Source organism: Ipomoea triloba, chromosome 1 (genome assembly GCF_003576645.1).
Source record: "Ipomoea triloba cultivar NCNSP0323 chromosome 1, ASM357664v1".
In the NCBI taxonomy this organism is placed as follows: domain Eukaryota; kingdom Viridiplantae; phylum Streptophyta; class Magnoliopsida; order Solanales; family Convolvulaceae; genus Ipomoea; species Ipomoea triloba.
In genome coordinates this window covers 25432472-25504560 of record NC_044916.1, presented here as the reverse complement: position 1 = coordinate 25504560, position 72089 = coordinate 25432472, and the positions used below count along the sequence as shown (strand labels likewise).

At 33.5% G+C, this 72089-nt stretch overlaps 3 protein-coding genes across 4 annotated transcripts; 1 reads left to right on the top strand and 2 right to left on the bottom strand.

Annotated features, from left to right (window-relative positions):
* The first annotated feature begins 24423 nt into the window (after positions 1-24423).
* Positions 24424-31510, top strand: LOC116014359 (katanin p60 ATPase-containing subunit A-like 2). Of its 2 annotated transcripts, none has more exons than XM_031254413.1 (11): positions 24424-24594; positions 25466-25612; positions 25710-25768; positions 26142-26207; positions 26315-26422; positions 26674-26740; positions 27413-27497; positions 28270-28430; positions 29953-30054; positions 30171-30393; positions 31137-31510. In XM_031254413.1, exons 1-11 carry the CDS (start codon positions 24553-24555, stop codon positions 31268-31270), a joined length of 1194 nt encoding a protein of 397 aa, XP_031110273.1. In that variant the 5' UTR covers positions 24424-24552; the 3' UTR covers positions 31271-31510. The 2 variants fall into 2 exon arrangements, with proteins under 2 accessions (XP_031110273.1, XP_031110266.1); XM_031254406.1 differs by having other exon boundaries at positions 25439-25612.
* Positions 31511-44959: 13449 nt separating this feature from the next.
* On the bottom strand, positions 44960-48107 carry LOC116017912 (calcyclin-binding protein). The gene is made up of 5 exons (XM_031258584.1): positions 47860-48107; positions 45999-46133; positions 45461-45700; positions 45296-45355; positions 44960-45219 (listed from the first exon to the last, which is right to left on the bottom strand). Exons 1-5 carry the CDS (start codon positions 47983-47985, stop codon positions 45115-45117), a joined length of 666 nt encoding a protein of 221 aa, XP_031114444.1. The 5' UTR covers positions 47986-48107; the 3' UTR covers positions 44960-45114.
* A 15096-nt stretch (positions 48108-63203) lies between these two features.
* LOC116021298 (glucan endo-1,3-beta-glucosidase 11-like) lies at positions 63204-65176 on the bottom strand. The gene is made up of 2 exons (XM_031261926.1): positions 64032-65176; positions 63204-63502 (listed from the first exon to the last, which is right to left on the bottom strand). Exons 1-2 carry the CDS (start codon positions 65136-65138, stop codon positions 63422-63424), a joined length of 1188 nt encoding a protein of 395 aa, XP_031117786.1. The 5' UTR covers positions 65139-65176; the 3' UTR covers positions 63204-63421.
* Between the last annotated feature and the right edge of the window lie 6913 nt (positions 65177-72089).

Here is a 72089-nt window from a genome sequence, read left to right as displayed (position 1 = left end):
AGTTAAGCCAATAAGATTTAGCAAAGATGCATCTTTAATTAGTACAGACACATATATCAAAATTAATTATTTTAGGCGTAAAGTTGACATTTTTTGAGTCTGGAGCAATAAGTATGCCTATTGTCATGTACTTTGTAGTAGTGCCTTTTCTATTAAACTGATTTTAATATTTCTTTGTTACAATTTTTAGTTTCTTATTATTTTCTCTCAATTTCCTTTTATTTTTGGATTCTTTTTGTTTTTGTTTTTTTTTTGCTTTTTTTTTTCTATTGCTAATTTCTCTCAGTTTAAGTATTTTAAATTACTTTGAGTTGTGTTTATTTGCATTTTTAGTGTTTTTGAAGTGCTCTTTTAAGTCTTTTTTCTTGCACATTATGGGTTTTTGGTGTTTTTTCTATGTATTTTTAGTTTTGATGTATGTTTTTAAAGTTTACTATTTAGCACTCTAAAAATACTTTAATACCCCATGTTAACTAAACCCTAAACCATCATAGCTCCTAAACCCTAAACACTAAGCCTTGAAACAATAAACACTAACCCTAAAACCTAAAACGTAAACCCTACAAAAATCCTTAACCCCAAACCCAAAACCCTAAAACGTAAACCCTAAGAAAATTCTTAACCCTAAACCCTAAAACTTAAACATTAAATCCTAAACACTAACCCTAACCATAAACCCTAAACCCTAAACCTAACACTAACTCTAACACTAAATCCTAAAACCTAAACCCCAAAATCCTAAACACTAAACCATAACTCCTAAAACCCTAAAACCTTAAAACTTGAAACCCTAAACCCTAAATCGTAAACCTTTTTGCTAACAAAATATATATTTGCTAAAACCTAAAACCCCAAAACCCTAACCCTAGACCCTAAATCTTAAACCCTAAACTCTAAACCCTAAATCCTAAAATTTAAACCCTAAACACTAAACTCTAAACCCGAAGCCCCTGAAACCCTAAACCCTAAATCTTAAATCGTAACCCTAAAATACTAAACCCTGAAACCTTAAATTCTAAAACTTAAACCTTGAACCCAAAACCCTAAGCTCCCCTAAAACACTAATCACTAACCCTAAAATGTATACCCTAAACCCAAAAACCCTAAACCCTAAACCCTAAATCCTAAAACGTTTAACGCTAAACCCTAACCGTAAACCTAAAACCCTAACCTTAAAACCCTAAACCCTAAAATTAAAACTAACCCAGAACCCAAAACCCTAAACCCTAATACCTAAATCCTAAACCCTAAACCCTAAAACGCTAAATTTTTAAACCCTAAATCCTAAAACTTAAACCCTAAACCCTAAATCCTAAAACGTTTAACACTAAACCGTAACCCTAACCCTAAACCTAAACCTAAAATCGTAACCCTACCCTTAAATCCCTAAACCATAAAATTAATACTAACCCTAACCTTAAACCCTAAACTTTAATACCTAAATCCTAAACCCCAAAACTCAAAAAATAAAATAAAATAATAATAATAACAATAATAATAATTATAATAATAACTTAGTTGAAAAAATAGTTATGAACATATACTTTATTGTAATAGAGTTTACTAAACTCTGAAACCTTAAATTCTAAAACTTAAACCTTGAACCCTAAACCATAAGCTCCCCTAAAACACTAATCACTAACCCTAAAATGTATACCCTAAACCATAAACCTTAAACCTAAACCCAAAAACCCTAAACCCTAAAACTTAAACCCTAAACCCTTAATCCTAAAATGTTTAACGCTAAACCCTAACCATAAACCTAAAATCCTAACCTTAAAACCCTAAACCCTAAAATTAAACCTACCCTAAACCATAAAACGCTAAACTTTTAAACCCTAAATCCTAAAATTTAACCCTAAGCCTTAGCCCTAAACCCTAAATCCTAAAACGTTTAACACTAAACCCTAACAACCCTAAACCTAAAATCGTAACCCTAACCTTAAATCCCTAAACCATAAAATTAATACTAACCCTAACCTTAAAACCCTAAACTCTAATACCTAAATCCTAAACCCCAAAACTCAAATAATAATAATAATAATAATAATAATAATAACAATAGTTAAAATAATAATAATAACTTAGTTCACCCTAAAACTCTAAACCCTAAACCCTAAATCCCAAAACCCTAAAATGCTAAATTTTAAAACCCTAAACCCTAAAAACCTTAACACTAACCTTAAACCCTAAAATGCTAAACCTTAAAACCCTAAAACCCTAAAACACTAAACACTAACCCTAAAACCCCCAACACTATTAAACCCTAAACATTAAACCCTAAACCCTAAACCCCTAACCCTAACCCTAACCCTAAATCGTAAACCCTTAACGCTAAACCCTAAAACCCTAAACCCCTCACTCTAAAACTTTCAACTTGGCAAATATGGAAGGGATCCACTTAACGAGTTTACTGGTTCTCACAACAATTCGTAGGATTAAGTAGATCTCCACCATCCCGTGAGGAGGTAGAATGTGTATAAATACCCTTCATGGGGGCTCATTTGGAAATCATCTAAGAGAGGAATCCAGTAGTGGATGTAATACAAGTTCCCTATAAAGCTCGAGTGTTTCCTTTAGCTTCTTGCCCAACTTATTTCCGTACCCATCGACACATAGCACCATTTTCGTGGCACGAACGAGGCTAGCTTAGCTATTTGAGGGGAAATATAGCTAAGACCGCACGAGATGTCGTTAGGGGAAAATGAGTCTGTGACAGTTGGTATCACAGCCAAGTTCGAGCCAAAATCCTACACCCCAAAATCCTAAACACTAAACCCTAACTCCTAAAACCCTAAAACCTTAAAACTTGAAACCCTAAACCCTATAACCCTAAACCCTAAACCCTAAACCCTAAACCCTAAATCGTAAACCTTAAAATGCTAAAAAATATATATAGCTAAAACCTAAAACCCCAAACCCTAACCCTAAACCCTAAATATTAAACCCTAAACTCTAAACCTTAAACCCTAAACTCTAAACCCGAAGCCCCTGAAACCCCCCTAAATCTTAAATCGTAACCCTAAAATACTAAACCCTGAAACCTTAAATTCTAAAACTTATACCTTGAACCCTAAACCCTAAGCTCCCCTAAAACACTAATCACTAACCCTAAAATGTATACCCCTAAACCATAAACCTTAAACCTAAACCCAAAAACCCTAAACCCTAAAACTTAAACCCTAAACCCTAAATCCTAAAACGTTTAACGCTAAGCCCTAACCATAAACTATCCTAACCTTAAAACCCTAAACCCTAAACCCTAAAATGCTAAACTTTTAAACCCTAAACCCTAAATCTTAAATCGTAACCCTAAAATACTAAACCCTGAAACCTTAAATTCTAAAACTTATACCTTGAACCCTAAACCCTAAGCTCCCCTAAAACACTAATCACTAACCCTAAAATGTATACCCCTAAACCATAAACCTTAAACCTAAACCCAAAAACCCTAAACCCTAAAACTTAAACCCTAAACCCTAAATCCTAAAACGTTTAACGCTAAGCCCTAACCATAAACTATCCTAACCTTAAAACCCTAAACCCTAAACCCTAAAATGCTAAACTTTTAAACCCTAAACCCTAAATCTTAAATCGTAACCCTAAAATACTAAACCCTGAAACCTTAAATTCTAAAACTTATACCTTGAACCCTAAACCCTAAGCTCCCCTAAAACACTAATCACTAACCCTAAAATGTATACCCCTAAACCATAAACCTTAAACCTAAACCCAAAAACCCTAAACCCTAAAACTTAAACCCTAAACCCTAAATCCTAAAACGTTTAACGCTAAGCCCTAACCATAAACTATCCTAACCTTAAAACCCTAAACCCTAAACCCTAAAATGCTAAACTTTTAAACCCTAAACCCTAAATCTTAAATCGTAACCCTAAAATACTAAACCCTGAAACCTTAAATTCTAAAACTTATACCTTGAACCCTAAACCCTAAGCTCCCCTAAAACACTAATCACTAACCCTAAAATGTATACCCCTAAACCATAAACCTTAAACCTAAACCCAAAAACCCTAAACCCTAAAACTTAAACCCTAAACCCTAAATCCTAAAACGTTTAACGCTAAGCCCTAACCATAAACTATCCTAACCTTAAAACCCTAAACCCTAAAATTAAAACTAACCCTAAACCCTAAACCCTAAAACGCTAAACTTTTAAACCCTAAATCCTAAAATTTAATCCCTAAGCCTTAGCCCTAAACCCTAAACCCTAAAATGTTTAACACTAAACCCTAACCCTAACCATAAACCTAAAATCGTAACCCTAACCTTAAATCCCTAAACCATAAAATTAATACTAACCCTAACCTTAAAACGCTAAACTCTAATACCTAAATCCTAAACCCCAAAACTCAAAAATAATAATAATAATAATAATAATAATAATAATAATAATATAATAATAATAATAACTTAGTTCACCCTAAAACTCTAAACCCTAAACCCTAAATCCTAAACCCTAAACCCTAAATCCCAAAACCCTAAAATGCTAAATTTTAAAACCCTAAACCCTAAGCCCTAAACCCTAAAAACCTTAACACTAACCTTAAACCCTAAAATGCTAAACCCTAAAATGCTAAACCTTAAAACCCTAAACCTTAAAACCCTAAAACACTAAACACTAACCCTAAAACCCCCAACACTATTAAACCCTAAACCTTAAACCCTAAACCCCTAACCCTAAACCCTAAACCCCTAACCCTAACATAACCCTAAATCCTAAAACCCTTAACGCTAAACCCTAAAACCCTAAACCCCTCACTCCAAAACTTTCAGCTTCGCAAATATGGAAGGGATCCACTTAACGAGTTTACTGGTTCTCACAACAATTCGTAGGATTAAGTAGATCTCCACCATCCATTGAGGAGGTGGAATGTGTATAAATACCCCTCATGGGGGCTCATTTGTAAACCATCCAAGAGAGGAATCAAATAGTGGATGTAATACAAGTTTCCAATAAAGCTCGAGTGTTTCCTTTAGCTTCTTGCCCAACTTATTTCCGTAGCCATCTCATCGTCTACATAGCACCATTTTTGTGGCATGAACGAGGCTAGCTTAGCTATTTGGGGGGAAATATAGCTATGGCCGCACGAGATGTCGTTAGGGAAAAATGAGTCTGTGACAGTTGGTATCAGAGCCAAATTCGAGCCAAAATCCTAAACCCCAAAATCCTAAACACTAAACCCTAACTCCTAAAACCCTAAAACCTTAAGACTTGAAACCCTAAACCCTATAACCCTAAATCGTAAACCTTAAAATGCTAAAAAAATATATATTTGCTAAAACCTAAAACCCCAAACCCTAACCCTAAACCCTAAATCTTAAACCCTAAACTCTAAACCCTAAAATTTAAACCCAAAACCCTAAACTCTAAACCCGAAGCCCCTGAAACCCTAAACCCTAAATCTTAAATCGTAACCCTAAAATACTAAACCCTGAAACCTTAAATTCTAAAACTTAAACACTAAGCTCCCCTAAAACACTAATCACAAACCCTAAAATGTATACCCTAAACCATAAATCTTAAACCTAAACCCTAAATCCTAAAATTTAACCCCTAAGCCTTAGCCCTAAACCCTAAAACCTAAAACATAAACCCTAAACCCTAAATCCTAAAACGTTTAACACTAAACCCTAACCCTAAACCTAAACCTAAAATCGTAACCCTAACCTTAAATCCCTAAAGCATAAAATTAATACTAACCCTAACCTTAAAACCCTAAACTCTAATACCTAAATCCTAAACCCCAAAACTCAAAAAAAAAATGAATAAAGATCATGGTTCTTTAAAAAAGAAAAAAAAAGAAAAAAAAAACTCAAAAAAAAAAAATAATAATAATAACTTAGTTCACCCTAAACCCTAAATCCCAAAACCCTAACCCTACCCTAAACCCTAAAATGCTAAATTTTAAAACCCTAAACCTTAACACTAACCTTAAACCCTAAAATGCTAAACCTTAAAACCCTAAACCCTAAAATATAATCCCAAAACCCTTAAACCCCCAACACTATTAAACCCTAAAACCCTAAACCTTAAACCCTTAACCCTAAACCCCTAAAACACCACATTCTAATCCCTTAGGGCCGGAACGAGATCCGATCTCGCTAGCTACTTGACAGGAGAGCTGACCTTTGACCGAGCCTACGGTTGGTCAAAGTGAGCTCGCGCACAGAATGCCCAAAAACACACCAAAAAAAAAAAAACACACACNAATGCCCAAAAACACACCAAAAAAAAAAAAACACACACACACACACACACAAAAACACAAAAAAAAAAGAATAAAAAATCATGGCAGAGGCCTGACCTCGGCCAACAATTGGGCTAGGCTCACCTTGGCCAAAAATTGACCAAGGTTGACCTCGGCCAAAACTTGGCCGAGGCCTGAAAAACACTCTCCCGTCAGGTAGCTAGCGAGATCGGATCTCGTGCCGACCCTAAGAGAATAGAGTGTGGTGTTTTCGTAGCAAAGCGTTAAGCTTTACCTAGAAAACACCATCCCGTCAAGTAGCTAGCAAGATCGGATCTCGTGCCGACCCTAAGGGAATAAAGTTTTATTTTATTTTATTTTCACAGAATTTGAGAGGTGACGCCACTTGAGGAGGTCACGCTTCTTGAGGAGGTGACGCCGCTTGAGGAGGTGACGCCGCTTGAGGACGTAACGCCACTTGAGGAGGTGATGCAGCTTGAGGAGGCGACGCCACTTGATGAGCAGGATATCACTAGATAAAGATGAGGCAAACGCCGCTGATGAAGAGGCGGACGCGCTGCCTTGGAAGGTACCGGGGTAGCCTTCTTTTGTAATATGTAGAGCTTTGCCTGAGATTTGGCCTCATCTCTCAATTTGGAGGAGGCAGTGGCGGTGGTGGGGCCTGGCCTTGCATTCCTGCTACTAGTTGGGCCATCGTCGCCGCCGCCTGTTGAATGACTTGCGCTACTGCTTGGAAGTCCACGGCTTGGATGGGAGCAACGTTCACTGGGAGGGGAGCGCGGCCCCCATCGTGGATGTTGTTTAGTTGGCTACGGAGATCACCCTCTCGGCGATGATTGTTTTTGATCTGGCTGCGAAGATCACCCTCGCGGCGATCTCCCATGCGGTTACTGTTAAGCTGCTCACGAAGATCACCCGAGGGGTGACCATTGTTCACTTGACAAGAACCATGAGAGCTGCTGGACCCGGATCGTGCCATCGGATGAGATGAGCTGGGTGTTTTGTGACTTGTGAAGTTTGCCTGAGATCTGATCTCGGCTCTCAATGAAAGCACCAATGACGGTAATAATGTTACCAGTATGTTTTGTATTATTATCTCAATGTACGAGTACAATAATATGTTAGGGTACAATGAGTTCAGCACAGTAGTGTTTGTCTTAGTAATGTTGCATGTCCTACTCTATGAGTGTGAGTGTCTTTTTATATGCCTGAGTGCAACGACTCTTTGCTTCCACTTCAATGCGCAGTAAGTGGATATTAATACTGAGGAGCCGTTGGAGTGGCTTCTCCTCTCTAATTCGTAACGGCCTCTTTAACATCCGTTCACTGCCTTCGGGTCAGTGCTGATGATTCGGGTCAGGTGCTGATGCCCAATTATCCTGTCACCTTTTAATATAGAATTTATTATTCATGGATTTGAGCCAATAAGAATTTAATACACATAAATATGCATAAGTAGAATCAAAAGCCTTAGAAGAAGTATTCTTGCATTATTTTTAAGAATTGAGCTTTTAAAACAAATTACTTATATATATTCTAGGAGTTTATTGATTAGATCAATAAATTGGGCTTAGTTCAAAGAATAATTTCTTAGGAAAATAATTTGGGAAAATAGTTCGGTTTAAATTTACTTGGGGTGTCACAGAATAATTTTGAAAATTAAAAAAAAAAAAAAGCACGTTTTTTGAATTTTCATTTTTGTTATTTTTAATATTTAAAAGTAAATTATATATTGATATATGAGAATAATTGTGAAGAGAAAATAATATTTATTGAGAAAAGACCATAATTTTTTAACGTGACATGAAATTGTAATAGGGAATATACAAATCCTATGTAAGGAATGAAATACATTTATCATTCTTCACCTTGAATTGTGACCCTAGCCGACAAAAAAAAAAAAAAAAAAAAAAAAAAAAAAAAAAAAAAAAAAAAAAAAAAAAANTTAGGTTATCTACTTATTTATATCTAACCGACTCAATCTAAAAAGATCAATATGTCGCTTCTGTGTTGAATCAATCTTATAGCATTGTGGTTACCAAGTCAATAATTTAACCAGCTTAGTTGAGATTGTCCTTAAATTTTTTCAATGGGTGATACATGAGAAAACTTTCTATCACTATCTCAGGGTGTATATAAGTAAAATTTTGCTCATGTACAATCATTCGTAAATCAGATAACACTCGTAAACCGCTGCAACAAAGTTGGATATCATGTCACTTTCACTGTCTTCATGGCCAAAATCAGTGTCACGCTCACACTCACCAAACCGCAATTTTTGCCGGCAGAAGAGTCAACGGTCGGAGATCATCGTCAGACCGTATTTATTGCAGGCCACGCCCAAGATTACATTCATTTCCAATGCATTTTGTGTGTGTTTTAATGAGGAAAGAAGCGTTTCAAGTGTGAAAAAACAAACATCCTTTTTTTTTTTTTTTTTCCAAAAAAAAAAAACAAACATCCTTAATAACGATTACAATGTAAATGAGNAAAACAAACATCCTTTTTTTTTTTTTTTTTCCAAAAAAAAAAAACAAACATCCTTAATAACGATTACAATGTAAATGAGAGTACTCTATTGTTTAAACAATTGTTATACCATCGCCATCGCATTGTTAACTTGGTGCAAAAATTATGTGTACGTAGAACTTGTAAATAAATGAAAGACACATAATATGTTAACTACAGACACATAATATCTACTATACTAATAAGAGCCAAAGAGAGTTAGGCTTAAAATGGGTAGAAAAAATGGCGGTCAAATTATTTAATCAAATGGATGGTTTAGATGAATTATTTAATCAAATAGATGGTTAAGATAATTCAGATTAATATTATTAATAGAGATTACCTAATTTAACCTTACTTTTATGATTATCCGTTAAGTTTTCCGTTAAATATTCTCTTCTCCGTTAATATTCCGTTAACTTTTAACTTACCCATTAATTTCTATAAGAAAGGTTTTAGGTTCGAACATCATATCAATCAAATTTGACATAATTAAGTTTCTCACTCTATTTTACTCTTATTAAATTAAATAAATTAGTAGCTACAACAAAAAATGATACATATGTATTTATTTAATTTAGAATTATGTGTCTACAATACCTTTATTTAAAAAAATTATTCATTGTCAAAAAATTAAATTAAATAAGAGAAATAATTTCATTTGTTATATTGTCTTTATTTTCTCTCATGTAAAGATTCTTTACATTCAAATTTATCAATTGATATTCATTACATTGTCCATTATCTTATTTTTACAATATCTTGTAATTAAATATCAAAGTTATAGTACAAAATAATGTTATATATTTATTTACCAAGTATTTTATTAATACTATGAAAAAAAAAAATTTAAAATAATTTGAAGCTAATTATATTAACTACTTGGGGATTGGTTGACAAAGAGAGTACTCAAATAATATCCAACAAATTGAAGCGGAATCACTCTATTTTAATCTTATTGAATTAAATAAATTAGTAGTTAACCAAAAAATGATACATATGTATTTTTTTAATACCATGAAAAAATTAAAAAAGAATAGTTTGAAACCAATCATATTAACTACTTGGAGGATTTGTTGACAATGAAAGTACTTAAATAACCCATTACCCAGCAAATTGAAACAAGAAATTACCTTTTAATATCTTTGGAATACATAATATTTTAAATTTTCAAATTTTTATTAATTTATTTAATCTTTTTTCTTAAACTAGGGATTTCTTTATCGACAATAACTCATTCAACAATAATAGTTGAACCAAATGAACCCCAAGCAGAACACCTAAAGGAAAGTCCATAGCTCCTATATCATAATCTCATTGCATGACATTGTCATCTATGCTACCAACAATAACCGAATTGCAAATAACATACTATCAACAAAAAGGAAGAGAACAAATAGTAAAGATGAAAACAATGACAATGTTACTCAAAAAAGAATTAAGAACACTTAGAAAAATTCAAATTAAAAGTAATATTTATTTAGAGTATCATTTTTAGATCAAATATTTAGACTATCGATTTTACAAGGTTGCAAACATTTATTTTAGTAATAATTATAATGAATTTTCTATATTATCTTGGATTCATATAGAGTTAGATATTTAAATAAAAAAATTCGACATTCAATTACCCATGTATAAATTTCTCTTATATAATCTTGCATTGATATACTTTCAAATATTTATTTAAATATAAACATTGGGCATTAACCCATTCGCGCAATGCGCGTATAAAACTAGTGTTAATTATAAGCACATAATATGTTAACGATAGACACATAATATGAATGTCATTTTAAACGACCATGGTCCACAATACAAGACCTGATCCATGGTATAATTCACAATTGTTTTACCATTAAATTAAAAATTACTCTTTTGTCTTTGAACTTGGTAATTGTTGTATGGAAAAATTAATGGAGGATTAGCCTACTTAAATTTGACACCACCATAATAATTGAGGTAGCAATGCCATCATACTTGTTCAGGTTTACAAATTGTTGAGATTAGAGTCCCCTAAAGAATTTTTGACTCGATTATTTTTGTTGATATTATCATTCTGATATGGTCAATTTTTTTGTAATTTGACTTGTTTGGTTGTTTCCCTATATAGAAAAAAAAAAAAAAACTACAACTCAATTTTTTTAAAAAATACTTTCTAATATTAATTAAAATTACAATGTCAGGAACATTAAAACGAAAATAGGATGGCTCTTTTAAACAAACAGAATACATTATAATAATATATAATATTATAACGATATATTATATATTTTTTTGTAGTATATATCTGTATAATAATCTATATTTCTACAAAATCTTATTTTATTCTGCAAAATATATATGACATAAATAGTAAATGACCTTGTGGTTCAGTGGCATTAAGTTACTCCCTCATATAGGAGTTTGTGCGTTTGAGCCTCATTGGAGACGACATTGACTCTTTTGTGCTTCAATAGGTTGAGAAAGTAATTATGAAGAGATATATGATGTAAACGATTTAGCTAGCAAGAGTTAGAATTTTGCATACGGCTGGGATTTCTTTTACATTTTCATCTCATATTATACCTTCATAGAGTTCAATGTGTGTTATTCTCTTCTCCTCTTCTTACGACATGTTTGGTACGGTTTATAGAAAAGAATTGAAAATTAGTTGAATTTAAATTTTATAAAAAAGAAATTACTTGTAATATTTTTCTTGAAACACTCATGATTCTTTATAAGATAATATATGTTCTAAACTTTCTCAATCATTTTTGGAATGATAACAGGGGTGCCAAGAAATTACTTGAAATATTTATTTAATTATTTTGTTGGTAAACAATGACTTATTGAAAATAATTAGTATAAAAACTCAAAGGCCATACATGATAAAAATAATAATATAGGAATTCATGTCTTATCATTCCTCCATAAATGATAGAGTTTAAACTTTCCCTTACTATGGAATAAGAACGTACTTTCCCTTACTATATAGCAATAGAAAGTTTTTAAAAGCATATATGTCAATATCTCATTGGTTACTAACAATTTTATTTTTTTCTTTTAAACTTCTTTTTAAAAGTATTTAGTAACTAAAATAATTTAATTTAATAATAATAATTTTTTTTTGAGGATTAATAATTATTATTTTTAGTACTGCAATTAAATACAACAGTTAATGGTCTTATTGTGTAATTAATATGTTATCATCACAATAAAAAAAACACATTTAACTTGTTATTATTATTATTATTATTATTGTTGTTGTTGTTGTTGTTGTTGTTATCATCCTATTATATTTAATTTATAATATTTTTAAAAAATAACTAAGCTAGATAAATTATTTTAATTTGAAGTACATAAAAATAATTTAAAATATTTGATTTTAGAGCATAGGTTTGCTTTGAACACTCTAATTTCTTCAAAGTAATAGCGCCAGAGGCACGACTCAACCAATTAAGTCCAGGATCGCATCACCGGCAATAACAACAAGCTAACCGGGAACATCCCAGCCTTAGAAGAGGCCTTCCGATTGTAGTGTGGAAAAGCATCCTCAACGGTAGACCATGCCCAAGTCTCCTGGAAAGTGTGCTATGTCTTGGCCTAACTGGGTGACAGTAGGGCCTACCATGGATAACGATAGGCGAATGCCTACATTCCTTCCCTCCGTCCAACGCACCGACCCTTGACGAACACTGCACTTGTCTGAAGACAACACTATGCGCTCAAAGTAGTTGCTCGAAATTTAACAATAGATACTACTATACATTGTAATAGAGTCATAGTACTAAAAAGAAAAAAATTATTGTCTACGTATATGTTGTTTTAGTAATAAAAGTTTAGGTGGTAGTTTTTCATTGGTTAACAATTTTTAACATTTTAAAATATTTTTCTTGAATTTATTAATCATTTAGTAATTAAAATAAATTAATTTAGTATTTATTAGTTAGTAGTGGTTTTTAATTCAATACTTAATGGATTTTATTATGTAGGTTATCTCCAAAAGTTTAATGTTTTTAAGTGCATCTTATTAGTGAACAAGATACTACAATCTATTTAATCATATTTAATATATGTGTCTAAAAATTTTATTATTTCACATTTTTCTTAATTAACTTTAAAAATACCCCATCATTCCTACTTTTTTGTCCTACTTTCTTTTTTATTTGGTCTCAAAATAATGCTTAATTTTTAATTTAAACACTATTAACTTTTTGTTATTTTTCTAATTTATATTTTATTTTTATTAACTTTTCTAGATGTGCCCAATCTAATACTTCTAGAAAGAGTAAATTGCCCAGAAAGGTGGCCAAGTGGGTTAAACATAATTCTCATACTTGAAGGTCACAAGTTTGACTTTTACAAAAATTCTCTCGATTGAGCTCGCCATACATGATCTTCATAGTGCGATTAAACTTTCCAATGTACATGAGTAAGTTTATCCAATGTACACTCTCGAATAATGATTACGCATTTTCTCGTCACCTACAAAAAATACTAAATTTGAGAAGAATATTAAAAATTATTTTTTAAAAGAATCAGTTAAAAAAATTACCCCTTATAAAATGGGATGGGGAATAATTTAATAAAAAGGAATACAATATTTAAAAATTACTGTCCATTCGGGGATATCCGATAAAATTGAAACGATACAGGGATATTTAAAAATTACTCGAAAATTTTGTTCCAAAAAAATTATTTTTCTTAGCGACTCACTTAATTAAAGTTTATAAAATTTAATATGTTGCAACAGATTTCTGACGTTTTAAACTTTTTGCATTCTAGGCACGTGGCCAGCCTATACCTAATTACCCACATTCAATGGCAGAAGGCTCCCTTTTAGTCTCTTGATTAAGGCCCTATACCTAATTAACCACATTCGATTTCGAATGCAGAATTTTAGCTTTTATTAACCACGTTCGATTTCGAATGCAGAATTTTAGCTTTTGAGTGTATATTTTTGGGTCTTTTAAGTATACAATTTTAAGTTTCAAATGCATTATTATATGTCGGTGTTTATTATATCTTTTATCATTTTTTCAATAACGTATAACTAAAATTTGAGTTTATTACCGAAATGGTCCATCGACTATTGCGAAATTACCAATTTGGTACTCGACAATTTTTGGTGCCCAATTAAGTCCTTAACTTTGAAATTTTTAACCATTTTAGTCCTGTGTTAGTTTAGGTGTTAGTAGTCCGTGTAATAGGAGGGTATTCAAGTAATTTTGCGTTATTTTAACCATTTTGATCCTCTCTTCCATTATTGTTTTTTTTTTCATGTTAATATCGTCGTCATCTTCCTTCTCCCCTGCCGCGTTCTCGCGCCTGTCGCTACCGACGGAGCAAGGGAAGCTGCCGGTGGCAGTAAGGTCGTTGGTAATAAACTCCTAAATTTTTAATGAAATTTGTGAGATTTATAAACGATTTGTAAGGATAATTACTTCAATAACACTTAAGTTTAATAACTCCTTTGTACTTTCAAGTGCACATTTTTGTTGATTCAAAGTGTAGTTTTTTATAGAGCAGTACATTTGGACGAAATTAATGGCTAAGATTTATGTGCATTTTTCACCTGAGAACTCCTTCGCACTTGATCCAGGACACGCGCGCGCGGGGACACACACAAGCCTTAGGTGAAAAATAAGGTTTAATCACAGCCATTGATTCATTCTAGATCAATAGTCAGAATGAAGCAATAAACAATAATCATTGTAACATGTTAATGGTAAGCATAACCTTTCCTTCAACATTAGATTTCGAATGTATAGATTACTAGGAACCAAATACCTAAATAGTGGCAATTATCTAAAGCCATAATATTATTATGAGTTAATTCCATTTTTGTCCTAGATTTATAGGTTGCATTTCACTTTTAGTCCTTTTTTTTTTCAAAACATCCACTTTTGATCCTAGTATTATTGTGGCATGACCATTTTTGGTCCTCCGTGAACAAAACAGTTTAAATTTCATCAAATACAAGAGCATTTCAATCTTCAATTTTGATTTTGTTTCAAAAAATAAACATAAAAAATATAGCGGGTCAACCTACTTTGTATAAAAAGGATCAAACTGTCGTTGTATTTAACGGCATTTCAATGATTTTCTTGACGGAGGACCAAAAATGGTCATGCCACAATAATATTAGGACCAAAACTGGATGTTTTGAAAAAAAATGACTAAAAGTGAAATGCTACCTATAAATCTAGGATCAAAAATGGAATTAACTCTATTATATCATGCATGTTAAATCATAATATTGGTAAGAATGCAAAATCCAAAATTGACATAGCATTTCTAAAACATATATTAACAGCAATAAACAATATGATAAGAGTTTATTACCGAAATGGTCCCTCGACTATTATGAAATTATCAATTTGGTCCTCGACAATTTTTCGTGCCTAATTAAGTCCCTCGACTTTGAAAATTTTAACCAATTTGATCCTCCGTTTATTTTGCCGTTAAACATCCGTTAAATAGGGACCAAATTGGTAATTTTGCTATAGTCAAGGGACCATTTCAGTGAAAATTAATTACCAATTTGGTCCCTTGACTATAGCAAAATTACCAATTTGGTCCCAGTTTAATGGATGTTTAACGGAAAAATAAACGGAGGACCAAATTGGTTAAATTCTTCAAAATCGAGGGGCTTAATTGGTCACGAAAAATTGTTGAGAACCAAATTGGTAATTTCGCAATAGTCGATGGACATTTTGGTAATTAACTCATATGATAATTACCATAAACAATAACCACCAAATGAAGATAGTGCGAATAAAGGAAAATTCCAATAATCAATCAATTACCAAAATAACAGTAGTAGCTGCAATATATGAGGTTATGGAAATGCCAATTACCATTTTCAATAAAAAAAAATGATAATCGTGGTAATTCTATTTCTAATTCCACATAATAGACAATTTGTAAAATCAAGCATCATCGAAAAAACATTAATGAGGAAATTCGTATCACCATACTTGTATTTTCATCCTTTCAAGCATCACTTAGAGGGTGACTTTTCATCTATTTGCCAATTTCGACTTTCTCTATAGGAAGACTCCAGTAGTGAAGACAACACTGTAACAGCTCGTTTGGTTCGCTGGAAAATATTTGAAGGAAATGTAATTCAAATTCCATGGAAAATAAATTACCAGAAAACAAATTTCACTGTTTGGTTGGTGAAAAAGAAATTACTGGTAATATGAATTTCATTGTTTGGTTGGATTTTGAATGGTAAGAAATTATGAATATAAATACCAATATGCCCTTAGAAATAATGATTTGGTTATATATACATGTGTAATTAATAAAGTTGGTTGAGGGTAAAATAGTTCAAAGCTTATACTTTCTTCCCACCTCCCTTGGAAAATAAAATACCTAACTCTACTAAGAAATTTGTTTTCCTTCTTTTTTGGGAAGTCAAATTCCATGGAAATCATTTTTCATCCAACCAAATAACATATAATCTTTCATTTTCCTCAACTTTATTGGAAATCATTTTCCATGTAATTGATTTTCCATCCAACCAAACATGCCATAGGGCTTCCTCCATAACACCTCTAACTGATCTGTACACTAGGAGACGATACAAAGTAGTAGAAAACCCAAAGGATTGTCGCTCCAATGGCACTAACAGTTGACGTCAGCATGGAAAGCATTTCTCCGACGGTGATGGATGATCGAATTTTTTTTTTCTCGATAGCAAACAAAAAAAGTAGATAATATCCAAAACTTCCTCATTTAATAAATATATATGTACATACACTGGAACATATATTTCAAATAAACTGATGCATTTTAACCCTTCATAAAGAGAACACAAACTAGTATTATCGCAAATTAGCAACAAATATATTCAAATTGCTATACATATATATTTTTGAAAAAATAGTAAAACATATATACTGCATATTATGTAATTCAAATATATACACACACATATATATTTGATGCACACGACTTAACATCAAGATGCACATAATATAATCACAAATGGCACATGAGGTTTAAATGCATTTAAAAAACTACTTTTTACCCTAATTAAACTACTAAAATTCGTTGTACCCACTGTCGAAATAAAATACTAGAAATTATTTGTCACACTGCCAGTTAAATTAGCCCTGAATTTGTGATGTATGTGCACACGACAGTCTTATAAATGACACACAATTTATATATGTATGGCACACAACCTTCAGTCACACAGACATCACTGCGTGATTTATTCTCATGCAGGTGTTCAAACTATTCTTTTTGTTCTCGTACGTAGAGACGACTCCCGGTTTTATGTTTCCTTATGAGCCTACAATTTATTACCGTGTATATCTTCATCTAATATGTTAACTATATTAATTATAATCATTCCAAAATTAAAATACTTTTCAATTGTCTTCTTTGCCCTCTCTTATTATTTATGGTTAGAGTCTCACATTATTTTAGATACAATCACATCTCTTGATTGCACTTATTTGAATGCCTAGGATATGTTCTCATTGTCCTCTAATACTATATATGTGTACTCATGTGAATAAGGGCATATATATATATATAAAAGGAATTTATATTTAAATTTTGTATGGGTTAATGTAGCCCTAACTATATGCACGTATTTAACAAGATTTCTAAAGGTTTATGATTTTTTTTTAATTAAGGGTCCGTTTGGAAACTTGGAAACAGGTCGGCAAATTACTGACAATATTCTGATATACCAAGAGGTGATGCATTCTATGCGAAACAAACAAGGAAATAAAGGGCTTATGGTACTTAAAATCGACCTAGAAAAAGCTTACGATAGGCTCAACTGGGACTTTATCCGGGACACTCTGCGAGACGTTGGGATGAACAATGATTGGATTAGAAACATTATGGCCTGTGTGGAATCACCCAGGTTGAAAGTACTTTGGAACGGTAACCATCTTGACCAAATCACTCCTACGAGGGGTATCCGTCAAGGTGACTCTATGTCGCCCTACTTGTTCGTTCTGTGCATGGAGCGGTTAAGTCACACCATAAAGAACGAAGTGGAGCAGGGGAAATGGAAAGGCATTCGCCTCTCAAGGTATGGACCCCTCCTAACCCATCTGTTTTTCGCTGACGATCTTGTTTTGTTTGCTGAGGCCTCGCAGGAACAAATATACATTATCTCGGAATGTCTGGAAAGATTTAGCCAGGCGTCAGGACAAAGAGTCAGCCTAAGCAAGTCCCAAATTTTTTTCTCGAAAAATGTGGGGAGTGAAGAAGCCCAAAGAATTTCAGATATAGCGAAAATCCCAGCGTCTACCAATCTAGGTAAGTATCTTGGGGTCCCCACTCTCCAAGGCAGAGTAACCAATAGCCTCTTCTCTCCGATGCTGGAAAGGATTGACGATAGACTGAATGGGTGGAAGGCAAAGTTCTTGACCTTAGCGGGTAGACAAGTCCTGGCTCAATCAGTTCTTCAAACTATCCCGTATTATGGGATGCAGACAACTCTCATGCCAGCTGGTGTCTGGGAAGAGATTGACAAAAGAATCCGCAGGTTTATATGGGGGGGAACTCCCGAGACTCGAAAATGCCATCTTGTGCGATGGGAGGAGGTCACTAAACCGAAGAATAGCGGGGGGCTTGGAATTAGAGCAGCAAAGGATATGAACATGGCATTCATGGCTAAGCTCGGATGGCAACTCATCTCCAATAAGGAGACCCTATGGGTTAAGGTATTAAAGGAAAAATATGCCCATTGCAAAGCAGAAATGGACATGATATGCGCCAAAACGGTTTGCTCGAATGCTTGGAGGGGCATTGTGGCAGCTCTTCCCCTCACTCTAAAGGGCGCCAAGACCTGTGTGACAAATGGAAGAACCACACGATTTTGGAAGGACGTCTGGATACAAGAGACGCCGTTAATATCCTTAATCCCTAACAATGCATTATATGTTGAAAATAATAGCATGGTAAGGGATTACTGGGATAGTGTTAGGGGATGGAAATGGGAGTGCCTGCCACCTTTACCACAAGGAGTCAAACAACATATACAGTGCATCACGCTGCATGATGGGGAGGGAGAAGATGAGCGCTACTGGAGTCGCGAGGCGTCAGGTATGTTTTCCATTAATTATGTGTATTCTTTGATCCACGACAACTCGGAAAATATGCAGGATAGAGAATGGAGCCGACTATGGAAGCTTAAAGTCCCTAACAAGCTCAAGACTTTCTTGTGGACGGCGATGCATGAGCGGGTGATGGGAAATGCAGAAAGGAAGAGAAGAGCCCTCACGTCAAACGACAGCTGCGGTTTCTGCCCGGGAATGAGCGAGACTGCTGACCACATACTCAGGAACTGCAACAAAGCAAAGGAGATTTGGCGGGCATTCTCGTCAACATAGCAACGGCAAAGATGGCGAAATATGGGCTTCAGACAGTGGATTGTTGACAACATCAGTAACAACAAAGACGAAGTCGAGGGAGAGGATTGGCCAAGTCGCTTTACGATCATTGTCTGGTGGATTTGGAGATGGAGATGCGAGCGAGTTTTCAATGATCGAGAGATGGACACCCAACGTAAAATCAACTGGATTAGAGAGGCAGAGGAGGAGATCAATCGTGCGTTTGCTAAACACAACGGGAACAGAAACACGGCGGGTCGACATACGATTGCTCGGTTACGCTGGAAAGCATCCAATGCCCATCAGATTACACTGAACGTCGACGGTAGCGTCAAAACCGGCTGCAACAGAGCAGGCTTGGGAGGGGTGATGAGGAATAATAAGGGGGAGTAGATTGCGGGCTTCATGTGCAGTACATCTTATGGAGACCCGTCCTGGACAGAAGCAAAAGCCATAGCTGAGGGTCTAAAGCGGGCATGACAGAGAGGAGTTCGCGACATGGAGATTCAATCAGACTCAAAGAATGTGCTACAATGGGTTCAGGCTGACGCTACCGGTCGAGGACCAGTTTGTCAGTATACTAACGCGATCAAAGGTTGGACTACTAAGGACAGGGTGGCTGACTGCCTTGCATCGTATGGTTCTACGCAAAGTGAGGAGATTGCGAATCTCGCCGATTGCCCAGCGGTGAGCGAGGACGCCTATTTTGACAATTTAGCACATGTTACTAGTGTGCGCAGAGTGGTGGCGTCAACCTAGTTTTGGCACCCCAGGGGTCCCCCCCTCCTTCTCCGATTTTAAAAAAAAACTATATGCACGTATTTAACAAGATTTCTAAAGGTTTATGATTTTTTTTTTAATTAAGGGTCCTTTTCGAAACTTGGAAAATGGCTTTCAGAAGTCATCTTACGGATTTTTTTTAAGCTACTCAAAGAAAATAAACTCAAAAGAAAATCATCATTTTGGTAACCACAAAAAAAAAAGAAAAAAAGAATCAATTTGACAGAAAATGTCTTCAAAGATTTTTAGTCGGAAGATATTTTCAGAAAATTTATTTTCTTGTCTCTCTCTTGTCTCTCATTTCTCTGCAAAGTTTTCAGATGGTTACTACCACAACCATCACACCACTCCACACCAACACCATCACCACCACCACACAACCACCATGACACGACTACCACCATCACCGTCACCACCACCATCACACCACCACACCACTACCATTACCACCACTACACAACCACCACGACACCTCGACCACCATCACCATCACCACTACCACCACCACCATTCCACCACCATCAACACCACATCACATCACCGTCATCACCACTACTTATTATTACTATTATTATTTTTTATTATTATTATTATTATTATTTGTTGTTGTTGTCGTTGTTGTTGTTATTAATATTAAATAATAATATTATATTTATTATATAACCGATAATATGCTCAATTTTTGAAAATGAACCAAACAGAAAAAATACAATTTTTTAACTTTAAGCCAAACAGACAATTGCAGTTTTTTGTTTTTGTTTTTGTTTTTTTTTTTTACCATTAGCCAAACACTAGAAAATTAAATTATTTTTTAAAAAATGCGACATTTTCTCGAAATCAATTTCTAGAAAATATTTTTCAGTTTTCCAAACAGAACTTAATAGTATAAGTTTTAGACAAATTTTAAAATAAAATTTTCTTAATGAATAACCATTGTAACAATCAATGTGTATAATCATAGTAGATTAGCAGTGATAACAATTCTATACAAAATATCGTATATATTTTCATAGAGTACAAAATATCATAAATATAATATATGTCTATATAAATGGATAGAAAAAACATTAATAATACTTTTGTTTATATCTAATCTAAAAACATAATAAATGTGAATGAAGGTTATACCCCTCATTTATGTCCGTTTTTTCCGTTAAGTTTTTTTTTTTTTTGTACATTATGCTATAAAAGTTGTACTACATAATATTTTGGACAAATATACCCCTACCGTTATAACTTCCGTTATCTTTTCCACTATTATTAATATGCACATGCATCCACCATATATTTTCTTATCTTCTTCAATAATAATAATAATATATACACATAAAATGTTAAAGATCTTGTGGTCAAGTGGCATTTAGTGTCTCGATTAACACTTCCACATGGATGATGGGAGTGGGTTCGAGCCTCAGTGGAGTTAGTAGGTTGAGAAAGATGATGGGAGTGGCTGCAAGGTACTTCTTTATTTTTTAGAATATCTAATTTATAAAAATATTTTACATTATTATTATTATTTACAATTTACAATATTAAAATTTAAATAAATTTAAAATTTTAATACAAAATACTAATATTGGGCACTAATATTTTGCGCATCACGCATAAGAAAAACTAGTACACACACAATTTAAATTGCTAGATATATAATTAAGATCATTATATTTAGACATTAAAAACAAATTAGTACACGTTGATTATTACAGTGATTACTCATTAATACTATTTCATTTTAAAACAAGTTTATACTCATACTCTTAATTAGATAATTCATAAACATTTTGACTATATTAACCCTTACAAAAAAAATTTATAAATGTAATTTCCTTAATTATAATTAAGGCAATATTGAATATAATTAAATATAAAATTATAAAATTAACTAAATCTACATTCTTTACTATTTAGAAATACACTTAAATACATACATTTTTTTAGTACTATGACTCAAATATATACATATACTTATGTACTATTTTAATCAGATAAAATTAAAATAGTAATTTTTTAATTTCTAAATGAATCATCTTAAAATCTAGCGCTATAAATTTTAATTAAGTAAAATATATTATTAAATTTGCCTAAATACATTAAAATTATGTGTACATACAATGCATTATATAAATCATATAAGGAAATTCATTATACAAATTTAAAGCATTTTTAATTTTCCAAATATTAATTTAGATGCTTTATAAATACCCAAGTTTGAAAAGAAGATTAAAGTTACTATAATGAATGTATCTATATTTATATTAAGAGTTTTTACTCAAAATGGTCCCTCGACTATTGCTCATTCTCAATTTTGCATTTCGACTTTCAATTGCACCTAATGTGGTCCCTCGACTTTCAGAAACTCACCCAATTTAGTCCTCCGTTACATATTCCGTCAAATCAGTGTTAAAATGGAGGGTATTTCCGTCCATTTACCTATTGTTAGCCTAATAAACATTGAGAAATAGTTGAGGGACCATTTTGAGAATAGTCAAGGGACCATTTTGGGAAAAACTATTTTATTTATTTCATTTTTGTTTATTTTCATTTTTTAGACTCTATAAACTTAAAATTTCTATACATTTTTTTTCTTACAAATATAAATAGTTAAAATCGTGCAATCCATCCTAAAATTTTTTAACTTCTTTACAAACTATTCCTATGCAGATTTACAATAAGTTTCGTAAATTTTATAAATACTCATTTTTTAAGCACCGATTAAAATAATTCTTAGTCACATCCGCAATACTAAATATATTACTTTGGATTTTTTTTATAAATAAGATATAATATTATTAAACTCAAATAATTAAAAATAATGTGCCCACAGCACAAAAGATTTTATGATTGACTTAAAAATTAACTATAAATTTTATTGTTGAATACAAATTGACAATTATTAAACATTATTTATAATAATTATTATGTCCCGTGTAATATACTAAAATTATTAGGTAGGATTTTTATAATTAAGGTATAATTTAATTAAATCAAAATTATTAAAAATAATGTGTCCACATTACAAAATAAATTATACTTGCCTTAATAATTAATAAAAAAAATAAGAAGAAGAAAACATATAAAAGATGTCATACAATATCTTAAATAATGTAAATTAATATAAAATTTAATAATTACTTCGAAATCAAATACAGAAAATATTGCAGGAAACATTGACGAGATTTTACTTTTCGGCTCACCTGAGAAGTTTACTAGAAAAATTTACCTTTCGGTCCAATATTTTCCCTACATTTTACACTCTTTGGGTGTCTACGCTTGAAAAAAAATATTATTTTCAATGGTAAAAGTAATATTTAATGTGATACATAGTGATTGATTGTCTATGAACATAAAAAAAAAAGTATATGACTATTTATGAAATTTACGGAACTTATTGTAAAACTTCATAGGAATAGTTTGTATATTTAGAGAGGAAAAGTCTGTAAAGAAAGTTAAAAATTTTGAGGTTGGATTGCGCGATTTTAACTATTTATATTTGTAAGAAAAAAATGTATCGAAATTCTAATTTTATAGAGTCTAAACAATGAAAATAAACAAAAATGAAATAAATAAAATAGTTTTTCCCAAAATGGTCCCTTGACTATTCTCAAAATGGTCCTTCAACTATTTCTCAATGTTTATTAGGCTAACAATAGGTAAATGGACGAAAATGCCCTCCATTTTAACACTGATTTGACGGAATATGTAACGGAGGACCAAATTGGGTGAGTTTTTGAAAGTCGAGGGACCACATTAGGTGCAATTGAAAGTCGAAATGTAAAATTGAAAATGAGCAATAGTCGATGGACCATTTTGGGTAAAAACTCTTTATATTAATTTAGATGCTCTATAAAAAAAATATGATAACCCAAATCTTATAATATTATAGTACGAACGTATAGTGTATCAAATATTATAATCCATATTATTAATTATGTTACCGTAAAAGTATAGAGTTATAACATTGTTAACAATTTATATATATAAAATAATTTGGTGATTTATAAATTTAATATTTGAACAATTTTTATATTGAAGAAGTATTTTCTGATGTCGATGCACCAACCTCTATTGTTGTTGTTTTTACTTTTTTAGGATGAAATTTTGTTGCAACTATCTAAAGGAATAAATTATGTAAAATTTATTTCTATAAAATAGTTTGCAAATCACACAAAATAAGTAAAATCATGTAGGAATATTTTATATGATGGACAATGTGAAAATTATGCATTTGGCATCCTTTTCAAGCTCTATTGTATATTTTATATAAGAATGAAATTTAAATAGACCATTAAATTACACGCAAAACTATAATTAAATTATTAGATTAAAAAATTACAATTACATCTCTAAATAATTCAAAATCATGAAATTAAATTTAACTTTTTTTTTTTGAAAACTAAATTTAACTATAATCTAACTATAATTAAATTTGAAATGGCTAAATATAATTTTTTTTTTATTACATAAGAGTCAACCGAATATAATGCAGCACGTGCGCCTGCTCCAGCTTCATTGGTGAATATGTCTGTTTTACTTTATTTTTTTTCGATGTCTGGTGAATGTCTGTTTACTCTGTATTGAGTATTGACAAACTGGAGAGTTCAGATTTCAGAAATACGACGACCTAGAGAGAGAAAGAGAGAGTGTTGAAGATCCTCTTTCTCTCTCTCCGACTCCAATCTGAAAATATGGCCACCGACGAGCCTTCACAAACGCGCTGGTCCTTTCAGGTATCTCTAATTTGAGTAATTTCTCTTCCACTGTATGCATGTGTAAATGTGATATGATGTGATGTGATGTGATGTGATGTGATGTGACAGTACCAATGTGTGTGCGGCGTTAAAATTGTGAAATTGAACTTGTTCCGTAGTCAATTTCTGAGAAATGTAGTTCTCAAATCTCTGTTAACACCTCGATTTTGAGCTGTCCGAAGTTTGAGGATATGCGCTCCTTATTTTACTGTGGTTTTCAACGAAAGATGAAACGCTAAATATGTTTCGGCTTTCGAAGCTTGCGAGATTGTTAGATTGGTGGATTAGAGGTAGTATTCAGTTTGGAGAAAAGGATTTTATGGACTCAGATTAGAAACTTGAGATCACACTGAGATATGGCAATACTGGACCTATAGGTGAAGTTGAAAGGGTTGCATTTCTCAACTTGGTGGTAGGCTAATCTTGATGAAGAAATGCATAACCCATGATATTGGTTGGTCCAGATTGTTACACTCAGCATTTCCATCTGTAGTGGGATTGGTTAAAAAACAACAGGCAATATATACTGGACCATGGAATCCAATGCCTAAGTATTTTACTATTTTTTTGTTAGGGATTAAATGGAGTGGAAGGGCTTATAGAGTTTGGAAAAGTGTACTTCCAATTTTCCAACCTTTCATGCTTTACACTAACTATAGGAAGAAAACAAATTGCTTTGTTGCAAACCAAATGAAAGGCTTGTGTATTCTTTCGTTTTATTTTGCTTGTTGTATGCTTGTTAAATGATGGCAAATTGGATGGATTTTGGATAAAAAATTCATATTTGTGTAGAGAATTTTACATTTTCTCTGTCTATATTTAGGATTTTAAGTTATTTTATGATATTAAGTTTGGGAGGAAGAAGTCTTCTGTGGCAAAAGATGAGGCTGAAAATCGTCAAACTCTCTCTAATGGAAGTTCTCCAGTTGCGACTTCAAATGGAAATGGCTATGTAAAGAATACCACAGATTTGTCCATTTATGAACAATACAATCAGGTACACTGCAGATAATTCATTTGGTGTTGGCTATAAATACTACTTTAGTGCTTGTGATGGCCTATCTAACATGCTTGAAGAATTCCTTTTCTTTTAGGAACGGGGGAGCTCCACACACTCTAATGGAGTTTCATCTGCAAGAATTGATGAAAAGCCGTATGATTCAGCATTTCAAAACCTGTTTTACAACTTGACTAATTTATTACTCCGTAAATTTTTTGCATTTCTTGACACAAGTAAAAAAGGTTTTTTAGTGCTTGAAAACATTGCTTGTATCTGTCACTAAAACCCATCTCCTCTGAGAACAATGAAATTCTCTGATGGGGAAAAAAGAAAAAAGTAAGATTAAAGGGATTAAGTCTCAATTTTCAACAAATTCTAAGTGCAGAAGGGACTAAAATAATGAATTTTCATGAATATGACAAAAAGGAGATATTGTTCACAATTATAACAGTCTAAAACAATTAACATGTGCACTAGTTACTTTTAACCTTTTTAGATCTCCTGAACTTGGGTTCCTGCTTTTCAGACAGAGATCTCTGCTTCCTCCTTTTGAGTCTGCAGAAATGCGTGCATTAGGGGAAAGTTTGAGTAGGTAAGTAATTGTAATGGCTTCTAATTAATCATTCCTCTTTCATGAAAAAACTATATATACTTTTTCTAACTTTTTTTTTTTTTTTTTTTTTAAATTTTCAATTACAGGGATATTATTCGTGGTAACCCAGATGTTAAGTGGGAAAGCATAAAAGGATTGGAGAATGCCAAACGTCTACTTAAAGAAGCTGTTGTCATGCCAATAAAATATCCAAAGTAAGTCCTGTTATCAAACTCCTTATTTCTTGCTGCATATCTTCTGAGAAGTTCTAATATTGTATTGAATATAAATTGGAATTTTTTTTTGAAATAAATAAATTGGAAATTTTAATTTCAGTACTTGGATCTTTTTCATCAATTTTCTGTGGTTTTAGAACTTTATATTTACTATTTGCACAGACTTTACAAAAGTGAAAAAACTGAAGTCCTCATATAACCTGAGCATCTTTCCTTTCCACTTCTTTTAGGTACTTTACTGGCCTTCTCTCACCATGGAAAGGTATTCTCCTTTTTGGACCTCCAGGAACAGGAAAGGTTTGTGATCTCTTTACATCTTTGGTGATGTCTAAGAATTGAAATGTTGCCTCTTGCCCTTGACCTCCAAAGTTGACTTGCATTGTTGACATGTGTTGATACTATAAAGAGTTTAAATATGGCTTTCATCACCTAACCTTATGCTTTAGTATGGTAAGGCAATATAGATCTAGATATTTCTACTTTAAGTGCCATATATGGTAGTCAACAAACATCATAACCAGTATATTTCTTGAAGAGTGCTAATCTTTGAAAATATTTATCTGTAATTCTGTATCTGATGTAAGTTGTGAATATATGTATATGAAAATAAGGCTAATAAAGCTCCCTTTATGAGGATATCTTGTTTTCCCTCCTTGAAAAAAATATTTTTTTTTTTCATTTTTCATTGGCTTCTTTTCTAACTTCTATGCTTTTTTTTTTTTTCTTTTTTTTTTTTTTTTTTTTTTTTTTTTTTTTTTTCTTTTTTCTCTTTTTTTTTTTTTTTTGTTTTTTTTTTTTTTTTTTTTTTTTTTTTTTTGTTTTTTTGTTTTTCTTCCATTGGTCCTTCATTGGCTTTTATGGAGTATTATTATTTCACTCTTGTATGGATTGGCACATATAATGCTTCTTTCAATTGATTTCTGATAGTTGGTTATTTTATAGTAAGCAATTGTTTTGTTGATGTTGTAGACCATGCTTGCTAAGGCTGTAGCAACAGAATGCAACACCACATTTTTCAATATCTCAGCATCATCTGTGGTTAGCAAATGGCGTGGTATGTTGCAGCCTATGTAATTGACAGGAGTTTTATATTCTGTATTATTTATACTTGCTAGAATAGCTTGTGCTATGGGTGGCCCAATGTCTTTTATCAATACTCTGTCAACTGCATTTTATCTACTTCCAGCTTTTCCTATAAACCAATCATTGATGTATCTCCTCCCTTACTAGGATTTTCATATCGCATCTCCACCACTAGTATTATCTATAGAAAAAATGACATACTCCTTTTATTCGATCAGCTTTGTCACCATGGTGACTAGCACAAGGTATTAGGAAACGAGAGAGAATTGGTAGAGTAGAGAATTTGAACAAATTTGGTTTGGGTTAAAAAGTGGTCCACGTATTAGAGAAATTGTATGGATGGTGAAGAATTAAAAGAAGACCCACATTGTCTTGTAATAAAGTAGTAATTTTTTCTTTGGTGACAAAGTTATTAGGACTCCCTAAAATAGAAAGAATGACAAAACAAACAGGACAGCATGCGTATAGGCATATATGCTTTACACTTTTAAGTATTAGAACTATTTGCGGATAACTAGTGTATTAGTTCTGATCCTGTTTAAATGTCCTTAACTGTGGTGGAAGAAAGAGTGGAGTGTTGAGCTGGTTCACTTTTGATTAATGGACATTGCATATCAAGATATGAGAAGTCAGGCTATATCAAAGCCAAGATTGGCAGACTATTTTGTATTCCTATTAAACTTGGAATATTTTTTGGTGTTTATCTTGTATATCCTGAGGTTTTTGTTCATTGAACTTTACAGGTGATTCAGAGAAATTGATCAAAGTGTTATTCGAACTTGCGAGGCACCATGCTCCTTCAACCATATTTCTTGATGAAATTGATGCTATCATTAGCCAACGTGGTGAAGCACGAAGTGAGCATGAAGCAAGCAGGCGCTTGAAAACAGAGTTGCTCATACAGGTGATGCTTGGCTTTCAATAGTGCATCCATCATATGTGAAATCAAGATTTAAATATTAAAACCTTATTAGTATTGCATGTATATTTTTGTAAGGGTGAAGTGTGAGGTGCACTGGGGTGCCCCAGTTGGAACTACTTTTAATCTGTTTCCTGTTTCTACAAAGTCATATATGTGTGTGTGTGTGTGTGCGCGCGCGCGCGCGCGTGTGTGTATTAGGAGCAAGATCAAATGAGAACAAGGTCCTCCTATAAAAAGTGAGGATTGATTTCAGCCGTCAATCAAGGTTCATCAATGGTTGAGGGTTTTAGTAAAAAAACACGGGGTCAATTTTATAATTATTGAAAACTTTAAAAGCGGGGTTCATTTTATAATTATTGCAAATTTGAAAATTTAGTAATTGTAAGATCTTAGCCTTTGATTTCTCAAGATGGAGGGTGTGGATGTGTCCACACCACATGTGGATATATATATAATTAATTAATTTACATCCTGTTAAGACTTTGGTATACTATGTAAATCTAGTAAGATTCTTTAAAGCTGACTTCTTACCCAGGGGTAGGCTTCATTGAACTTCACTGTCTCTGGATATCCCAAAAAATGCTTGAGGTGCTGTATAAAATAGGTTGATTTTTTCTCCAAATTTATATTACAATTTGGCCACACAGTAAGATTTTAGAGTTTGATATTGCAAATTTTCAAAAGAACCTTGTGATGTTGTGTTGAAAAGCTGATTGGGCAACGATTGAATAGGATTGTTGAGATTTTTGCGACTACTAATAAAAATAAAATATAGTAGTGTATTGCAGTCAGGACCTGGATCAAAGGTGGAATTGTTTGCCCTTTATTAAAATTTCACTAAAATTTTCCCTACTACATATGAGGACATTTTGTACTAAATGCGGAATGTTGAAAAAGTTGAGCACTAGAAGTGGAAAAAACAAAGTTGAGCACCACAGGTGCAAATGCCACTATAGCTGAAGGACCAAAAGTGGAATAAAATATAATACGGTGTAGTACTTTACCAATTTCAGAAATTGTTATGTTTTCTTTTGCTTTTTATTTTTTATATTGAAACTTTTCGGTTCGATCATTTGCATTATTTGGTGTCCACCAATGCAATGCTTCATTTATGAAATTTTGTGTGTTTCATGTAACTGCATTTACTGTATAATATGCCCATCATATGCAGCAGTTCTTGTATAGTCAACGGAAATTAGAAGTTCAATGCTTAAACATCTTTTCTTTTTTCCTTTATTAGGAATTGTTAAGTCCATCTTCTGAAGAAATATATGAATACCTTGCTGTTATTAAATAAATTGCCTCAAGCATTCGCAATAAATCAAACCTGACATTGATGCTAGCTGGTTTCTTTAAATTCTTTTTGGATAGTCGCACTAAAAAGTAGTTTGCATAGTTTGCTTCTATTGCAGATGCTGATATTGCCTTGCGTACAGTTTAAACAAAGCAACTGAGTTTATGTTGCACTATACTTCTCAAAATTAATGATTGGATTAGATTGCAGATGGATGGTTTGACGCGAAGTGATGAACTTGTTTTTGTTTTGGCGGCAACTAACCTTCCTTGGGAGCTGGATGCTGCTATGCTTCGACGTCTTGAGAAACGGGTATTTTTCTAAACCATCTGTAATTTGAACCGAATAATGGGGTGGTGCATTTTTGTTTCGTGAGCTGGCTGGGCTGCTCTTGCCAAAGTCATATTTATTCTCTTCTCTGATGTTAGATCCTTGTTCCCCTTCCGGAACCCGAGGCAAGGAAAGCCATGTTTGAGGAATTATTGCCTTCAGCATCTGATGGGGAGCACCTTCCATATGATTTATTGGTGGAAAAGACGGAAGGCTATTCGGGTTCTGATATCCGTTTACTCTGCAAAGAAGCAGCTATGCAGCCATTAAGACGGTTAATGGCATTTCTTGAAGAGAAACAAGAAATGGTGCCTGAGGATGGTACGCCATTTTAGCTTTTACATTTTAACTGTGCCGCTTTTTGTTTGGGTTGTGAGTACCAGAAGCAATGGGAGACTTGTGCTTAGGGTACAAGAAACACAATTACTGACTTGCATTTGCAGATTGTCAGAGCAGACCAGACCACTGCTAATCCCACTGGACACAAAGAAAAAAAGAAATTAGAAAGGACCCCATCTGAACTACTATCAAATTGCAATTTGTTTTAATCCTGATTCCTTATTGGGGAAAATGCATTTAGTCGCTTAATTATGCAACTCTAGTTGTTTTAGTCATTGTATTTTTAATTGTTGTAGGATACACCCCTAACTTTGCAAAAAAATTGTGATTTTTGTCCCTTAAGTAACAACACTGAACCTCCATTAGCAACCAAAAGAAAAATCTGCAGTACTTTTACCAAAAACACATGTTAATCAGATATGAAACATGAGCCGAATCACGACAAAGGTTCACGGTTCCATTGTTTGAGGGACAAAACTTGCAACTTGTTTGTAAAGTTAAGAGTGTATTCTGAAACATGGCCTAAAATGACTAGAGCCTCATAATTGAGGGACTAAAAACACATTTTTCCTTTCTTTATTCCTCCATTTTGTCCTAATTGATACTGCTCAAGTCACTTGAACTCACTAAAAAATATGCTTTCTTCTGCATCTGGTTTTCGTTCTTAAGTTCTTAACTCTGTTTCTTTAATCTGCTGTTGCACTGAAAGTCGTCGTTTTATGCAGAGTTGCCAAAGGTTGGACCAATTACTGAAAGAGACATTGATGTGGCCTTGAGGAACACACGGCCATCTGCGCATCTCCATGCCCATCGTTACGACAAGTTTAATGACGATTATGGCAGCCAAGTACTCCAGTGAAGGCACACACCTTGATTACCTTACCTTATTATTAATCGTTTTTTCTTAACATAATTATTTATGTTTGAGTGGTTTTCTTTGGACACTAACTTGCTAAGCAAGAAGTATGTGACATCTAGAGGTGCTTTTCTTTGCCATTCCAACTTCCAAAAGTTAACACCACTGGAATTTGTTTAATCTACACTCCCCTCTTCCTGGATTATTAATGTTTAGGGGTGCTGATAATTCCATATTGCGAAATATCCCCCTTTAAAAAAAAAAACATGAAAATTGGATGCCTTCTTTTAAAAGTAATTATAATTTTTTTCCTTTTACACCACCTTTGATCTAAATGTTACCAGGTATCATGTTATGGCACATCATATACCATACCGTTACGCACTTGGGTTGCACTGAAATAGAAATGAGATGTTGAGATATAATTATATGAAATATTAAAAGGATATTTTTCAATCGCTATGAAATATGAAAAGACATTTTAAAACAGTATGAAATATGAAGGAAACACGTGTGTGTCAGGTGTTTATAAGATTTTATTTATAAATATTTTTTCATAAATAAATATTGCAAAGTAATTGTTGATTAATTTTATAACCAAACTATAAGGTATATGTTGACTATTAAGAAAAATATCAATTACAAAAACAATCCCAACATGTTTGAAAAGAAAATAATAATAGTAAAAAATAATACTCCCTCCCATTTTATTTATATGATTCAATTAATAAGACTTGATTGAGGTTATTTTTAATTTAATTTTTCATAATATTAAGTTCAATATTAATATATAAAATTTATATATTTAAGAATTGCATTATAATTACTATTAAATACAAGAAATTAAATTTAAAAATAAAGAAAAATTGTAATTTATGTCTCTCCATAATATGTCAATTATCAATGTCACTCCTGAATTATTAATGGTGTAAATGTTGATCTCAATTTTTAAAAGCGGTACATATATTGTCCCTCCTGTACTGCCAGGAGGGGCAATATTTACACCACGAGATGGGCAATATATGTACCATTTTTGAAAATTGAGCGGCAACATTTACACCACTAATAATTCAGGAGTGACATTGATAATTGACATAATATTGAGGGGCATAAATTATATTACGTAATTTTCTATAAAATTTATTAAAATTACTAAAAGAAATAAGAAATGAAAAAAGAGAAACTTTGACAATGAATAGTGAAATGGAACAAAGAAGTAAATCATTCTTAAATAGTTTTCCAGCACATTCACAATCAAGCACAAAGTGCAAGTCCATATGCATAGTTGTTGGGTTTACCTTTTGGTAGGGGAATTAAAAATAGGAAACCATGTAGCACAAAATTCTCAGATAATCCGCTTGAATTTGTAAAGGAAAAGAATAAATATTGTTACGACTTTTAAATCTTGTAAAATTGGCCCACGACTATTACTTTCTTAGTAAGTTTAGTCTTTTCCGTGCAATCTCCGTTCAATTCTAGCCGAATTTTTTTTTTCTCATTTTAGCAGGGGTATTATTGTCTTTCCATCTAACCATCCGTAATGACATAAAAAAAATAATAATAAACACATCTAATCTTTTTCATCTCACGAACTTCAGTTTCATCCCCCCTAGCTAAACCATAACCTAAATTGAAATTAAAAACCATCCAACTCAACGCATTGATCTTCAAAAGAGATTTCATGCTTTTGAAGTTACTTCAATATTAGTTTGAGAAAGGCTCATAATTTCAAGTTCTCCAAAGTGAAAGTACAAAAATGAGTTCGGATAATTTGACAAGTAATTCGAATTGAAGATGCTGCAATGTAGAAAGTTTTCGATGTCTAAACTATTAATTTTAACTAAATCCGTGCCTATGTGTTTGTATGGAACTTTTGAGATGTAAGTAGTGTTCGGTGCTTTTGTTTTATGCATTGTGTTTACATAAAAGTGTATTATGCAATTTTCATTTGTTTTAAACAAAATGCTTTTGTTTTATGCACTGTGTTTAATGCTAAGTGTGTACATTGAATTGTATTGTATTGTATTGTATTGCAGTATTGTTGTTGTTATGTGAGTACCAGAACTCCTCTAATAGAATGTTTACTTTTATCATGTGGCATGTAGGTTCATATTGCAGTTAGCTATTCTTGCAATTTGATTTATGTATTTATAATTTAGGCTTAATTGTCGAGCAATATTATTACGAATTTGTAAAGGAAAATAATAAATATTGTTACGAATTTTTCACACTTTTTATCCCACGACTATGTTGTCACAAACAACTTTAATTCACGACTTTTAAATCTTATAGAATTGGCCCACGACTATTACTTTCTTAGCAAGTTTAGTCTTTTCCGTGCAATCTCCGTTCAATTCTAGCCGAATTTTTTTTTCTCATTTTAGCAGGGGTATTATTGTCTTTCCATCTCACCTTCCGTAATGACATAAAAAAATAATAATAAACACATCCAATCTTTTCCATCTCACGCACTTCAGTTTCATCCCCCTAGCTAAACCATAAACTAAATTGAAATTAAAAACCATCCAACTCAACGCATTGATCTTCAAAAGAGATTTCATGCTTTTGAAGTTACTTCAATATTAGTTTGAGAAAGGCTCATAATTTCAAGTTCTCCAAAGTGAAAGTACAAAAATGAGTTCGGGTAATTTGAGAAGTAATTCGAATTGAAGATGCTGCAATGTAGAAAGTTTTAGATGTCTAAACTATTAATTTTAACTAAATCCGTGCCTATGGGTTCGTATGGAACTTTTGAGATGTTAGTAGTGTTCGGTACTTTTGTTTTATGCATTGTGTTTACATCAAAGTGTATTATGCAATTTTCATTTGTTTTAAACAAAATGCTTTTGTTTTATGCACTGTGTTTAATGCTAAGTATGTACATTGAATTGTATTGTATTGTATTGCAGTATTGTTGTTGTTATGTGAGTACCAGAACTCCTCTAATAGAATGTTTACTTTTATCATGTGGCATGTAGGTTCATATTGCAGTTAGCTATTCTTGCAATTTGATTTATGTATTTATAATTTAGGCTTAATTGTCGAGCAATATTATTACGAATTTGTAAAGGAAAATAATAAATATTGTTACGAATTTTTCACACTTTTTATCCCACGACTATGTTGTCACAAACAACTTTAATTCACGACTTTTAAATCTTATAGAATTGGCCCACGACTATTACTTTCTTAGCAAGTTTAGTCTTTTCCGTGCAATCTCCGTTCAATTCTAGCCGAATTTTTTTTTCTCATTTTAGCAGGGGTATTATTGTCTTTCCATCTCACCTTCCGTAATGACATAAAAAAATAATAATAAACACATCCAATCTTTTCCATCTCACGCACTTCAGTTTCATCCCCCTAGCTAAACCATAAACTAAATTGAAATTAAAAACCATCCAACTCAACGCATTGATCTTCAAAAGAGATTTCATGCTTTTGAAGTTACTTCAATATTAGTTTGAGAAAGGCTCATAATTTCAAGTTCTCCAAAGTGAAAGTACAAAAATGAGTTCGGGTAATTTGAGAAGTAATTCGAATTGAAGATGCTGCAATGTAGAAAGTTTTCGATGTCTAAACTATTAATTTTAACTAAATTCGTGCCTATGTGTTCGTATGGAACTTTTGAGATGTAAGTAGTATTCGGTGCTTTTGTTTTATGCATTGTGTTTACATAAAAGTGTATTATGCAATTTTCATTTGTTTTAAACAAAATGCTTTTGTTTTATGCACTGTGTTTAATGCTAAGTATGTACATTGAATTGTATTGTATTGTATTGCAGTATTGTTGTTGTTATGTGAGTACCAGAACTCCTCTAATAGAATGTTTACTTTTATCATGTGGCATGTAGTTTCATATTGCAGTTAGCTATTCTTGCAATTTGATTTATGTATTTATAATTTAGGCTTAATTGTCGAGCAATATTATTACGAATTTGTAAAGGAAAATAATAAATATTGTTACGAATTTTTCACACTTTTTATCCCACGACTATGTTGTCACAAACAACTTTAATTCACGACTTTTAAATCTTATAGAATTGGCCCACGACTATTACTTTCTTAGCAAGTTTAGTCTTTTCCGTGCAATCTCCGTTCAATTCTAGCCGAATTTTTTTTTCTCATTTTAGCAGGGGTATTATTGTCTTTCCATCTCACTCTCCGTAATGACATAAAAAAAATAATAATAAACACATCCAATCTTTTCCATCTCACGCACTTCAGTTTCATCCCCATTCGCTAAACCCTAACCTAAATTGAAATTAAAAACCATCCAACTCAACGCATTGATCTTCAAAAGAGATTTCATGCTTTTGAAGTTACTTCAATATTAGTTTGAGTAAGGCTCATAATTTCAAGTTCTCCGAAGTGAAAGTACAAAAATGAGTTCGGGTAATTTGACAAGTAATTCGAATTGAAGATGCTGCAATGTAGTAAGTTTTCGATGTCTAAACTATTAATTTTAACTAACACCGTGCCTATGTGTTCATATGGAACTTTTGAGATGTTAGTAGTGTTCGGTACTTTTGTTTTATGCATTGTGTTTACATAAACGTGTATTATGCAATTTTCGTTTGTTTTAAGCAAAATGCTATTTTTTATGCAATGTGTTTAATGCTAAGTGTTTACACTGAATTGTATTGTATTGTATTGCTGTATTGTTGTTGTTATGTGAGGACCAGAACTCCCCTAATAGAATGTTTACGTTTATCATGTGGCATGCACTTTCATATTTATTCTTGTGTGGACATGTGTTTTTTTTTTTTTTTCTGTGATAGTTATGTATGTGTTGATGGGTACCACTTTCAACTATCTAGTGATTTTACTGTATATAATTGCAGTTAGCTATTCTTGCAATTTGATTTATGTATTTATAATTTAGGCTTAATTGTCGAGCAATATTATTACGAATTTGTAAAGGAAAAGAACAAATATTGTTACGAATTTTTCACACTTTTTATCCCACGACTATGGTGTCACAAACAACTTTAATTTATGACTTTTAAATCTTGTAGAATTGGCCCACGACTATTACTTTCTTAGCAAGTTTAGTCTTTTCCGTGCAATCTCCGTTCAATTCTAGCCGAATTTTTTTTTCTCATTTTAGCAAGTGTATTATTGTCTTTCAATCTCACCCTCCGTAATGACATAAAAAAAATAATAATAAACACATCCAATCTTTTCCATCTCACGCACTTCAGTTTCATCCCCACTCGCTAAACCATAACCTAAATTGAAATTAAAATCCATCCAACTCAACGCATTGATTTTCAAAAGAGATTTCATGCTTTTGAAGTTACTTCAATATTAGTTTGAGTAAGGCTCATAATTTCAAGTTCTCCAAAGTGAAAGTACAAAAATGAGTTCGGGTAATTTGACAAGTAATTCGAATTGAAGATGCTGCAATGTAGTAAGTTTTCGATGTCTAAACTATTAATTTTAACTAACACCGTGCCTATGTGTTCATATGGAACTTTTGAGATGTTAGTAGTGTTCGGTACTTTTGTTTTATGCATTGTGTTTACATAAACGTGTATTATGCAATTTTCGTTTGTTTTAAGCAAAATGCTATTTTTTATGCAATGTGTTTAATGCTAAGTGTTTACACTGAATTGTATTGTATTGTATTGCTGTATTGTTGTTGTTATGTGAGGACCAGAACTCCCCTAATAGAATGTTTACGTTTATCATGTGGCATGCACTTTCATATTTATTCTTGTGTGGACATGTGTTTTTTTTTTTTTTTCTGTGATAGTTATGTATGTGTTGATGGGTACCACTTTCAACTATCTAGTGATTTTACTGTATATAATTGCAGTTAGCTATTCTTGCAATTTGATTTATGTATTTATAATTTAGGCTTAATTGTCGAGCAATATTATTACGAATTTGTAAAGGAAAAGAACAAATATTGTTACGAATTTTTCACACTTTTTATCCCACGACTATGGTGTCACAAACAACTTTAATTTATGACTTTTAAATCTTGTAGAATTGGCCCACGACTATTACTTTCTTAGCAAGTTTAGTCTTTTCCGTGCAATCTCCGTTCAATTCTAGCCGAATTTTTTTTTCTCATTTTAGCAAGTGTATTATTGTCTTTCAATCTCACCCTCCGTAATGACATAAAAAAAATAATAATAAACACATCCAATCTTTTCCATCTCACGCACTTCAGTTTCATCCCCACTCGCTAAACCATAACCTAAATTGAAATTAAAATCCATCCAACTCAACGCATTGATTTTCAAAAGAGATTTCATGCTTTTGAAGTTACTTCAATATTAGTTTGAGTAAGGCTCATAATTTCAAGTTCTCCAAAGTGAAAGTACAAAAATGAGTTCGGATAATTTGACAAGTAATTCGAATTGAAGATGTTGTAATGTAGTAAGTTTTCGATGTTTAAACTATTAATTTTAACTAAATCCGTGCCTATGGGTTCGTATGGAACTTTTGATTTAACTAAATCCGTGCCTATGGGTTCGTATGGAACTTTTGAGATGTTAGTAGTGTTCGGTATTTTTGTTTTATGCATTGTGTTTACATAAAAGTGTATAATGCAATTTTCGTTTGTTTTAAGCAAAATGCTTTTGTTTTATGCACTGTGTTTAATGTTAAGTGTTTACATTGAATTGTATTATATTGTATTGCAGTATTGTTATTGTTATGTGAGGACCAGAATTGCCCTAATAGAATGTTTACTTTTATCATGTGGCATGCAGTTTCATATTTATTCTTGTAGTGACATGTGTTTTTTTTTTCTGTGATAGTTATTTATGTGTTGACGGGTACCACTTTCAACTATCTAGTGATTTTCCTGTATATAATTGCAGTTAGCTATTCTTGCAATTTGATTTATGTATTTATAATTTAGGCTTAATTGTCGAGCAATATTATTACGAATTTGTAATGGAAAAGAATAAATATTGTTACGAATTTTTCACACTTTTATCCCACGACTATGGTGTCACAAACAACTTTAATTCACGACTTTTAAATCTTGTAGAATTGGCCCACGACTATTACTTACTTAGCAAGTTTAGTCTTTTCCGTGCAATCTCCGTTCAATTCTAGCCGAATTTTTTTTTCTCATTTTAGCAGGGATATTATTGTCTTTCCATCTCATCCTCAGTAATGACATTAAAAAAAATAATAATAAACACATCCAATCTTTTCCATCTCACGCACTTCAGTTTCATCTCCCCTCACTAAACCCTAACCTAAATTGAAATTAAAAACCATCCAACTCAACGCATTGATTTTCAAAAGAGATTTCATGCTTTTGAAGTTACTTCAATATTAGTTTGAGTAAGGCTCATAATTTCAAGTTCTCCAAAGTGAAAGTACAAAAATGAGTTCGGATAATTTGACAAGTAATTCGAATTGAAGATGTTGTAATGTAGTAAGTTTTCGATGTTTAAACTATTAATTTTAACTAAATCCGTGCCTATGGGTTCGTATGGAACTTTTGATATGTTAGTAGTGTTCGGTATTTTTGTTTTATGCATTGTGTTTACATAAAAGTGTAACATGCAATTTTCGTTTATTTTAAGCAAAATGATTTTGTTTTATGCACTGTGTTTAATGCTAAGTGTTTACATTGAATTGTATTATATTGTATTGCAGTATTGTTGTTGTTATGTGAGGATCAGAACTCGCCTAATAGAATGTTTACTTTTATCATGTGGCATGCTGTTTCATATTTAATTTTGTGGGGAAATATGTTTTTTTTTTATGTGATAGTTATTTATGTGTTGACGGGTACCACATTCAACTATATAGTGATTTTCCTGTATATAGTTGCAGTTAGCTATTCTTGCAATTTGATTTATGTATTTATAATTTAGGCTTAATTGTCGAGCAATATTATTACGAATTTTTAAAGGAAAAGAATAAATATTGTTACGATTTTTTCACACTTTTTATCACACAACTATGGTGTCACAAACAACTTTAATTCATGACTTTTAAATCTTGTAGAATTGGCCCACGACTATTACTTTCTTAGCATGTTTAGTCTTTTTCGTGCAATCTCCGTTCAATTCTAGCCGAATTTTTTTTTCTAATTTTAGCGGGGGTAATATTATCTTTCCATCTCACCCTCACTAATGACATAAAAAAAATAATAAATACATCCAATCTTTTCCATCTCACGCACTTCAGTTTCATCCCCCATCGCTAAACCCTAACCTAAATTGAAATTAAAAACCATCCAACTTAACGCATTATTGATTTTCAAAAGAGATTTCATGCTTTTGAAGTTACTTCACTATTAGTTTGAGGAAGGCTCATAATTTCAAGTTCTCCAAAGTGAAAGTACAAAAATGAGTTCGGGTAATTTGAGAAGTAATTCGAATTGAAGATGCTGCAATGTAGTAAGTTTTCGATGTCTAAACTTTTAATTTTAACTAAATCCGTGCCTATGTGTTCGTATGAACTTTTGAGATGTTAGTAGTGTTCGGTTCTTTTGTTTTATGCATTGTGTTTACATAAAAGTGTGGACCATGGTCCATAGTAAAATTTTCTCTTAATAGGTGGACCATGTATAGATTACATTATTTCTATGCATTTGGTACATTATTTTTATATATAATGGTAATTACAGAGTGTTTGAATGTGTGCGAATTACTTTTGAAGTTACTTCAATATTAGTTTGAGAAATGCTCATAATTTCAAGTTCTCTAAAGTGAAAGTACAAAAATAAGTTCGGGTAATTTGAGAAGTAATTCGAATTGAAGATGCTGCAATGTAGTAAGTTTTCGGTGTCTAAACTATTAATTTTAACTAAATCTGTGCCTATGTGTTCGTATGGAACTTTTGAGATGTTAGTAGTGTTCGGTACTTTTGTTTTATGCATTGTGTTTACATAAAAGTGTAACATGCAATTTTCGTTTGTTTTAAGGAAAATGCTTTTGTTTTATACACTGTGTTTAATGCTAAGTGTTTACATTGAATTGCACTGTATTGTATTGTAGTATTATTGTTGTTATGTGAGGACTAAAACTCGCCTAATAGAATGTTTACTTTTATCATGTGGCATGCTGTTTCATATTTATTCTTGTGGGGAAATGTGTTTTTTTTTTTCCTGTGATAGTTATTTATGTGTTGACGGGTATCACGTTCAACTATCTAGTGATTTTCCTGTATATAATTGCAGTTAGCTATTCTTGCAATTTGATTTATGTATTTATAATTTAGGATTAATTGTCGAGCAATATTATTACGAATTTTTAAATGAAAATAATAAATATTGTTACGAAATTTTCACACTTTTTATCACACGACTATGGTGTCACAAACAACTTTAATTCACGACTTTTAAATCTTGTAGAATTGGACCACGACTATTACTTTCTTAGCATGTTTAGTCTTTTCCGTGCAATCTCCGTTCAATTCTAGCCGGATTTTTTTTTCTAATTTTAGCGGGGGTAATATTGTCTTTCCATCTCACCCTCAGTAATGACATAAAAAAATAATAATAAATACATCCAATCTTTTCCATCTCACGCACTTCAATTTCATCCCCCCTCGCTAAACCCCAACCTAAATTGAAATTAAAAACCATCCAACTCAACGCATTGATCTTCAAAAGAGATTTCATGCTTTTGAAGCTACTTCACTATTAGTTTGAGGAACGCTGATAATCTCAAGTTCTCCAAAGTGAAAGTACAAAAATGAGTTCGGGTAATTTGAGAAGTAATTCGAATTGAAGATGCTGCAATGTAGTAAGTTTTCAATGTCTAAACTTTTAATTTTAACTAAATCCGTGCCTATGTGTTCGTATGAACTTTTGAGATGTTAGTAGTGTTCGGTGCTTTTGTTTTATGCATTGTGTTTACATAAAAGTGTGGACCATGATCTATGGTAAAATTTTCTCTTAATAGGTGGACCATGTATAGATTACATTATTTCTATGCATTTGGTACATTATTTTTATATATAATGGTAATTAGAGAGTATTTGAATGTGTGCGAATTACTTTTGAAGTTACTTCAATATTAGTTTGAGAAAGGCTCATAATTTCAAGTTCTCCAAAGTGAAAGTACAAAAATTAGTTCGGGTAATTTGAGAAGTAATTCGAATTGAAGATGCTGTAATGTAGTAAATTTTCGGTGTCTAAACTATTAATTTTAACTAAATCTGTGCCTATGTGTTCCTATGGAACTTTTGAGATGCTAGTATTGTTCGGTACTTTTGTTTTATGCATTGCGTTTACATAAAAGTGTAATATGCAATTTTCGTTTGTTTTAAGCAAAATGCTTTTGTTTTATGCACTGTGTTTAATGCTAAGTGTTTACATTGAATTGTATTGTATTATCTTGCAGTATTGTTGTTGTTATGTGAGGATCAGAACTCCCCTAATAGAATGTTTACTTTTATCATGTGGCATGCTGTTTCATATTTATTCTTGTAGGGAAATGTGTTTTTTTTTTGTGATAGTTATTTATGTGTTGACGGGTACCACTTTCAACTATCTAGTGATTTTCCTGTATATAATTGCAGTTAGCTATTCTTGCAATTTGATTTACGTATTTATAATTTAGGCTTAATTGTCGAGCAATATTATTACGAATTTGTAAAGGAAAAGAATAAATATTGTTACGAATTTTTCATACTTTTTATCCCACGACTATGGTGTCACAAGCAACTTTAATTCACGACTTTTAAATCCTGTAGAATTGTCCCACGACTATTACTTTCTTAGCAAGTTTAGTCTTTTCCGTGCAATCTCCGTTCAATTCTAGCCGAATTTTTTTCTCATTTTAGCAGGGGTATTATTGTCTTTCCATCTCACCCTCGGTAATGACATAAAAAAAAAAATAATAAACACATCCAATCTTTTCCATGTCTCGCACTTCAGTTTCATCCCCCCTCACTAAACCCTAACCTAAATTGAAATTAAAAACCATCCAACTCAACGCATTGATCTTCAAAAGAGATTTCATGCTTTTGAAGTTACTTCAATATTAGTTTGAGAAAGGCTCATAATTTCAAGTTCTCCAAAGTGAAAATACAAAAATGAGTTCGGATAATTTGAGAAGTAATTCGAATTGAAGATGCTGCAATGTAGTAAGTTTTCGATGTCTAAACTATTAATTTTAACTAAATCCGTGCCTATGTGTTCGTATGGAACTTTTGAGATGTTAGTAGTGTTCGATGCTTTTATTTTATGCATTGTGTTTACATAAAAGTGTATTATGCAATTTTCGTTTGTTTTAAGCAAAATGCTTTTGTTTTATGCACTGTGTTTAATGCTAAGTGTTTACATTGAATTGCATTGTATTGTATTGCATTATTGTTGTTGTTATGTGAGGACTAGAACTCCCCTAATATAATGTTTACTTTTATCATGTGGCGTGCCCTTTCTTATTTATTCTTGTGGAGACATGTGTTTTTTTTTTTCTGTGATAGTTATTTATGTGTTGACGGTTGCCACTTTCAACTATCTAGTAATTTTCATGTATATAATTGCAGTTAGCTATTCTTGAAATTTGATTTATGTATTTATAATTTAGGCTTAATTGTCAAGCAATATTATTAGCAGATGATACATGAAGTTTTACTTTTAAAGTTACACAGTGGGACAATTACTAAGCTTAGGGGACCAACATATGTACGAGGTCCTATTTTCAACAACATTGATAAGGATGAATTTTGTTTAGTAGTGTTGAGAGAGAAGTTGACAGAGTTTGGATACAATGATAATGAAGCTAAATGTTATGCATTTTCACAATCTACATTAATAAAACTGGAAAGTGATTATGAAGTTAAGTTTTTGGCAGTAAATAAATTAAATCCAAATAGGGAAGTGGAGATTTGGGTGGATTGTACTGTAGTAAGAATACAATATGATAAAGGTAGTGATGGTGATGTAGAAAATGATGGGCAGGAGTGTAGTGACAGTGAGTATGAAATGGTTGGTACCAAATTAAATACAGATGATTGTGACTTCGATTAGAATGTTGATTCCAGGAAGATGAACAAAGATGGCAATAGGATCGGGAAGAAGATGTGGGAAGATGGAAATCGTATGGCAACACTACATTTGTTGAGAACAGGAGAGAAATAGGTTATTACTATGGTTGAAAAAATCGCTACGCGCTCGGGGGAGCCTAGTTGTGTTTTCTTTTGTTTTTTTTTTTTTTATTATAAATTTATTAAGATTTGATATTATTAAATGTTAACCTAAAGAAAAGGGTAAATTACCAAAATGGTCCATCGACTATGCCATAATGCACAAATTAGTCCTCGACTAATAATTTTAACAAATTAAGTTCTCAACTATTCAATTTTTACTCATTTTGGTCCTCCGTCACTTTGGCTGTCAACTAAACGTTAAACATAAGGGCAAAATTGTCAAAATTTCCCTCATCAAGAAATATGCAGTTTTTTTGAAAATTCTGGCATTGAAAAACCAGTACTAGAACTCCAAGAGTGATGGCTTTCAATTCTTACATTTTCTTAGTCCCTTGCCACAATTGAATCATGAGTGCTAAAAGTCTAAAACTCATAACAAAGAAGGAAAACAATGACACCTCTAGAGAGTCAAACTGAAATTATCAAACCTATTATTCCATAGCGCCACCAGCCACCGATATCAACAACAATTCACCAATCCACAATTCCGTGAGCTCTTCCTGTTGACTGAAATCGGAAATCGAAGCGCTGATCCGAATCCGTACGAGCATGGACACCAAGTACCAAGAAAACGACCCCAAAGGGCTACTGTGGGAGGAGGTGACGATGGAGATGCAGAAACTGGGTCACCGCTGGAATGCAAAACGGTGCAAGGAGACATGAGAGAACATAAACAAATACTTCAAGAAATTGAAAGAAAGCCAGAAGAAGCGACCGGAAGATTAAAAAACGTGCCTGTATTTCCACTAGGTAGAAGCTCTGTACAAGAAAATCCAAAATTGAAGCTTCTATGAATCCATTAGAGGCTGAAAACAGCCCAATAATGGTGCGCCCGGAGCAGCAATGGCCGTCGGCGACGCCCAGAGTAGCAGCGCCCAGCCCAATAGATGATGCAGACTCTTTATTGTTTTCCCAAAATTGCCCTTATGTAACGTTTAGTTGACGCCCAAAGTGACAGAGGACCAAAATGAGTAAAAATTGAATAGTTGAGGACTTAATCTGTTAAAATTATTAGTCGAGTACTAATTTGTGCATTATGACATAGTCGAGGGACCATTTTGGTAATTTACCCTAAAGAAAATCTAGAATTTGAATAATTTAAAATTATTTCATTTAAAATGATGTTATTTTGAGTGAAATAACCCAATTAAAAAAGAAGGGAACAATAACTAGTCAACTGACTAGGCGACCTAGATCGCCTGGCCAGTCGCCTAAACTACCGATTTTGGTGATACACTAGGCGGCTAGCTAGCATCTAGCACCTAAGCGTCAATTAATCGGTGCTTATTTTGCAACACTGGTCATTACCGAGGGGTGAGATGAAAAGACAATATTAACCCTGGGACAAAAAAAAATCCCGACTAGAATTGAAAGAAAAATGTACCAGAAAAACTAAATCAGCTAAGAAAGTAATACATGGACACTTTTATAAGTTTTAAAAGTGGTAAATTAAAGTTGTTAGTAAAACCATAATCGTGAGACTAAAAGTGCAAAAAATTCTTATTGTTACAGATGGTTGATTACTGGAGTTTATTGGTTTTAGAAAATGGTGTGTGAATTAATAGGCCCTTATTATTCCATGATGAAAGGATATTTAGCATTAATAAAGAACATCAGTAAGTACAAAGTTACTACATTAGCTAAACCACCAAATCCATAAACCTTCCTGAAACGCCAAAACAAGTCGTAGAAATAAGCTACAACTATCTTCAATTGTAACCCTTGAGTGGATCAGCTGATTTGCCAGATCTAGCATCTGACCACGCTTTTGCAATGGTGCGTTTCATCTCTTCATCACCCTCGTCGTACATATTCTGAAAATCAAAACAAGTATTAAGAAATAATCAGAATAACAAAAAAATGAGCATCAATCTGAATATAAACCTTTACCTTCATCAAATCCATTATTCCAGCCATGGGATCCTTTTCTTTTTCAACACTGGGCTTAAACTGTTGTGCATTATGAAGGTACAAAATGATTATAAGCACATAAGCCTTGCAGATTATGAAGCTAACCTCATTTTAAGGTTTAAATGCACAGTTTAAAGCAATTACCTTGTCCTCTTTGTAGAGCAAATCTAACCAGCTCCCTTTAGAAGCTTTTGGCAAGGTGAATGTGACCCTTGTGGGCTTCACCATTACTTTACATTTCTCAGGAACTATCTCCTTGTTCAACTTTGATAAGGAAAAGCGGTAGTTCTTGCCTTGCACATCATGGAATTTCACATCAACAGACATTGGTTTAAAGTCGGTCTCCATTTTCTCCTGATCAACTCCTTCCAAGGAGATATAAATCTAGAAAACACAATTAAAACAATTGCACAGTCATAATCAAATAGTGCACTTAACCCATACACAACTAAGTCCATACACATGCATGGCTGTTTGTCAGAAGGATAACTACTTAACTAGTCAAAAATGTCCAAGACAAAGGAGAAAGATAACCTTGCCAGGACTAAAAATGAATGCCATGGCTGTTTAGAAGAAAATTACTTCACAACAGGGAAACAACCCTAGTAGTTTGGAAATTACAGATAATTTGTATCATCTACAATGGAGGATTCAACACACAGATCTTTATTCATCCTCTTACCTTCAGTTTGTCATTGTCCTGATCCCAGCTAAACGATGCAACTGTTGAATAACTCAGTGCCGGATTAGATATAACCTTTGGTGCAGTTGAAATTGGAGTTGGTACAGGAGAAACAGATGTTGCATCTTTTGACAGCTGCATAACAACAATATACATTCAGTTTCAGCAACATTTAAAGTAGTGAGCAAAATACCTTCCAACTAGGAAAGCATGTCATACATAGCAAATTTTAACACCCATAAACTTATCAAAACAATTTCCATAGCATACTAAAATGAGGGTGATCATATGTTACACTTGCATTTGACTTTATTTTCTTCCAAGGATATGGGTGAATCATACATGTGTGCACAGCATGTGGCACTCATGATCGAGACCTTAATAATTTCTAATACAGGATTGGCAACTAAAACTTAATAATATGTATCCATCCTTTCAGCATCAAAATAAATAGAAATGCTTCAGCAAAAGAATGTCTAGTAGTAAGTCTTTCCAATGGGCTGTTTAAGTAATTAAAGCTTAAATAGTTAAATTTAATTCTGTAGAATGGGCAAGCAAATGAGATTGCACAAATTTGAATACTCAATAATAATTACATCATTAATAGTAAAAATCACATCATTTGGTCTGTTTAACAATAAAGATCTAGGTAGCACAAAAACTGGAACATAGGGAAATGCAGAATACAAAATGTGACGGAAGCATACAAATATAAAAATATAAGTGTATATTTGTAAATAGTTCTTCTTTAGATATGCATAAATATTAATCATTTATTACTTTGATTTTAGGAGATGTATTTAAAAAAAAAAAAATTAATTAGGGAACCAATTCTAAAACATTTTATGGAGTGTCCAAAGTTTCTTAAAGGAAACGCTTTTCAAACATGGAAACACACTCTAGAGAGTTTGTATGCATCATAGATAAAGATCAAGTGGACTTGCAAAGTTTTCTACAAACAGACACTAATGACTAAATAGAGGCAAATTAAGATTCTCTAAATGCCACTATCTCCACTCAGTACTCTTAAAGTGCCTCATAACTTGATATGAAACAATCAGATACCATTGGTAGCAAATCTAACAACCAAGATGAAATTGTGAATGGCAACGAGTATCTTTATAATTGTAAGATTCCTTGAAGTTTTCAAGGTACACAAACATGAACCTGATACACTAAATAGAATATGCACTATTGGAGAGAATTCTATGTTAACATGTGGTCTTGCGTATGAGGAGCAATGTTTCATAAAGTGAGAAATTAAAATTAATGAATTAAAAACTTCATTAGGGCACTATATTATGTGATAAATATTCATTACTGCACTAACATTAGGAATGATTAGCTGTTACGGAATTATTGTATCCACAAGTTTCCCCAATGCCTTTTACAAACAATACAAAGATCAAATCCTACTCCTACTTAGTATCAGTTCAACGTTCACACTTTAAGAATCAGTTTCCAACAACATAACCGTCACTAAAGCCTCAAATCTAAGGACTAAAGGTTCTCTAGCCCACAAAATTTCCAACAAAAGAAACTGGTGGATCAACCTATAACCAGCAATATTATCCGTAACTGCATCATATTTCCAATTTCTTCGCGTGTTTTGGACGTCAATTTAGAAATAGGCTTTAGCAGTTCTTACATCATCAACACGAAAATAACTACACTAAATAATCAAACAACAAAATGAGCTAATAACACCAACAAAACCAAAAAAAAATGAAGATGAAACTATTAAAAATAATCAATCCTCTAATATCATCATCTGTCCGTTAAAACTGACCGATCGAATGTAATTTTAATTAAAATAAATAAACGGAACTCCAAAATATGCATATACAAAGTAGAAAATGACCTTCTCCAACTTTTGAATTTCAGAGGAAATGAGAGAGAGAACGCGAGGCCTCTTTGCAACGCTCTGAAGATGCTTCAGTTCATCCAAGTCCAAAGCCAACCCTTCCACTCCGTCAGCTGCAGCCATTTTCCTTTTTATCGATTCTATATTCTGGATTGAATCGTCTTTGAGTTTTGAGATTGCAGAGAAAAAGAAACGGCTGATCTGTTTAAGCTCTCCAAGGGTCTCCAGAAGGCACCAGAAAATGGCGGAAGTTGTATATAAGGAGCGGCACGATAAGGAAGAGCCTAAAAAAAATTAAAACAAAAATAGAAAAAGGGCTGAGAAGTTCTAGAAAGAAGCTTCTGGATTCCTGGTTTTCCGGGTTGGAAAATAAACGGAATAGCCAAGGCCTATGATCTGAGTTACTGGGCCTAGTGTAATAGTTACACAGTTTTGGGCTTTTTTTGTTCAGCGAAACAGATATTGGGTCTGGATTATGGGGACACAAAGACATTTGTATAACTATTAAACGGCAATTTACATATTAAATATTTATAATTTATATATTGAATCTTCACAATTTACATACTGAATGTTCATAATTTGAATTGTGAACATTCAGTATGTAAATTGTGAACACTCAATAGAGAAAATTGTCATTTTGGTCTACTGACTATAAATGTCCTCTTAATTGCAGTCCACGACTTCCAAAAGTATTAATTGCATACCCTGACTATTCAATTTTTGTCGCTCCGGCCAAATTGCCAGCCAAATGTCGTCGGAAGTTAAAATAATGAGGGTATTTTAGACATTTCACATCTTTCTCTTTTTCTCCGGCGAATCAAATTTTTCCTCTATCTTCTCTGGCAGACCAGGCAGCCATGAATGCCTATACAAAGCTTAAATTTGGACGATCGAGCGCAGAGCTTCTACGCACCATAAATTTTCATTCATTTTCTGCGCACCGTAAATTTGGACGATCGGCGATCAGGCCTCTATCTTCTCCGGTGGACAAGGCAACCAGGAGGAGCAAAGCGAGTGGAGAGCTTCTAAGCATCGTAAATTTTCATCCAGATGAGGAGCTCATGTCTCCGGCAACGCCCGATCGCGAGGTCCGCCGGTATTACCATCCCCTGGCTTGAGTCGGACTTCGTTCCTCGAATCTCCTGTTCTTCTCTCTAACATCAAAGTTAGTTTCTCTTTCCCCTTATCTTTACTCGAGATTTGAACTTATTCTTTTTTCTTTACCTTCTCTATTGATTTTTAGTATTTTGTAGCTTCATATTCAGATTCGGTGCGTAGTTGTCTGTCTTTTGGTTGATTAGCGAACGAAAATTTACATACATTTAAGCTCTGTACAGGCATCCATGGCTGCTTGGTCCGCCGGAGAAGAAGAGAAAGATGTGAAATGTCTAAAATACCCTCATTATTTTAATTTCCGGCGACATTTGGCCGGCAATTTGACCGGAGTGACCAAAATTGACAAAAATTGAATAGTCAGGGTATGCAATTAACACTTTTAAAAGTCGTGGACCGTAATTAAGATGACCCCTATAGTTAGTAGACCAAAATGGCAATTTTCTCCATTCAATATGTAAATTGTGACAAGTCCACATTGCAAGGTGGAACCAGGTCCATAGTATAACTATTGCTATTAAACTTAGGCAATTGTTATAGTTGTACGCTTATACCATGGATCAATGTTTACCGGCAAATTATATCATGGACTAGGGTTTACATTGCATTATAGAACCTAGTCCAAAACTAATCTTCAGATTCTGTATCTGTAGTCGACACATTCTTCACCTGCTATTGACAGTGTCTATACCTGTAGTTATCATATTATATGTTAGTAATTATTAAGTTATTTATTTACGTGTATAGAAACTATTAACTGTAAGTACAAAATGTGTTAACTGAAGCTACAGATTCAGGGTTCACAATGCAATATGAAACATGGTCCATATAACAATTGATGCTTACCTTACATTGTGAATTATGATCTAAAAATTATGTCTGCAATTAACATATTATGTGTTTATAAAAAACTTGAAGATATAGAATATATTAATTGCACGCACATAAATACATAATATGTTAATTGCATATTGTGTGCCTGCGCTTGACATATTATGTGTTTGTACTTGACATATTATGTGTTTGTAAATAACTGCAGACACATAATATGAATATCGTTTTGTATCAGATTCTATTTATGGTATAATTTTACTAAGATAGGGAGTCCATAAATTGGAGATATGTTTAAAATGAAGGACTAACTACCTATTATCTAAGAGCATCCTTATCAATGGAGTTATTTCGCGGTTTTTGAGAAATTTTTGTAAGTGTGGTTAGGAGAGAGAAAATGAGGTGGGATGAAAAAAAAAACAAATTTAATTAAGAAAAAAAAAATAAAGGGGAAACAACGCTTTTGGCCCCTCAATTGTTTTACTTTTGCAAATTTAGCCCATCACAATTGATTTGAACAAATTTGGTCCTTTGCTTATACATAATGTGTCTAGGGATGGCAACGGGGCGGGGCGAAGGCGGAGAGTATACTCCCCGTCCCCGTCCCCGAAACCCCGACCCCTTCCCCGTCCCCATCCCCGTCCCCGACTGGGAATGGAAAATAGTCCCCATCCCCGTCCCCGCGGGGAATTAGGCGGGGATGGGGATTCCCCGTCACCGGTCAATTCTTAGTTAACCTCTTAAATTAGTGTAATTTAAATTTTAAAAATTATGATTTTAATTATATATATATATATATTTATTTATTTATTTATATATATTTATTTATATATATATTTATTTATATATATTTATATAAAAGTAATACCACTGCCAGTGCTTAAACGTAATATAATATATATATAAACTTAAACATAATCCACTGCGAATACTATTGCATTATAAACTTAAATGTAATATAATATATATATATATATATATATATATATATATATATATATATATGTATATATATATAAACTTAAATGTAATACACTGCCAGTACTGCCATATATATATATATATATATATATATATAATTCTTAATTATAAAAATTATTCGGGGACGGGGCGGGGCGGGGAGGGGTGTCCCCGTCCCCGGCGGGGAATTGAAAAATTCCCCATCCCCGTCCCCGATCCCCGAAAATTTTCCCATCCCCGCCCCCGTTTCAGAAGGGGACGGGGATCACCGGCGGGGACGGGGCACATTGTCATGCCTAAATGTGTCACATTTAGTCCCTATTATTATATAATTAGAAATTTTGTTAGTAATTTTTTTTCATGAAGTTATATTTATCTTTTTTTTTCATGAGGATATAATGTAGAGGTTTGAATTAAAAAAAAAAAACAAAACATTCAAAATGCATATGGAAGTTCTTTAGCAAAGGGTGTCCTCGATACAATTGCACACATGTCTTCTGCAATTTTACTCTCACTGCCATCTTTCGATGCATTAACTTGGTTATTATTTTCTTTGTATACCTCTTTTAGTTTTACTCATGAATTAATATATTATTGCTGATTTAAAACAGGGTAAGTAAGGTGAATTTTGGATGCCTTTTGCTAAGTAACTTCTAGATGCATTTTGAATTTTTTTTATTCAAACCTCGACATTATATCACCATCATGAAAAACATGACAAATATAACTTCATGAAAAAAATATTAACAAAATTTCTAATTATATAATATTAGGGACTAAATGTAACACATTATGTTATGTATAATTAAAGCACCAAATTTATTCAAATCAATTGTGAGGGGCTAAATTTCCAAAAGCAAAACAATTGAGGGGCCAAAAATGTCATTTTTCCAAAAATAAATATAATAAAAAATGTTGGGTCGGGCGTGGGCGCAACAGGTTAAATTTTTCTTTGGTACAAATTTATTGTACCATGAACTCCATTATTTTACAGATGATTCATCCTCTTCTCTCTCCTGGTCTCTCTCTTCCAAGTCAGATGATACTGTTCCAATAACCCCATATTATGCATTGATAAGGATGCTCTAAGAGCATCCATAGTGAAGTTTTATGGATGATTTTTTTAGAGATTTTTTCTAATTTAGAGGAGAGGGAAGATCTGAATTTGTTTGTAAGAGATGATTTTTTGTAAAAAAAAAAAAATAATAAATAAATAAATAAAACATGCATCTAGTATAGTTACGTGCCTTTTATGCCACTGTTGGGCGCATTAGACTGCAGTAGTTATATCGTGGACCGTGGTCCACAATGCATTGTGGACTATGATCACAAAACGATGTCGTTTCGGTAGATGGGAGACGGAGTTTCGTAAATGATATTACAGTTCATCTCAAAAGATACTGCCATACATTTATTTTTATATTAACGAATGAAAGTGTAGTTATATCGAAATGTAACTGTAGTTGTGTTGAAATGTAACTGCAATGTATATGAACTGATATTGAATAACAGTTTCACATTTGTGTTTTTATATTATCAAATGAAACTGTAGTTATATCGAAATGTAACTTTAGTTGTGTTGAAATGTAACTGTAGTTGTGTTGAAATGTAACTGCAATTGTGTTGAAATGTAACTGCAGTGTATATAAACTGAAAGTGAATGGCGCGAAATCATCCATCTGTTTTCATTAATCAAAATGACGTCGTTTTGAAGCGCGGTCCACAATCCATTGTGGACCATGGTCCACGATATAATTTGCCCATTAGACTGGTTACTAGCTGGCAACCACTCTAACATTTATTGTTTTGTTTTGATTTATTATTATTATTATTATTATTATTATTATTATTATTTTAAGCTTCACCATCACCAAAAATAATCTCAAACCATTGGAGTTGCTTTATGGAGAAGAAGCATGTTCCTCTTAAACAAGTTTTCTGGTTTGGATAAAAGTCAAGTAAAGTTTTATATTTATTACAATTGAAACTTTTAACACTACAGTCTACAAAAACATCATTACTTTTTTTTTATATATATAATTAGTGAAATATTCTTATATAGGTATTCAAACGCTTAATCTAAGACTATAGCATTTAATTTACTCTTAATATTCTTATTCTTGGACCAACAACTCGAGGCAATTGGTAAGTGGATTGCTAATACAACTATAGATCGAAAGTTTGAATCTTGTAAAGAGTGTACCATGTTAGTTCTAGGTCAAATATTTTCTTGAATAAAAGTTAATTTCATAATAATAATGATACCACGTATTTTATGGATTAAAAAAAAAAACAATAGTAATAAAGAGAGATCATTGGCTCTAGATGTGCTTTTTGTTAATTCCATTGGATTACTTCAACATAATTATTATACCAGTACCAGTGCGGCCTTCCGTTTTAGAGAAAAGGTTCATTCTTAAATGGAATTATTCCAATTCAATCATAGGACTTAGGAATTAGGATCATAGGTAGGTCTACGTAAATACAATATGTTTGATTGATAAGCAGCAACTCAATCTTGCCTTCCCTTTTGTTCAAAGACTGTTTCCTTAGTCCAAGGGGTAAACCCCAACTCTCTACCTATCTTGTCATACCATAACGGTTTCACTTTTAAAAAATATTAATAAGAATCTTAAGATTCATATGTTCCCATCGTGAATAAAAATATATAAAGAATCTTAAGATTCATATGTTTCCATTGTGAATATTCTATTAGATAGTCAAGAGGCCAGGATTGGCCCACAAGCAAACAATTTTTAGTGGCATACCTAAAGGGTCACACTACGATCATTATTCGTGAGACGGGTCGGGTCGGATCGAATCAACATACAAATGCCATTTTTATATGTGCAAATGTCATACTTATATGCTCAAATATAATACTAATTAGGAATACAATTTTTGTTACTTATAGGAGAAAAAATATTACATTTTTCATAATAAGTAATGTTGACAAGTGCCTCTTACTTATAAGCGAAAATATAATACTTTTAAATCGAAATGTAAAAGTATTATATTTTCCTTAAAAGTATTACATTATATTTACCCTTGTAAGTAATAAAAATTTTATTCCTAATTAGTATTACATTTGAGCATATAAGTATTATATTTTCATCTTAAACCGACCCGACCCGAATCATCTCACGGTGAGACGGTCTCACACAAGTTTTTGTCATACCTAAATTATAGCCATATTCGACTTCCTAAGATTGCATCACTGTAATATGATTGCTAAAATACATTGGTGGAAGGTTTAACTTAATTGATGTTTATTCATTGCTTTAATGAATTATAAATAATTGTGCGACTAATATCTTATTGAATCTACGGAGTATTAATCAGTCATTAGTCATTTGATCTGATCTATTTATCTTTATATATTTTTTAGATTAAACCTTATTCTTGACTCATAATCAAAATCACAAAAAATCAAGTTTTTCATTGAAATTAATTGTTTCTCAAAATAAAAGGAATGCCGAATATAGACTCAACAACTTGACAAGAAGTTGCAGTAGTATGTGAAGTAATGAGACATTAACTTCATCAATGGACATCAAACACTGAATTCTTTTTGTGTGTCAAAATGACTTTAATTTAAATAATTTTAGAAGGTGATCTTCTCTGGATATTTTCTCATGTCATAAAGTTTCATGGTGATGCAATAACTGGTTGTGGTGAGTCAATGGTGAAAAATATCATTTCGCAAGGGATTGGAGTTATGGCGGCACGTACTTGTGTAAAAATCAAATTTCTAGGCACTAAAGCATTGAACCCGCAATAATCCAAGCAAATAAATAATCATGGTTGGGCAATTGTCAATCAATAGAGATTAAAAAAATCAAGCACAAGTTAATGATAAGTGATTAATTGTCTATATTTTTCCCCATTTCACTAAACCATGAGGTAAGGACTAAATTGTGTAATTTTGCAAAGAGTATGAGTTGGAAAGCATTGGAAGCAAAGATGGAGTATTTTCATGCATTTTGGTGGGCATGAGAGTTGAATAGAGGCCAAATATGAAGCTATGTAAATGGATGCAACACTCCTAAGAAAGCCTAAGATTGGTATTTTCAATGGTGTTGGTCATTTAGGCAAACCAAAACAAAAGCAGAGCAAAAGATCAAGACATTGCAATTTCACTCATTTCGACCACTGTTCGGTATTTGGACGATATCTAGGCCTAGAAATATCAAAATTAAGTGATTCTTATTCCATTGGAAAGAAGATTCAAAGGGATACAACTCTTATGAAGACATTAAAGCGTAAAAAAGAAGCCAAAGATCAAAATCGTTCTTGAAGTTGAAGTTCCAAACTTACAGATTTCGTCCAAATCTGCCACTGTTCGGTATTTTGACCATATCTCAGCCTAGTAATGTCCAAATGAGGTAATTTTTGTGCCATTGAAAAGTCAACTTGAATGGCTACAACTTTTGTGAAGACCACAAAGGCCAATAAAATTGTTTTTGGGGTGAAAAACAGCTTAGAAGTCAAAGCAATTGCACAGAATTTTCGGGAACTATGAGGTAGACGGCCGTGTGTTTTTTGGCCGATTTACAGTGCAAAACTGCAGTTCCAGAGGTCTAGGACACGGTCACCTACATGGTCGTGTCATCCACCCCTGTTCACTATTTAAGCATGTTTTGAGCTTTTTCTACTCAATTTTGACTCATGGTTGAATCCTAGACACTCTCTTTCATTTCCTTTCATATTTTTAGGTTAGATTAGGCTTATATTTAGGTTCCTAAACATATTTGAAGCTTGTAATCTTGGATTTGAAACTTGGATTTCAAGATTCTACCACTCATTTCAATAGAGAAACTTTTTCCCTTTATGTCTTTTTTTTTGCAAGATTTATGTTTATTACTTGTGTTTTTGTGTTTTTTATGCTATTTGATCATGAGCAGTTAGTTTTTGGACTTGAGTTAGGTTGTATTATCTATCTTGATGCTTAATTTGTGATTATTGCAAAAATGGGGAAGAACTTTAACCTAGGGTTATTGTGTTTGTAAAGGTTTTGTGTTTAAATCTTGCTAGTGTTTGATGTACACATTCATTGGCATGTATTTAGAGAATTTCTTGCCTCAACGAGAGTTGGGTGATGAATTCGAGCTATCCCTTGCATAAACCTAATTTTTTCTATGAAAATGGGGGAAATTGAGGGGGTTAAGATGCTTTGTGTGTTTTATGGACTTGGAATTGATACACCATGAGTGTGGGGCAATTCCTTGTTCTAATCCTTGTTAATTTGCTCGCGTGAGTGACTTAGAGACTAGGATACCTATGTGCATTCCCACTTGATTCATTGGTTATTTGTTCTCCCTAATCCCGTAGGTTGTTGAAGCATCTAGATGATAATGCTCCTAGCTTGAGTCCTATTTCTGTATTTTGTATTTATCTCTTGTCTATATATGTTTGTTCTATCTTGTTGACGTTTGCTTAGCTTCTTGTTGATATCCTTATGCTAGTGCCTACTGCCTAGTTTTGTGATTGCATATTGCATGTCATAACCCCCAATCCCCTAAGGACGACATTTCACACTTGTATACTCACCATCACTTATTTTTGCTACAACCAGTTAACACGAACAAACACTATATTGTAAAATATGGCTAAGTCAGAGGATAACACCCCCTAAATGCTTTGGCATTCTATGGGATAAGGGAGAACAAATAACCAAGGGGTAATCCACATAAGAATCCTAGCCTAAGCCACTTCTATGAGTAATTAAGCAAGGATTAGAACAAGAAATTGTCTACTTTTGTGATGTGTCAATTCCTAGCTTTCAAAGCACACAAGCATTTTGTTGGTTTTACATCCCATGGATGGTCAAAAGGCAGGCCAACACCACCGGAAAATCGACAAACCCTTGATCGAGGCTTAGAATCCCTATTTATACAAGCTAAGAGGGATCTCTCCCTTAAGAAACTTCTAAACTACTTTAGGAACTCTTTCCTTATTACATTTAGGCACTTTCCTAATCTATCTCGACCTTCCCTCCGTCTCTTCCGCTTTTCGCCTTCCGCCTCCTGACCCTTTTAAGAAACTCTTATAACCGCCTTTCTTACACTGCCTTCCTCACACCACCTTCCCTGCCTCGGCCTACCTCTAGATCGGTCTAGGCTGACTCATCTCCCCTTCTCTCCTTAGCTCGTCTTTTCCTCCATGGTAATTAGTTGTTTCAATAGCAATGTTCAATCACTCTGAGTCTAAGATCATCAACTGCCTTATCACCTCTTCAACGATCACTCAACCGACCGACTGATCATCGGCCAACCTACGCCATATCATCATACCTTCCTCCACGTCTTCTTTCCCTCTTCATCGGTCGTTCCTTCTGTCCACACCGGGCTCTTGGTACCGAGCCTTAGTCCACCCCTCATCACATTTAGGCTCCCACTTCTCCCATTTTCATATGAAGAATTGAATTCTTCACCCAAGTCTCATTGTGGCAAAAAATCCTCCAAAAACATGCTAATCATTGTTACGTACCAAGTACTAACAAGATTTATTCACAAACCTTCACAAACACATGAACCCTAGGTCAAGGTTCTTCCCCTTATGCAATTATCACATAAATAATATTTAGACTGGCAATACAATCCTAACTCAAGCCCCTAATCGAACTACTTACACTTAGAAAACACACACACACACACACATATATATATAAAGGAAACACAAATAGATAACAAGAGCATTGCATAAGGAATTAAAAGAAAAAAGTGAGAAAATCAAAGTTTCTCTATTGAAGATGCCAAATGTGTTGTTGAATCCGACTCCAATTAATGGTTATAAGCCTTTTAAAATAAATTGGGAATGAAATACTAGCATAATCTCAACTAAAAGTGTCTAAGGAATTGAAAGGAAATAAGTTCTTATTCGTATCTAGGTCTGTCTATAATTAAAAAAATCTAAAAATATGCTAAATCCCGTAGCAAGGGCTGCAACACGGGCAATGACATGTCTGAACACCGGCTAGCACACGGGTGTGGCGTCGCCCGTGTCTAGAGATGAGCAGGCGCACGGGCATGGCACCGCTTGTGTAACTATGCTAGAATTCTAGTCATTTTGTTTGCACGTGGGCTTGTCCATGCAACCTCCTTACCTCCTTCCAAGTTACTCAAGAATTATCTTAGTATTTTCCAACGGGTTACTTGGCTCAAAATTCGACTAGAAATGCTTCAAAAAACTTCAATTTCTCACACTTGTTGTAAGTAGATGTACCTAGGAACAAAAATCACATAAATAAGTCTCAATCCACACAAGGTTTGGAGTAATTCACCAACAAAATGGATTAAACAAAACGGGTGAAATATGGACCATAAAGCACTTATCGCATGGTCGTCATGATAGTAAAATGGAAGTGGGTGGATAGACTCACACCCAAGGTCCAACTAGCTAGTCTAAGTAAAGGTCTAGCGAGCGGGCCTATTAGGTATATCAATCTCAACGCAAATTATATTGTTGATTAGGGTCTATATAAGATCCTTAAAGGTATAACAATTGAGTTGTTGAATTTCTAGGCTTGGCTTAGGGTACATAGGTCCATATAAGATCCTTGAAGGTACACACAACATCCATCTTAGGAGCAAGCCACGCGAGCCAGTGAGGGATGCATGCATAGTATGAGACTATTCCCTTTGTCACTTAGGGCATCCACAATGGCTCTCCCATTTTCTCCCCAATTTGTGGGCCTAACTCCTCCACATCACCCTGTAATCTTCTCTTCTATTTTCACTCCAATACTTCTCTAATTTTCTCCATTTTTTTGTGGACTCTACTCTTTCACATTCCTACACATGATCTATTATTTTATTCATTTATCAATAATTAATAATTTTAACTTTCTAAATATAATTTCTAATTACAATTTTAAATAAAAATAAATTTAGGTAGCAATATTATAATTTAAAAAAAAAAACAAAAAACAAACCGTTGAAACAAAAATAAAAAATAAAAACTGAAAGGTTACCAAAGATATAATAACAATAATAATAATAATAATAATAATAATAATAATAATAATAATAATAATAATAATAATAATAAAAGCCTGATGAAACGACTTGATTTCAAACAATTTTTTTTTTAATATTATAGCAGTGAGTGGAGGACATGTTGTCCCTACCATACCCACTACGATCGTTGCGTGGCGCGTGAGAGCCCCGTAGTACGCGCCAATATGCTTTTTCCTAGAGAGAAACTTCTCTCCGGATAATAATCTCCTCTCCCCTTCATTTGTTTTCTCCCCCTTTCTCCCCTCTCTTTCTCCTTGGTTAGAGGTGCCCTTATGAGATGAGACTCAAGTCAAAGGGAGGTCGATCAAGAGGAAGGGGCACAAACTTAGAGGGGTACAGTGAACCAAGGAATTAAACTGGCCCATACTACTCTTATAAATTAAATAGGCTTTTAAAAAGGCCTAGAGTGAGAACTTTAACTTCTTACTTCTTAGGACAAGCATATCCCCCTTTCTTCGATCCACATTAGAATAGATCTCTCAAAAAGAACTCCTTAGAAGCTCATTTTGTATTCTCATAGTAATAACTTGATAGATTGCCTTTCTAGCTAGTCTTAGCCCCTTGTGGTCAAATGGCATCCGGTGTCCCGATTAACACTCCCACATGGATGATGGGAGTGGGTTCGAGCCGCAGTAGAGCTAGTCTTAGCCCCTCGACCCATCTCCTCTCAACTCTATAACACCCAACAGCTAGTCTTAGCCCCTCGACCCATCTCCTCTCAACTCTATCGACCCATCTCCTCTCAACTCTATAACACCCAACAGAAAGTTTCAGAACAACTAAAGAACATTCTTTTACAACAAATATTTTATCATTTCCATATAAAAATGATATTCTCAATCGCTTTAATCTCTCAACATATTTCGTATTTTAAATATTTTCAGTACAATCAATGAATACCCAGAGTTCTAACATCAATACGTGTATACATGATGTATTGAAGTTACGTACTCATGCCACTTATTTATTTAGCAATATGATCCAGACACGCTTATCCTTGTGTTAATGGTTATGTTTCCAATTAACACTAATAGTAGCAAGCGACATTAACATGGGCTTACTACAATTTCACACTTTGCTTGCATCATTTGGGATTGATGATCCTCGTACCTGGGATCAAAGATTCTTTATAAATGGAATCATGATATTCTAGTAACGAGATTGTTAAAAACACTTGATCTCCATGATTGATGATAACTGACATCAGGAATATTCACATGCCAGACACTAGGCTTGCCATCAGATTCGCTAAAACCCTGCAACAAATGTTGGTTGCCACGTACTATTTCACATGCTAGTGTACGTGTAAAAGGGCTCGCCAAATCGTTATGCACCTTTCGATCGTTTCTTTAATTTTTCTGTGACTGAAAAAGGTACGTAACCAAACACCCATACTAGACTACACATATTTGCGTCGTGTTATCAGAAATGTACGTACTAGAATGTCCGGTCGCATTCACTTTGGTCATTTTGGAATCACAATATAATTCATATTCATTCCTCTCCTTCTACCTTTCTGTCAGCTCGTGCTTCTGCGTCAGTTTGACATAACTGACTAGGTTATCCTCATCATCGTGCCCTTAGTCGCGTTCTTCAGTCATGTTCAGTTAGTTGGTCTAGAAATTCAGTTCTCATCCTCATAACGTGTTTTGTATCTACGTACTAAATTGTCCCGAGAAGGTCAATAGACAATTCTCGTAAGATTCAGAGTTGAACTTGGGATATTGTGATTATCAAGTCAACTACTCGATCAATTCGGATATATATGTGTGACATCTTAATCTAAAAATGCATGTAAACTTCAAAACAATGACTTAAACTATAAGTTACGATCTATAAATGTTTATTATGTATGTATTCTCTAATTATCATATTAGTTTGCTATTTAGACCGACCTTCATATATGTTATCTTAATGGTGGATGTGCTATTGCCTTTCATTTAGCATGCCCAAAAAAGCCTTCATGCTATACTATTATAGGACACCCAAAAGATTGAAATGCCAACTTCCTTGGCCCCAACTTTATTTTCCAAGCTAGCTTATTACTTTAATCCCTTTTTATCAGGATATGAAAGAGTAGGTATATCTCAGTAATACATACATAGAAGGAAATACGTTTCAAAACTTCCGCCCAACAATTGTTTTGTCAGATCAAACACTTATCACTATTCCAAAAATTATAATTAGTAGTCAAAGTGTAATTCTTATCTTATACTTGCATAGCAGTTAGCGTTATGTTTCGATGACAGGATGCTGAACTCGGCTCTCTAAGTTACCACCTAACAACACCCCCGGCACTCGTTGATACCAATTGTGAGATCAAGCGTTTACCACTACACAAATTAAAAAGTTATAATTAGTAGTAAATACGTAACTTTAATTTATTTCATTATACTTGCGTAATCGTTAGCACTGCGTTTCGACTCGACTCTCCAAGCCACCGCCTAGCACCTACCAGCCGCAACTACACCTATACTCTGATATCAATTATTAGATCAAGCGTCTATCACTATACTAAAAATTATAGACTTATAGCAAATAGCGATTACATAATTTTATTTCATTATACTTGCGCAATCGTTAGCGTCGCGGCGTTTCGATGGCAAGATGCTGGACTCGACTCTACAAGCCGCGCTGCCTAGCACCTATCAGGCTCAATTACACATGCTCTAATATCAATTATTAGATCAAGCGCCTATCACACTATGCCAAAAATTATAAACTTATAGCTAATAACAATTACATAACTTTATTTCCTTATATATACATATATATCAGTTAATTAAAATCACGTTTCGACAACATAATACAAGATTCGACCCTTCAATTCTTCGCTCAATAACACACTATTTAGGTTATAAAAATGAAACGAAGTCTTGAAATGTCGGAAGCTAGTTGAATAGGGCAAGGTTTAGTGGGTGGTTGGGTGGGAGTAATGGAGGGTACGTGTGTTGATGTGCACCATGTTAGGTGATTTTAGACGACAAAAGAATCTACAAAGTGGAAATGTCTACTTGATTCCTATGTCAACAGGGATCGGAACCAAAGTCTAAGGTAGCTTTAATTTCAGGAAAAGTAGACGAGGTAGGGAGTCACCATGTAGTCAATCCGTATTCATGCTGACGGGGATATATAAAGCTTCTGCCGCCACTTTGTCCCTCAACTCTCAAAATTAAATTTCTATGCAATTAAACCATACTATATTATCATATCCCTTTTTATTTATTTATTATTATTGTTGGTGGTGGGTGGTGGTGTTTTGACCACATTTTTTTTTATCTCTATTATGGATGAGTATAAAAAAAACATCTTAGAAACACATTCCTAATGTATAGTAATTACATACACCACCAAATGTTTATAATAATGCATGTAATATACATGTTTTAGAAAGTATTGAAAAAAGTTTGATTTCATTGTTGTTGCAGGTATAAATTTTTTGTTAATTTATTAGAGTTTGATTTGATATAAACTAAAAAATTACTGATAAAAATGAACTGAAGGTAGATGGAAACGAATAATTTTTACTTAATTATAAATTAAAGGTGTCAAGTCAAATTTTATTATAGTCATAGAGTATGTGCATGTACAACATGTTTGATCCACATTGTCTCTCTCAAGGGAGCTTCTTATGTATATACATAACAAAAATTAAAAGATGATCATGGTTGTTTTCATGGTGATTGAAGTTAATAATGAATGTGTCTGACTCTTAGTACATTCCAGCTTTCAATGGGATTTCAATTGTTAAAATTAAACGCTTATCACTACACTGAAAGTATGTTATAAGTCGTAGTGAATGTACAAATTTATTCCTTTATACTTGCATGGTAGTTAATGTTATGTTTCATTAACAAGATGAATGACTTGACCCTCTAAGTGTTGAGCCAAAAGTTTGGAAGGGCGCCGAATCGAACATCTTGTCACTGAAACATGACACTAATTACTAATTTCTATGCAAATATAAGGAAATAAATTTGCACTTTCATTACTAACTATAACATTTGGAGTAGTGGTAAGCGTTTGGTCTGACACTAAGCCTTCGTCCAACATATCCAATGACCGATATTAGGTATTCTTCCACGCACTATGTTAAAAGCTATAACTGGTAATGAATACACAACTTTATTTCATTATACTTGCGTATTAATCAATTCTACGTTTCGATAGCAAGATCAATGTTAGACTCGACCCTCGAAAGCTCAGTGCAACCCTCCATCCCCCAAAATTTAACAAATTAAAGTATCTCCTCATTCAAAACTATAGTAGCATAGCCGAAAAGTGTTGAATGCATGAGGAAATAAAGCATCATATCATCGGAGCCAAATTGTTGAATATTTATTTATATGCGTGCAAGTAATAAATAGTTGTGGAATCCACACCCAAAAGTAGATCAAAGGCCTTTTTGGCAACCAATGAGAGAATCCATCCCCATAGGATTTGTCCATTCAATGAATTTAATTCATTTCAATTCCTACTCATTAATTAATATACAACAACAAATTCATCAACTAATAATAACATATATATTGTACATTCAATTTCCTACTTCAATCAATATAATGGTGAGTAGAACTACTTGATCTGATATCCTTCCAATAGATCCCTTCATGCACTTTATTGGCTCTTCTAGATTAATGATGAAAACATGTAACCCAGGCCAGCAAATATACAAACATCCAGTACACCAAGCTTTGATAGTCCATTTGTTTTGCCTGTTCAATTATATTATTGACAATATAATTAGTAAGCAGCACAAAAAGGGAAATGGCAAAAATTACAACACCATGCATGGATTATATTATATGCCACAGCCAAGACCTTCTGGTCTAGTGACACTATATAGAAGGGAGTAGGTTCGAGTTTTAGTGAAGGCAATATTGACTCTCTGTGAATCTGTGATATTATATGCCCCAGTCAAGACCTTCTGGTCTAGTGACACCATATAGAAGGGAGTAGGTTCGAGTCAGTGGAGGCAATATTGGCTCTCTGTGATATTATATGCCACAGTCAAGACCTTCTGGTCTAGTGACACCATATAGAAGGGAGTAGGTTCAAGTCTCAGTGGAAGCAATATTGACTCTCTGTGATATTATATGCCACAGTCAAGACCTTCTGGTCTAGTGACACCATATAGAAAGGAGTAGGTTAGAGTCTCAATGGAGGCAATATTGACTCTTTGTGACTTTCAGTAGATTGAGGTTGAGAAACTAGTTATGAACTGATAGTACATTGTACCATTACCTTTATTGGTGCAGAGGAAAACACGGGAGCAGCGGAAGCTGGTGAGGTTGACGAAACCATGCCGACATTATAAGCCATTGTTCCATCAGGTCGGAACAAGCCATAGTTCCTCTCCGAGGTGGGCCCAGGCTTCATATCTTCATTAAACAAAGCGAAAACGTAAGCTTCTAATTTCACATTCGCCCGGAACGGCGTCCCTTCTTGCGCCACCTGTCGGCTCATCAAGTTTCTGTTATAAATCGCCGCATTCTCCGGGGTGGCCCCACTCTCGTCGGGCCCACCCTTCGACGGCCACCCCGTCTCCGAAACCCGCACCTCCATCCCGGAGAATCCCATCCGCGAAATCGCGAAAATCACGGCGTCCACCTGAGCGTACAACATGTTGTCGTAACGGAGCTTGGTCAACGGGTCAACGGTGCCGGAATTCGGGTTGAAGAGAACGTAATCTAGAGAAATCTGATCCGGGTCATCTTTATATGCGAAATATGGGTAAGCGTTTATCCAAAACGGCGATTTTGTCTCCGCCAAGAACCGCAAAAACTCCCCCATCGTCTCGCTTAGGTCTTGCCGGAAAGTGCCGGCGGACGGCGGGAAGGAGCTGGCGAGGACGGCGACGGAGTGCGGGGAGGACACGTGGACGGTCCGATCAAGCCCTGCCCTCACGAGCGCCGCGTGGATGTTAACCATGGCGGGTACGAGGTTAGGGATTAAGGAAACGTCGCCGTCGGTGAAAACCTCGTTGCCGACGGCGATCCCGACGATCTTCGTCGCCGGGATGTACGGCACAATGTGGGTCCCCACCCATTGCGCCGCCTGCTGCGGGTCGCCGCCTAAGGTGGACAGCATTTGATTCTCGACGGTTACGATGAGCTCAACCTCGGAATTCGCGAACGCCGTCAGGATTTGAGGGTTTGTGTCGTAGATTCTTGCTTTTGTGATGGTGAGGGCTTGCAAGAGTTGCAGGACTTTTTCCGGCGAGGGTAAGTTGTTGCCAACTTGGCCGTAGTTTATGCCGAGGGATTCGACTTCTCTTAGTAAACCTGTTAGGAGAGTGAAGAAGAGAAGAAGAAGTGCAGACATGGCGATTCTTCTGAAAGAAGTATCCATGGAAATGAAGAATGGGTGGATTGGAGGTGATGGTAGGAGGCAGGGTTGTCTTTTTTGTTAACAAATTACACGAGTGTAAAGAGATATTTATAGACACAAAGTACACCAAATGTGACTAAATTAAAGTGTCTTGCTACAGATATTGAACTATTGAAGTAGTTGTGTCTCAATGTATAGGCCAGTGTTCCCGTGAGTCCACCCTTCTCCATGATTATAAACAACTAAACTTTTAAAGTTGTGTTAATTTTTGAGAATTAGTGTCTCAAATCAAGAAGACCACCCGCTACCACTGAGAGTTAAATTTGGAACCTTAATTAGTTTATAGTTATTAATTACATTAACGACTTGATCAAGCAACTTGAATGGAGATTTGAGTTCAAATTTGCTTTCAAAATGTTGAATCCCCAAACCCAAGGGCCCCCAAGCCCCAATCCGACAAAACATATGGGAGGATGTAAATCATGGTAACTCAGTTGAGCACAGAGGCTAGACATTTACTTACTGCGCTCGCACAAAGAGCGCAACCCCCCCTCACTTTGAGTCAATATTAGTTTAAATGTTGGATGTATTGTCGGGTGGGGCGGCTTGGAAGGACAAGTCCAACATTCTGCTATCGAAATGCGACACTGACGGTTAAACAAGTATAAAGAAATAAAGTAACATTTTCGCTAGTAGTTACAACGACTTTTGGTGTATTGATAACAATGATAAGCGCTTGGTTCTGACAATTGATAGCAAATATAAAGAAATAAAGTATTGCATTCGCTACTAACTAACTATAGTTGTACTGGTTTTCAAAAAAAAAAAAAAAACTATAGTTGTACTTTGGTATATAGTGGCAAGCACGGGAACATGACATGCATAAGTTGATTCTTTATTTTCTCAAAATAGTATTATAACTCCACACTTAAGTGGTTAAAAACACATTTAACCAACGTTTATTACTTTGGTTTTTTAAAAACTTTCTAATAGTGTAAATAATGATTTATTTTGAAATTTTGTTGGCCTGGCTTGGTCGTCAAATCTTCCTATTTTTCTCCTAGCTAGGTTATAATCTAGCTAGATAGCTAGACTTGTTTTCTCTCACCTTGAGTCTTTGGTGTCTTTTCAATTAGGATATATAGCACTTGAGCACACCATCCATTATATTTGACTAGTATACCCTCAAGATCAGATCCCCATCCAGCACTTTCTTCATGCAAAGGTAAAGGGCTCTTATTTTATTTGGCTAAAAGTAGTGGCAATCCTAAACAATTGGGCTGTGTAAGATTTGTTGTAATAATTAACTTAAAAGGTGCAAGTCTAGTCCCAAGTTTTTACATCTCTTGATGATAACTTTGGGACATATTAAAATCTTAGCTTGGCAATGTGATGATTAAGTTACCATGATCTAGCATCTGCTGTGCTTTTCTTGTGATGTCAAAAGTTTAATTTGCTTGTCCCAAGAAAATAAAAATTAACTCCAAAGGGGTTAGCAATAATGCTCAATTCATCATGTTTAATTTATGGAAAAACTAAAATTGGTGTTGACTAGATGATCAAGTATAACTTTTTTCTTTTTTCGCAAAATGATCAAGTATAAATCATGCATGACAATTTGTGGTATGATGTTAATGGATTTGGCCCTCCTTATTGAGCATAAAATATATAAATAATAAATAGGAAAAATAACGGTTTTAGTCCATTAATTATGCTCATATTGTATATAGACTGAGTCCATGAATTATTACCATACACAAATTTTTCAATTTAATTGTGTGTAAAGTGACTTTTTAATCCACCACTAACAAATTATGTTAATATTAATAATGTATTTTAAATTTCTAAATTATAGAGGGACACCTTAGTCATTTTTATTTATTTATATTATTTTGTATTAAATAATTAATTAATCATTGACGTTTACAAACATTTTTTTTTTTTTGCTATTGGAGTCTTGTTAAAACTTTAAATTTGTTTTGATTTCCAAGCGTATTGTTTCTCTGGGAAGAAAGAAGTTTCTTGATTTATATGTACCATTTTTTTAGTGCACAAGAGGGGTCAAAAGGCCCCGGAAAATTAGTAGATTCTCCTAGTTGCAAAGTTGTTGGCATCACTGTCAAGAATGACCTTAACCCTGTCAGGAGGGTGATCCAAGATCGATGTGCTCCACTGACTTTCTTGACCCATATTCGCAAGGTAGTCAGCACATTGGCCTGGCTGCCCTTACGCACAGGGGCGGAGCCAGGAATGATAGGTTGGGGGGGCCAAATTTAAAGGGTAAGTTAGTCGACATTAGTATAAATTATACAATATCATTATAAATTCCATACATATGATTGTGTCGATTATTACTGATAATTATTTTTAATTATACTATGTGCAATAATATAATATATGAATATATAATTATATGAGTACGATCGTTAAGGTTGTCAAATATTATTTTCAAATTTTTCACGTAACACAAAATATATACAATGGTAAAAAATATGAAAATTACACTTTTCATCCCTAAGTTATAGGGTAATTATAGAATTCGTCTCTAATTATTGTTGGTCGCGTCGTGCTCACTTTTTGTCTCTAAGATATACCCCGTAATTGATGTTGTAAATTTCGTCGCTTTACTAACAAAACATTAGGTACGAAATTTGCAATGTTAATATAGCTTAAGAACAAAGGGTGAGTACAACCTATTATTAAAAGGACAAAATTGCGATGCCAATTATAGTTTAGGGATGAAAAATGAGCACCATCATCAATTATGGATGGATTCTACAATTATTTTATAACTTAAGGACGAAAAATGTAATTTTTCGTAAAAAATATTTACATTTAATAAAGAAAAAAGCTAATTAATATATATATAGTTCATTTAATATATACATAATGGATTTTTTAAAAATTAGGAGGGGGGGCAAAATTGTAAATTTTTTATATTATAATAATATATATACATGTATACCTATATATAAAAATGGGGTGGGGGGGGGGGGGGGGCNGGGGGGGGGGGGGGGGGGGGGGGCCAAGGCCCCCCTACCCCAAGCTGTGCCTCCGCCCCTGCTTACGCAACACATGAGTGATCTCGCAATCCTTGAATTGATTTATAATGTACTTGCAATCCACGATCAAAGTGTCAGCTTCAGGTTTGGAATCCATATATCTTTACTTAGGGCCTGAACCATCAAATAAGAGTCAGTTTCTGCAATGATCTTGTTGAAGTCCTGGTTTCTGGCGATGAAAAGACCTTCCCGAAGGCCCCAAAGTTCCGCAATGAAGCTATTAGTTAGGCCAATTTTGGTAATAAAGCCCACGATCCAACCACCATATTATGGTCACGAAGAACGCCTCCAGCGCTAGCCATCCCCGATGTAGCTTTCCTAGCCCCATCTGAATTAAGCTTAACATACCCATGTTGAGGAGGGGACCAGCAAACCCAAATTTGTTTACCAATTAACCACAGGGCAATGCCTTTTAAGGAGATATACTGGTGAGCGTCCATGGAGTCTCTGGTGGCACACCTAATCATATCCCTTGCTGCTGTCGATATGTTGCTAAAGACGAATATGTACCATTTAGTTTCTCGGTCATTATCATTGAATAATGAGTTTTGTTTTAACTAATAATTTAAATAGATAATAAAACTATTGTGGGATGACAGCTTGGAGAACTGAGTTCAATATTCTGCCATTAAAATGTAACATTGAATGCTACACAAATATAAGGAAATAATAGAGTTGCCCCTTCATTGCTAGCTTAGCTATAGTAGCTTTATGAGCATTCGATCCTCACAATTGGTATAAAGAAATAAAGGTTCGTCTGCACTTGCAGTTCAGTTAGTTCCTGGGTGGTAGATTATAATATCGCTAAGGACACACATGATCGAGTCTGGGTGGCCGCAGTATTGGAGTTACACCCAATATAGCGTCAAGCATGAGTCATCCAACTTAGCGAGCTGTTGAGTCACCGTGACTTACCCATCCGCGGAGACGAGTAGTGAATGGTGATAAAATCAACAGTAGCTTGTTAAGGTTGGCTATCTTGAAGTTAGACATTAAGGTTTGAGAATTGATAATTGAGCTTAGAGGTTAGCAAATATGTCCAAATATTTTTCCAAATTATTCTAGGCAAGTTGTACTTGTATTTCTTCATGAGTCTTTATCTTTATATGATCAAAGTGGCTCTTCTAACGTCATATTTATCCAGACGTTAGTTTTGTAGCTAGAATGGACTCTTCTAAAGTTATATATTTATCTATAAGAGCCCATCTTCCTCGAGTAAAAACTACAGTTAGACTTTACCCACAAATGGAATCTGAATTAATTAATAGGATATCAAATGTTGTATACAAAAAGTTTATACTTATCCAGGAGTTAATTTTGTAGTGGAGATTCTAGCTAATCTTGGTGTGCGTATACATTCTTCTAGTTTTTATAATTTATAGTAAAAATGTTAAATAGACCCGACACCCTTGACTTTATAAAAAAAAAAATAATTAGGGATAAATTATTGTGTGAACCATGAATAAAAAGTACATTTTAATATACTAAAAGTACATTATTTATATATTGAATGTACATTATTTGATTATACATATATGTGTGTGTGTGTGCACACACAGACATATCGGAGTATATAAAATAATGTATTTTACATACACAAATAATGTATTTTTAGTATAATAAAAATGTGCTTTTATTTATGATTCACATAGTTGTGTGGATCATGGTCCATGAAATAATGATTGGTAATTAGATCGCTAAACTTCAAAAAATTATAATTAAACACATCAACTTGTTAATTTGGTGTCATTAAATAAAATAGCCAACCGCGAAAAGTTAACTAATAAAAATGTTGCCGTGTCAATATTTATTTACTGCTGATGAACATTATATTTAAAAAAAAATTAGAGTAATTTATTTTTTATTAAAATTTAACACGTCATCATATTTTTACATGTTTTACCTTATATTTACCAGATACTTGACTTAATTGTAACAATTTGACAAGTTATCAATTTAATTGAATTAATTGACGAATTAAAGTATCTAATTGTAACTTTTTTAAAGTTCAATAGCGTGTTTCACCATTTTCCATAATTTGTATGTTGATTTATCTCTATCTATTAACTATTAAGAGGGATTATCTTTGTAATTTTAGGCAACTCCCCATATTTGTGATTGTAAAATTCTCTTTTAAGTTTTAAGTAATTCTAACTCTTTTGTAGAAAAAATAAAAAATAAAAAGGTGGCTCTTTAGAAGCAAAACACATTGCCACTACCAAAATCTGTCAGATTTAACTAAATATGTTTAATATATAATTTTATGGAAATTAAAGAGAAAAATGCAACTCCTCCCTATTAAAATTAAACAAAAACTTAAATATATGTCATTTGATTATAAGGTTGTTGGCGATTAAAGAATATTAAAATTGTTGGTAAAGCAAATTAAAGAAAAATAAATGAGATAAGGAAAAAGGACAAAGCAAAAAGATTACGCAAATTATATCGTGGACCGTGGTCCACAATGCATTGTGGACCGCAGTCCCAAAACGACGTCGTTTTGATTAATGAAAACAGACGGATGAATTCGCGCCACTCACTTTCTTTTCATATATACTGCACTTTCTTTTCATATATACTGCAGTTACATTTCAACACAACTGCAGTTATCTTTCAACACAACTGCAGTTACTTTTTGATATAACTACAGTTTCATTCGATAATATAAAAACACAAAAGTGAAACTGTTATTCAGTATCTGTTCATATACACTGTAGTTACATTTCAACACAACTACAGTTACATTTTGATATAACTACAGTTTCATTCGATAATATCAAACACAAATGTGAAACTGTTATTCAGTATCTTTTCATATACACTGCACTTTCTTTTCAACACAACTACAGTTACTTTTTGATATAACTACAGTTTCATTCGATAATATCAAAACAAATGTAAGGCAGTATCTTTTGGAATGAACTGTAGTGTCAATTACGGGGCTCCGTCTCCCACTTACTAAAACGACGTCGTTTTGGAACCGCGGTCCACGATATAAGAACTGAAAAGATTATGTCTCTGAAGAACTTTAATTTTATGTGCTTGTTACCAACAATATATATTATAAACCCATGACTTTTTATTACCAAATTAATAGCCATGGTCACCAAACCCATGAGTTTAGTGCATTTTTCATCGATTACAATGGTATTCTTAATTCTTTGTCATTGATTTTATTTATTTTTTTCATTTTTATTCAAATCTTTGCGCTAGCGGCTAAGAAGAGAGTATGATCCATGTGTAACCTAATTATTAGTTAAGACAGAATAAATCCATCAATTGTCTAAAATAAATCAAAATTGATGATCAAAGGTGAAAATTTAAAATACAATGACATTATTATAGACAAAAGATCGAAAGTGTAATAAATTGTCAAACACATCTTACTTACAATATTCTCATTTACATCACAAAATAGATCGAAAACCTAGTGATAAATAACAATAACAACAACAATAATAATAATAATAATAATTAAATTAGAAAAAAAAAAAGATTAGTAGATGGATTTTATCTTCTTGTAATAAAGCTAGGATATATAGGCCTTTTTGACAAAAGAAGGCAAACAAGGTGTGCGTAAATTGGTCACCTTTTTCCTGCAGATAACCATTCATATTCAAGATTCACGCCAGTCAATTTTATTACCTAATAATCTATTATAAACACAGATGCTAACAGTTAACGTTAGTCTAATAATCAATAGACTTTTGTTTTAATATATAGTTTATACTATGAGCTTAATATATGTCTTAATTAATTTATGAAACTATATTTAAAAATAGTTAAATAGGCCCTAATCTAGTCAACATAGTGTAATTAACTAGCTTAACCCGAGGTCTCATATTCGAGCCCTGAAAATACAACTACCTTAAAACCTTGAATGAGTGCTTTGCTACCCTTGAAGCCTTAG

Excerpts from the sequence above, each read along its gene's own strand:
- LOC116017912 (XM_031258584.1), bottom strand. The coding sequence starts at position 47,985 with ATGGCTGCAGCTGACGGAGTGGAAGGGTTGGCTTTGGACTTGGATGAA. Across the intron at positions 45,356-45,460 it reads TGCTCTACAAAGAGGACAAG|TTTAAGCCCAGTGTTGAAAA; the intron begins GTAATTGCTTTA and ends AATGCACAACAG. Across the intron at positions 45,220-45,295 it reads GAATAATGGATTTGATGAAG|AATATGTACGACGAGGGTGA; the intron begins GTAAAGGTTTAT and ends TTTGATTTTCAG.
- LOC116014359 (XM_031254406.1), top strand. The coding sequence starts at position 24,553 with ATGGCCACCGACGAGCCTTCACAAACGCGCTGGTCCTTTCAG. Across the intron at positions 27,498-28,269 it reads TGTGGTTAGCAAATGGCGTG|GTGATTCAGAGAAATTGATC; the intron begins GTATGTTGCAGC and ends TGAACTTTACAG. Across the intron at positions 30,055-30,170 it reads TTCGACGTCTTGAGAAACGG|ATCCTTGTTCCCCTTCCGGA; the intron begins GTATTTTTCTAA and ends CTCTGATGTTAG.
- LOC116021298 (XM_031261926.1), bottom strand. The coding sequence starts at position 65,138 with ATGGATACTTCTTTCAGAAGAATCGCCATGTCTGCACTTCTTCTTCTC. Across the intron at positions 63,503-64,031 it reads TTTCCTCTGCACCAATAAAG|GCAAAACAAATGGACTATCA; the intron begins GTAATGGTACAA and ends ATAATTGAACAG.